Source organism: Nicotiana tabacum, chromosome 7 (assembly GCF_000715075.1).
Source record: "Nicotiana tabacum cultivar K326 chromosome 7, ASM71507v2, whole genome shotgun sequence".
In the NCBI taxonomy this organism is placed as follows: Eukaryota; Viridiplantae; Streptophyta; class Magnoliopsida; order Solanales; family Solanaceae; genus Nicotiana; species Nicotiana tabacum.
The window spans coordinates 125,030,742-125,102,830 of NC_134086.1; the positions used below are offsets into that span (position 1 = coordinate 125,030,742).

Consider the following 72,089-nt stretch of genomic DNA (forward strand, 5'->3'; position numbering starts at 1 on the left):
AACTGAAGCATGCAATTTCTCAAGTCCAAAATCTACCCCATGGCCTATCCAAAACTCACCCGAGCCCTCGGGGCTCCAAACCAAACATGCACACCAACCTAACAACATCATACGGACTCGCTCGTGCATTCAAATCACTAAAATAACATCAACAACTATGAATTTAGCATAAAAATCATGAAATTTCTTAAGAACTTCAAATTTTCCAATTTTCTCAAATACGATCCGATTCACGTCATTTCAAGTCCGTTTCTTACCAAATTTCACAGACTCATCTTAAATCACATATAAAACCTGTACCGGACTCTGAAACCAAAATATGGGCCCGATACCATCAAGTTTTAAACACATTTCATTTTCAAAAACTCATAAATATTCCAGAAAATAATTTTCTTTAAAAAAAATTATTTCTCGGGCTTGGGACCTCGAAATTCGATTTCGGGCCTACGCCCAAGTCCCATATTTTTCGACGGACCCTCCGGGACCGTCAAATCACGGGTCCGGGTCCGTTTACCCAAAATGTTGACCGAAGTCAACTTAATTCATTTTAAAGTCAAAATTCATCATTTTTCACAGATTTTTACATATTGGCTTTCCGGCTACGTGCTCCGACTGCGCAAGCAAATCGACGTGAGGCAAAAAGAGGTTTTTAAGGCCTCGAAACGCAGAATTTACTTTTAAAACAAGAGCACACTAAACTTGCTAGTTCAAAGTATGTGTTTGCTTGAACTGCAGTTTCACGCATATAAGCGGTAAATCAGATTTTCACTTATTCAACAGTAAGAATTACTCAATATATATAACGGCCAAATAATTTAGTTTTTCAGTTTGTCAATATTCTTGGTTATATAGGAAACAATACACGTCATGAGCGATTGATTAATTCTAATACTATAAAAAACTTGGCATCAACTTCGATAATAATCTTTGGATTGAATTTCTCTTACCAAGCATAATCGTTTATGTTAGGAACGCCAACAAAAATTCAAGAATTAGCTATTGGTTATTACAAGCAGTACTGACATAATATTTTAGGATAACTAAACAGAAGAACATACTCTAAATAAGCCTGAAGACCATACAACACCTTGTGTTTAATTAACACCCAATTAAGGAAAGAAAGAAAATTCGAGTTGTCAGTGTGAGTTTGATTTGGTCCTATATGCATGTACTATGAAGGGCTAAATGTAGGATTATAGAAATAGAATCTCAAACTAAGATGGAATAAAATAAATTATAATTTTGAAATAGATTTTTGTAGTAATATGAAAAGGTCAAATTGAATCGATGAACGAGTCTTGATTAGCTTTTTTAGATGGAAGAAAGTTTTCTTATCATCTCAAAAACTTGTCACCTTGCGTTGGTGAAAAATCGTACCAAAATATAATGATTGGCAAGGGGAGTTAGAATACAGATTATGGTTAGGCTGAACCCATTAACTTTAGTTTAAATCTTATATTTGTCTTTTGAAGTCTATTAAATGTGTACATACTATTAATTTGAAACATATATACATAATAAAAGGTAAAATCCTAAACACATAAACTCCAAATTCTGCTCTAACACTAATGACTTCCTAATTTCATGGATGGAACTCCTCTTCATTTCCTTCCTCTCCATTTTCCCCAAGTTTTTACTTGGATGGGAGATACTTGTCATTTTTATAATCAAATAGTTTAGATTTAATTAGTTAAAATAAGGTTCTAACCAAAATAATCAAATAAAATCCAGCTGGAAAAATTCATTGGGTCGTCCTTTCTTTTCAATAAAAATAATCAAAAAAATCTAAATTACAGTTGGAAAAATTCAGATGCACTTTTGAAAAATTAAAAAATGATTACACTTTAGGATTAAAAGATTTGAAAAAAAAAAAAAAAAAATCACCCACTAATTCACAACCCTGCAGTTCTTCCTAATCTCTCCCTGCTTGCCAGTCATAACCTCAATGGATCCCATCTTCACCATTGCAGCTGCATATTTACGAGCCCAATTTACACCATGAATTGCATTACTCCTCACCATTCCAGCCGTTAAAGGACTGTTCCATAGGGTCTGGTCCGAGGTTAACAATCCCCTATGATTCTTCAAATTAACATAGTACTTATTGTCCAACCTATTTGGAGTAACAACATCAAGTGGAACAGTTGGATCATTTCCAGTCCCATCATTATTAGGAGATGGACATCTTTTTCTCAATTGTTTGGCTAATCTTGGATCCATTGAAGGATCTTGTGTGTGAGTAGAATTGAATGAGTAAAGTCTGCTTGAAAAAGAAGAACAATGAGTTCTTCCAATAGAATGTGCACCAGAAAGGGTCACCATTTCATCTAAAGAAAGTCCTTTTCTCGCAAAATTTTCTTCTAATTGTTTAGCATTGAAGGTAAATGGTGGAAGATGTTCGTTTGGTTCGTCTAAAATGGATACTCTCCCGTCGCGACGGCCTGCTGGTACTGAATATCTGATGCCTCCAAGTTTATAGGCACTGTCTCTCGCAGCAAATGCAATTATATCTGAACAGGATACTGTTTGTGGGCATACAGATTCTAGCGCTGCTTTTGCTGCGTCGATTACTTCGTAGCCTCGTAAGCTTGGATTGTTTGCTGGATGTTCTTTTTCTGTTGGATTTCCAGGAGTTGAGTCCAAAAGGATAGAAGCATCACAACCCTGTATAATATAAAAACATATACAACATGAAAACCCTATATTTTGTTTGGTTAGAAATTAATGGAGATAGCTAAATTAAAAGAATAGTATATATATATAGTTACGTACCCTAACAAAGCAATCATGAAAATGCATCCTGATAATGCCAGCACCAAGTCCAGGGTTGCGAGACACAGCTTTATTCACTGTTTTTCTCACAATGGCTTCTGCATTTGGACAATTTGATTGGTAGAAACCAACCTTTAAGGATGCCAATGAAACAGTGAAAGTAAAGCTGGAAAAAACTACTAAAAAAAAGGTCAAGAAACTTGACCATTTAGCCATATCACTCCTCATGGTAGTTTGAGATTAATGATCAGAATTAACACAAAAGGATAAAAGAAGAAGACTAGGAGTTCAAGAAACTAAAACAAAATTAAAGTAGGAATGGTGTTATTTCAGCTGATTTTTAGTAAATGGAATTAAAGCCGGGAATGGAGGGAAAAAGGAAAATGGATACAGTATTTATACAGGAAAGCAATAAGGTTTTACTCTGTAAACTAACGCGTTGTTTTAACAGCGACTGCTTCTTAATAATTAGAAAATAGATGGAGTATAACTCTTATATTTGAATTTTTCTGGGAGTGCCAACTTGAAATGGTCTTTATTTCACAGCTTAATATATTCTCCTTTAATTTAATTTAATTTAATTTCCTCCTCTTAATTATGTTCAATCATCACCTAATTAGTAACTGCTTTGACAATGACTTTAAATATATAAGAACATTTCCAAATCACCCATTTTGGCTTGATGTTTATAGCTAAAAGTATAGTACAACCATATATTCCTCGCAGCAAAAATAGAAAGGACGAAAGGCCACTTCTAATAAATTGGTCGTATATAGTTGTATTTTGACCTTAATACAACATTGTATGCTGTAATCCAGGCTGTTTTGGGCTACTATTTTACACAAATGGATGTCTAATACTAAAATTTGAAGTGCTTCTAATTGGGTTACGCGGTGAAATAAGTAATAAAAAAATCATTGATATATAAATTTTGAAACCAGTTTAGGTGAATTTTTTTACCTTCATCTTCAAGAATGAAATTGACAATTAGTTGTAGTTGTGAAAGTATTACTATTTTATATTTAGTGTAGAATTTTAAAGCAACAATTAATGGACTAAAACCTTGATAAGACTCAGGAATATATTCCCTTAAAATGTGATATCATCATATATCTTCAACATTAGTATTAATAGTCTCTAGTTCCGGATCATTAATTTTTTCTCAAACCTAAAATCACATAAAAGAAGATTATTACGAAGGGCCTACAATTTTTTGGAATCAATACAAATTTAGAAAATAGGGCAGAAAGCATGTGCAGCGCTTTTGAAATCTCAAATAATTATTGGCATATGTGACAATCACAAAATGGAATTAGTCTCATCAAGAACACAACTTCTGGAAAAAGAAAAACGTAATTGTTTGATCAAAAAGTATCAATCTTTTTGTTAATTAATTAATGAAGAAAATAGAGGATAAATCTTAGCCAAAAATAATTAACTCTAGATCTAAGTACATTAAATAAGAGAATAAGATATAATAAAGCTTATAAATTTCCTGGGATCATATAAGATATCAAATATAAATGATAGGCTTACATTCTTGACATATTATCCCATGATGTAGTTATAAAGACAAAAAAGATAGGATGTCATCGACATTGACGAGATCTATCTTTGTCGATTCAATTAATCACGATTACAGAGATTGGTATTCACTATCTAAACTTTTTCTTGGTTTTCTTCACGTTTTCTCTCTCCAGGAGAGAAAGCCCCCCTTTTCTTGTCTTCTTACCTCCTATATATATTATCAGTGTTCCCTTTTATCCAACGGTCCTTAACCAGAATGCATTCACCCCTTGATTGTACCTCACGTCACCTCCCTTAAGTATCACGACATATACTTTATCGTACAAGCTTTTTGACGGCTCGATCTCGGTAGTGGCCGAGATACTTGTTGCTATTACACCTTGCGGGTACGACCACGGCTTAGTCAATCCCTTATCATTCCTTTTAGTTCTAATCCCCGTGTGGACATATTTTGACCCATACAGTTAGTCCCTCCGCCTGTTGGGATCGCCTCTTGGTGAGCTCGATGGGCGGACTCTGTTGATTCAAAAATTTGGAGAAATCTGAACGCTTTATAAGAGGGGCGAGAACCTCATCGCGAGGTAGCGATGTGACGCTTTGAGAATTGCGTCGGACCATTACGTCAGTTCAAAATTGGACTGTCACGTCGGTTCAGGATGTCATCAATGTTCCCCGTGCATCATTATGGCACACGTTTCCTAGGTATTGTGTTGTTTCCTGTGCCCTTTCCATTTTCTAACTGGCGGCTATTGGTTTTCCCGTTCAGGGCTTTTATATCCCTATAAATAGGGGGAAGACTCTCATTCGAATGTTACGTTTTTCTATTGCTTAAGAGAGAAATTCACAAATTTTCTCCTCCTTCTTTGATCTCTCATATTTCTGCTTCTACTAGGATTCGTTGTGACCATTGTCTTTTTCCTTCATCATCTTCATTTCTTTTGATCAGAGAAAACAAATGGCTAGTACTTCTTCCCACTCTGACAAAGCTGTAGGTGCTCCGGTGCTGGAGAATGACATATCCTTACTCGAAGAGGAAGTGGAAGTGGTGGAAGACGAAGGATTTTCGATGGTGGATGAGGTGGTTCCTCGTCTAGGAAGGTGAGGATCGATTTTAACAGCCCTGCCAGAGACGAATCGAAGCCCGTTCCTTCCACGATAGATGTTGCGGCGATCATGGCGTTCAAAGCCAAATAGGGGATCCTCGATCATATTGAAATGGTGCCAGCGGATAAGGATATAGTGCACTTACACCGCCTGGGCTACTGCGCATTTTATGCGTATCCCTTTGTCATTGGGTACACGCTTCCCCTTCCTTCCTTGGTGGTGGATTTCTGCCACTTCTATGAGGTGTGCTCGGCTCAACTCTCTCTGTATGCGTATAATCTCTTCCTCATGCTCATCAAGTATGCGGAGCTGGCCGGCCGAGGAATTTCTCTAGGGCACATACTCCACCTCTTCGCCCCCCATTTTCTTCAAGGTACGATGATTCATATGCGTCATCGAGGAACCAAGAGTTTGGTGGTGAGATGGACGATAAGGCCAATCGCCATTTTTGGGAGAGCTACTTCTATGTCCGGACAGAGCACGTCGTGTCGAACCCAACAGGGTTTTCTAAGATGTGGAATTTCGCTAGTGAGTTTTCCTTTCCATTTACTTTGTGCAATTTTTTCTTAAGACGGCCATCGATCGCCTCTCTTTAACGACTTCACTGAGGATTTGCTTTTGTTTTTGTAGCCGAGAGACTTCCTCCCCCTCTAGTTGTCGATATCCGCGAGTGGGTGAGCGCAATTCTCCCCCACATGATGGGGATTCGTGAGTGGGCACCTTTCCATGAAAAGTTTGGGCGCAAGCCTCTTAATGGTGAGTTGGCTTGTTGTGGTTTTGCTTTGTCCTCTGCTTCACAATTTCTTTAACCTTGTCATTATATGATCAAATCCTTCCTTATTGATATGTCGGAGAGGAGTGAGAAGGACGAGGTCTCCTTCGATAGTATTCCGTCAACCGGTTCCCTCTGCGCGGCTTGCACCAAGAGCTACTGCAGGCAAGGGCGTATGAATTCTGGTTGCTCCTCGGACCGTGCCCATGGCTGAAGTCGTACGCTTGGAAGTTACTCCTCAACCTGAGACTCCGATCCCCGCAGTCCGTTCAACGGGCAAATCTTTTCGCGTCAATAGTGGAGAGGCCCAATCGAAGAGACCAAGGTTAGTGTTAGAAGGGGATTCTCTGGCCAAAACGCCTTCGAGGGGAGATCTTGCTTCGACGGTACCCAAAATCGGCGGTGGTGCAAGACTAGACGTGGAGACGACACCTGTTGCGAGCGTTCAAGGGGCTATAGTGGCGGAAGGACAAAGTTCGGAGGCTGCCGTTACTATTTCAGACGGCCCATCGACATCTCGGCAGAATCGCGCCCTTTCTTCGGTCAATGAGAGGGGGAAGGGCATCATGGTTGAAGATTATGAATCCGACTCCGACATTGACCCTGAGGACATGAGGATGTTCGAGGAGGTCTTTACCAGGGCTGAGGTAAGAGCAGAAGGCATTTCCTGCATCCTCGAGATTTTGTTGGATTTCAACCTATTGCGAACACGGTGGATTTGGTGCCGCAGTTCGATATTCAATGCTCTGCCGCTGAAAGCAGATCTCTTCAGGAGGTTAGCGACTCTGGGTTGTCATGCGGTGTGGTTGCGATGGGCCTAAGGGTGAGTTCCCTTTTGTTTTCTTTATTTTGGGACCTTTGTCTTTACTGACTCTATCCCCCCCCCCCTCTTTTTTTTAGACTTACATACTGGAGATTGAGAGCGCTCGTAGGCTGAAACACGGGCCGAGATTTTTCTGAAAATAGCCGAGAAGTACCATCGCAACAGGTGCCGTGAGATGCGCGAGCAACTTAGAACGGGTGCTAGTACCCAGTCTGCTAGGGAGGAGTTGGAGACAAGAGATGAGGAACTGATGCAGTCTATCTGCAGATGTAGTGAGCTTGAGGAGTTGTTTTACGCCAAAGACGAGGAGCTTGAGATGGGAAAAGGGGTTGCCGCAGAGTGCGAGGACCTTCAGGCGAAGGTGTTGTCTTTACGAGCTTAGCTTGAGCAAAATGCTGCTGGAGTCGACGCTCTTAGTGCAGAATGGGCAAAGAAGGTGGCCGAGTTATAGAGAGCCGAGGGTGCTCGAGTGTTGGCTTTAGTGATGGCAGTGGCACTAGAAGACATTATCTGTGTCCTCAAGTTCGAGCAGGAATCTGAGAGGGCGATAGCCATGCTGAGGGAGGCACGGCTCGAGGAGCGAATTGGTAAACTTGATCGGGATGCTTCGAGCTTGGGAGATCGAGTTGCGACTCTTAAAGCTGAGAAGGCACAGTTATTGGCTCAAGCTCCCCCTCAAGAGTCTGCATCGGCTACTATTCCCCACCGCCTGTATGAGTTATGGGTTCATGTCGAGGCCCAATGTGACAAATACAAGGGTTTGTGGGAGGCGAGGAGTGTTCCTGAGGCCGCCTTTGAAGATGCTCAGGCGAAGGCATGTGAGGCTCGTATTGCCTGCGGTTACGACCTTGCGACATCGGAGGCTGGTGAGGGCATTGATATTGAGGATGGGCCTCCTTCTGATGATGATGATGCTGGGGAGAACGGCGTTGGAGATGACGCCGAGTGAAACTTTGTTGCAACTTTGTACTTAGTCTTTTTTATTCTTTTGTTGTTTGTTTTCATCTTTTTCTTTAGGTCCTGTTTTGGCCTTTTGTAAGGAACGACTATTGTGCACGTACATTTGAATAAAATAGTTGCTTCACCTTTGCTTATTTATCTTTTGACTTTCTTCTCCTTCTCTCCCATTTTTTTGTTTTTTCTTTCTTAGGGAGGAGATCTTCGGATTTCTCCATGATGAGTCCCTGATCTTTTAATTGGGAATTCGAATGAGAGCGGATTTAGTTTGTTGATCCAAGCGAGGTCGGATCTTATTACGTGAGTTTGAATGAAGTCACTTCGGATCTGCAAGTTCGGGCGAGGTTGACTTTTGATTTGATAACTTGGGCGGAATCAACCCTAATTTGTATATTCGAACGAGGTCGAATTTAGACTTGCCAACTTGGGCGAAGCTAGTTTTGATTTGTATATTCGAGCGAGGTCGAAATTGGAGTTGCCAACTTGGGCGAAGTCAATCTTGACTTATATATTCGAACGAGGTCGAACTTGGAGTTGCCAACTTGGGTGAAGTCAATCTTGACTTGTATATTCGAACAAGGTCGAACTTAGAGTTGCCAACTTGGGCGAAGTCAATCTTGACTTATATATTCGAACGAGGTCGAACTTAGAGTTGCCAACTTGGGCGAAGTCAATCTTGACTTATATATTCGAACAAGGTCAAACTTAGAGTTGCCAACTTGGGCGAAGTCATTATTGACTTATATATTCGAACAAGGTCAAACTTAGAGTTGCCAACTTGGGCGAAGTCATTCTTGACTTATATATTCGAACGAGGTCGAATTTAGAGTTGCCAACTTGGGCGGAGTTAATTTTTTATGGCGAGTTTAGCGATGGCAGGGGCGAGCTCGTGTGAGACCGAACTATGACCCGTTATGAGTTTGACGGGGTCAAGCTTTGATTTGTTGATTTGGGTGGGCGAATTTTTACTTCCACTTGGCGATGGTCGAGGGCTGTAAGGGTGTTAATTCAAGCAAGGTCAAAATTGTAACCCGTTATATATTCATGCGAGGTCGAACTTTCCTTTTATTTGCCGATGGCCGATGGCCGTAAGGGTGTTAATTTGAGCGAGATCGAAATTGTAACCCGTTGTATATTCGAGCGAGGTCAAACTTTCCTTTCGTTTGGCGATGGTCGATGGTCGTAGGGTGTTAATTCGAGCAAGGTCAAAATTATAACCCGTTCTAAATTCGAGCGAGGTCGAACTTTCCTTTCATTTGGCGATGGCTGATGGCCGTAAGGTGTTAATTCGAGCGAGATCGATTCGTAACCCGCTGCATTACATTTATTGGAGAACATTACCCATCGTCGTATTGTTTATGCATGCATCGGGGTGAGTCCCGGTTTGCTTAATTTTGCTTTCATTGGAGAGTACCGTGCATTGGGATGAGTCCCGATTTGTTTAACTTTGCTTTCATTAGAGAGTATTGTGTGTCAGGATGAGTCCCGGTTTGTTTAACTTTGCTTTCGTTGGAGAGTATTGTGCGTCGGGATGAGTCCCGATTTTTTTAACTTTGCTTTCATTGGAGAGTATTGTGCGTTTCATGGGCCCATCGCTCAATCCCCAATTCTGGAGATTGTTTCTTAGTAATGTCGACATGTTCTGAGTTGTTTCTGTTATTTTTAGTACGGTAGGGCTTGGGGGGCTTTGCTCGGTCATTGCTTGCGAGATGGTATGGTAGAGAATATTTTCCTGGTGTGTTTGGTGGCATTCGTTCCTTGTTCGCGTACATGTGAGAATGCATATGTTCCTGTTCAGAACCAAAAAGAGAGTGTGATAAGTTAAATCCAAACGAAATTGCCTGTTACCTTGGCCTGGTAAATCGGGGAAAGGCGTTGTAGGATCATTCACTTCGCCCCGTGCTCGAATGGCGGTTTCAGATTTGACAGCCGTGTTTGGCTTCATCATTAGTCGCGTCTAGGCTTCTCATGGGTTGGACTTACCTTGCCCGTTGGGATATTGAAACCGAGTCCTAATCCGATCCCGTCCGATATGCGCAAACAGTAAGGGAAACATGTTATACTTTGTTCATAAATCACAGTGCGTGTGGGTACGAAAATAAGGCAGAATACGCCCGTTATTTAAAAGAGTCACACAGTAGGCTATCGTTCCTTCCTAAGAGGTAGGAGTACAGGCTGGTATATAAGGTGAATACACCAAACATGATTGCGATCATGCTAAGTGAGTAGTGATCGTGATCCTACTTTAAACATGCATATGACGTGCCAAATCCATCGATACAGATGAGGCATGGGTTTTTCATAGACATCAGATATAATTTCGATTTCATGTAGAGATCTCTCCTAGATTGGTTCGGTTATCTCAAAAGCTTATCTATCACTTTTTCGAGTTGGTGTTTATACCGAGATGGTGAGGATGTGATAGCCTGGAAGTGATACTTGGTTGGTTTTAGATCTAAAGGAAACTACAAATTTAACTAAGAAATCCCTACAGATGGCGCCAAATTGTGTGACCAAAAAGTATCAATCCTTTTGTTAAACTAATTAATGAAGAAAATAGAGGACAAATCTTAGCCAAAGATAATTAACTCTAGATCTAAGTACATTGAATAAGAGAATAAGATATAATCAAGTTTATAAACTTTCTGGGATCACATGTATCAAATATAAATGATCGGCTTACATTCTTGCCACATTATCCCATGATGTAGTGATAAAGACGGAAAAGATGGGATGACATCGACATTGAGGAGATCTATCTTTGTCGATTCAATAATCACATTTACAGAGATTTGTATTCACTATCTAAGCCTTTTTCTCGGTTTTATTCACCTCTTCCCTCTCTAGGAAATGAAGGCCTCCCTTCCTTGTATATTTACCTCATATATATATTATCCGCATTCCCTTTTGTCCAACGGTCCTTAACCAGAATGCCTTCATCCCTTGATTGTACTTCATGTCGCCTCCCTCGAGTATCACGATATTTACTTTGTCGTACAAGTTTTTTGACGGCTCGATCTCGGCAGTGGCCAAGATACTTGTTGTTATTACGCCTTGCGGGTACAACCACGGCTTCGTCGACTCCTTACCATTCCTTTTAGTGCTAATCCCCGTATGGACAGATTTTGACCCATACACTAATATATGTTAAATCAAACAGAATAATTACCTACCATATGCATGCACAGTGGCGGATTTATAACCTAAATCATGGGGCACGTGAATATTCATCAAACTCAATATTTTATGTACATAATATTTAAAATTGGTCTAGTATTATGTGTTGGCACTCATGCTTCAAATCAATTGAATGGTGCACTTAATTGAATAAAGGGTTATTTACCTATACGAACATGGATCAATTCGCACTACTTAATAGTTTTTTTTATTGAGAAATTTTCATAAAACACTATCTTTTATTAGTAATTTGCCATCTATAGATACCATTTGCTATATTACGGATTATAGATACCTTTTCTGTGGTTATAAGATGTATTTGATGTATTTAAGCTATTGTATTCATGAATACAATAGCAAAAATAGGCGTGAATCAGGGAAGTCCAGCTAATCAGTTATTGTATTCGAGTGTATTTGACTGTATTCATGGAGTGAAACATGGGATTACAGTTGGATAGATTATTGTATTCAACTACATTCACGACGTGAAATGGGGGATTACGTTGTTTTTAAAACGGAATGTGAATCAATTAACATAATAGACTCCTAATATAACTCAACAAACTCAATTATAATACATAAATTTTGTATTTTCAGTTATAAAAAAGATTCTCAACCGAAAAATACCCCAAAAACATACCAATCTTCAGAGAAATTATATAATACATCTGAATACATAAATTATATTAATTAAAAAAACATATGAATACATTCATGGCATATAGCGAGACAATGAATACAGTGAAATACATAGAATACAGCGAGATATATTGAAATACAATGAAATACATTAAATACAACGAGATATATTGAATTACAATGAAAAAAAAAGACAATAAATACAATGAAATACATGAAAATACAGCATGATACGTTGAAAATACATTGAAATATATTAACAGAAATCAAGTTACTCAGCCCAAAAATCCGTCGCCTTTATTTAAGAACAAACCTAATTTTCGACGAATCCACCGTCAAGCAAAAACCATGAATCTCACTGTTCCCACGCATCCTGTACATTGTTTCTGACACATCTGGCAGTACCATCGTAGCTTTTGTAATCCCTTAGCTTTGATTCGATTCGCAATTGCCTTTGGGGTTAAAGAAATCGTTTTTACCCATTTTTGAATTTGGGAATTCTAGAAGTAGTAATCCTACAAAAGGGAAACTTTTGTCCAGAATCTGCCGGCGACAAAGGCTTATAATCCTTTTGTAGGATTAGTTACCTATAATCCGGCGACACCAGAAATGGCCTTCACCGCCGGCGACAACGGAGAAAAGAGGAGGTAACTGTTGTTGTACAATTGTTGAAATTGTACAAGAAAGAAGAAAAGAGGATATGAGATCGGGAAGTAGAAAGAGAGGGAGAATAGATATGGGGTAGGGGATAGGAGAAATTTGAGGGGATATGAGAGAGAGAAATAATACAAAGCTTATTTTATGGCTTAAGGGTAGGAGATGACCATAAATAGATATTTGGCTATAAAAAATCAAAATGTAGCTATGGAATATAATTTTTTAAAAGGGTATTTATTTAAAATAAATAAGATATTAACCTTTGCTATAGGAGATAACTAATCTTTTTTTATTTTTTATTGGTACACTCATGTTTTGAAAAATCCTAGATCTGCCTGTGCATGCAGTTCATCAGCTCTCGTTTTAAAGTCGACCTGCTGGAATTTCAAATAAAAACTGTATTTAAAGTGGGTCGCTGAATTATCAGGCGACCTCAAGATTCTTCTCTATATTGATCTTTCTTTATCTTTTCTTCCCATTCTTGGCCTTGCAGAATCGTCTGTTTTAACAAATTCTAACGTTTTCAAGTTTTTTTCTAAGTTTCCAAGTTTAGGCACTAAGTCATACAATTTCTCTGGTTATCATGATTGCAAAAATATTTTTCATGGTTGAGTATATATATTCCAACAAGTAATAACAATTTAATTAGTGATTCGCTAAATTTGTTAGATACATATATACGAATAATAACACAAAAAAATATTTCCAATATACATAAACCTAAATATCTTCCAAGATGAATAAATTACACCATAACAGCATTAACGGCACGAGGGAGTGGGACTTTTTTTTCCATATAAGAAATGCTTTCTTTCACTTCGTTAATTATAGTTGATTAGTTAGGCTTGCTTTTATAATTTACACTTCAGCCATCCCAAAACAGTTGGCATATATATATATACACTATGGTGTGTATGTGAATTTAATTGAAGAATCAAATAATTTACACTTCGATAGTTTTTTCAGACATACATCAATAGTTTGCAATTGCTTAATATTTTCTCAACATGAAGCGTAATGTTATTCCATACATGACTCATGAGCTACTTTTAGTTTATATTATGATATTATATATCATAAGCTGCTTAATTTATGTGATATGACATTATACTTCCAAACGAAACACAAAAAATTCTATAGTTTGACTTATGACTGAAAAAAAAGGGAAGCACTTCACTGCATGCGAAGGATTTCAAAAATATTGTAGTATGACGGCATACTTAGTCCCATCCAAAAGAATGCGTGAAAGAAATAAAAAAGATAAAATAAAGGAGAATGCAAGCATGCATAAGTAAATTGAACACAATTACTGATAGTACTTGCTAATTTAAGTAATGTGCTTATTGCTTGAAAAGGTATTAATAAATTAATGCTCAAGTAAGGTAATTAAGTAACTTAATCATAATTTAGTTCTCATACTAAATACAACATCGCAAACATTCATATTCTATCCCAAACCCCCAATACCATAGTAGCAGAATGAAGGCCAAAACTAGAGCGGCAGCAACAACGCCAACCCAAAACATAAGCTTGAAGATTATGCTTTTATGATTATCACTCTTATTATCATTAAGAGGCGGAGCATTAACGCCGTCAAGCTTCAACTTACGAGGTAATTGGAAATCTTTAAGCAGCTGATCATGTTTTCGATCTTCATTAACATCATGGGAATAATTAGTTGAAGGAGCTAATAACGTGGTAATAATAATATTTGGGGTTAATATTTGTGTTTTTGGAGGAGCATCTAATAGGTTAGAGAGGGTGGTGGAAGGCGAAGTTAGTACTAATATGATTACAAGTAATATTGTGAGAAGAGAAGAGGGAACTAATAGGACCGTAGCCATTGTTTATTGCACAAGCTTGCTACGAAGAAAGTAAATACTTTATTACTTGGGACTCGAATTCGTATTTATAGAGGAACACAACAATAGGTTATAGAGATATCGTGTAAAAAAATTATACTTCCGTTTATTATAGAAAAAAAATTATTTTCCTTTTTCTTAAGGTTACAAATTAATGTTTGTATAGAAAATTACTTGCACTTACTTTTAAGGAAAATATTTTTCAGACTGCCAATGCATAGACATTATGTGTAATATTACGCTTTCGCTTGTTGCGTTCTCGTTTCCTTGCGGTTATATTAGACTTGCAAAACTAAAATAATTAGTACTAATATGGTAATATACCACAAGCCTTTGTTGGTTTCGCAGCTGATATATATATCATGGAAATAAAGAGTATATTAGTAATATGCTAAATTGTTACGCGTACTAATAATGTAAAAAAAAAAAAGTATTTCCAATATACATAAACTTAAATAGTTTCCAAAAATAATAAATTACACCATAACAGCACTGTTTAACCAAAAATCTAAGTCTTTGGTCAAAGCTAGAAAGAAATTTGGGTTACTGATAATTAGGAGACGAAAATAAAATATTTTTGAGAATGATGGTAAAGCAGTAAATAGTTTTGTATTTCAGTAAGATCTCAATCGTATTTCGTGTCCTTACAGATGTTGAGTCTTTCCCCTTTTATAGTTGATTCTAGGAGAAGATATAATGTCTCTGTCTTAATGAGGCAATTATGAGCAATAAATGATATTTAAAAGAAACGTTACACAATCATTTCTATTTAATTCAGATTCTCTAACGTATTTGACATTTAATGCTGTATTTGGATTCTTTTACGTCATCAGATTCGTATCTTCAACTTCTTCTGATCTTTAATCTTTAAACGACTCGAATAGGTACGAGACTCGTACCTATTTTAGTAACGGTCCACACCTATGTTGCTTTCTTTTCCCCCTATCTGTTGTCTCCCGTGCCTCTTGGCTATTCATTGCATTTTGACCTTTTGACTAGTCCACGTGTCATGACACGTCATCTTCAATATTCAGACTCAGTTTTTTCCCAATACAGATAGTCCCCCCACTTTTCATTTATTTATCCATTAAATATTTGGGAAGTGGACCTTCACAAAAAGGGAATTTTTTGTTGTAATCAATGCTATGACAGTACTGACGCCCCAGTTGTCTTTTCTATTTAATGCTCTGCACACGTGTCACCTTCCGATTGGTTTTGTAATTCTGCAGCCTTTTTCCAAGGTTTATTCATCCCTTATATTCACGAAGCGATAGTTGCCTTTATTATAGGCTTTCCATCATTACACTTCTTTGCTTGACGGTTGCTATTATATACATATATATCCTTTTTCCCTTTGTCCTTTTCTTCATAAACCCTTAACAGATCATTTACTCTTTATTTCTACTCCTTTCTCCTTGAGTTCATCCTTTTCTCTGCAATGGCATCTCCGAATCCTAACCCTAAAAGAATCGCAATTCTTGATAGCTTTCCCAATGCCCCTGTAGACATAGAAGAGGAAGAGGAGGCAGGCTTCGTAGCCTAGGATCCGTTCGTGGTGGTGCCTCTGGTTCTGTCATGCCTTCTTCTAGCTCTGGTACTATTTCCAGAAGTTCTATCACTAAGAAATCTTCCTCTAAAGGTAAAGAACTTCCTGAGCCTCTTCAAGAGCCTTTAGTTGAGGAAATAGTACCCAACGACCTATCTTTTGAGAATGATAGGAAATCTCTTCTTGAGCAAGTTGTCAATTTAGAGAAAGTTGACACTTTTCCTTCTTTAATCACTGAACCTTTGGTTTCTATTGTTCGAAAAGATTGCAACTGGAGAAGTGATTTTCGTATAGTAATCCCTAATCCAAATCAAAGAATATCTTCTTTTAGGATTGGATTTTCTTTTGTTTATACATACCCCTTCACTTTGGGATTTATTCCTGCTATTGACCCAGTCATACTTGATTTCTGTCGTTTTTTCAAAATTTGTTTGGGACAAATTGGTCCCCTTGTATGGAGAACAGTGGCTTGTTTGAGGTATTTATCTGTTAAAGTCGGTGTTGATTTTTCCTTTCCCCGCCTTATTCATCTTTACCACCCCAAGTTATTTCGCAATGGAGTTTTTACTCTAACTGCAAGAAGTAAAAGGGTCTTAGTAAGACCTGAAGATGATAAGGACCGCGGGTGGAACACTCGTTATGTTGCGGTATGCACAGTTGATTTGGTGGGTGAAACAAATATCCCTTTCCCTGAGAAGTGGAACTTTGCACGTAAGTTTTTTTTACTTACCGTTCTTACCTCTTAAGAATTTCAACTTCTTTTCTAATTTCATCCTTTTTTGCTCTTCTATAGCAACCATGGGAGATGTGGAACCCGTTCCTAATTTCGGTGGTTAGGTAGATTTAATCATGAGAGTCGTGCCTATGGAGGCAAAAACGTGGAAATCCATTTCCAATTTACATGGTTGGAAAGTGAAAACTCACGGTATGCATCTCTTTATCATTTTTCGTATGACAAGTCCTTTATTTTTATTTTTTTCTAACTTTTTTTTAAAATCCTTCTTTTTGTCAGGATTTGCTATTCGAGGAATGACAACCGAAGTGGCTACTGCCCTTCGAGCCTCTTCTGGTACTTCTCTTTCTGTGGAGAGAACTCAAGCTAGGTTGTCAAAGAGGAAAGTTGTAGAAGAAGATTCTGAGGACGATGAAGACGAAGACACCTCTTTGATAGCTAGACCAAGAGCCAGGAGACACATAGTTTCCGAGAATGAAGTTGAAGTTACCCCCGTCTATGCCTCTCTTACTGAACCTGTTCACATTCCCTCTGAAGATGAAACCACTCCGAGGGATACCAACGAATCTATCCATCGTCTCTTCGTTGGTGGTTTTGAAAGTGGAGAACTAGGTCCAGTTTTAGATGAAGTTCCTCTTTCTTCCTCTGTTCCAATTCCTTCTTTTCCTGCTTCTTTACCTACTTCTGTTCCCTTACCTGCTTCGAGTCCTATGACTCCTGTTATTTTCACTTCTTCTACCACTCTTCCTTCTATAGCTCCCTCTTCCTTTGTTCGATATGCAGAGGAGGGTTCTAGTAGCAGAAGTTTGGCTATGAGGAGCGTTACGCTTGAAGTTCCTGCTAACAACAGCCTTTTAAGGAAGTCTGGTGGAGCAGATGACTGGCTTAGGCCTTTGATTGGAGATATTGAGAAGAAGAAGATGGACAGCCATAGGTGCTTAACTTTGATGAATGACATTGTTCATTCTACTTTGAATGTATTCTTCCTTTACTTACTAACAAGTTTTTTTAAAAAAAAAAAATCTTATTTCTATAAATTGTCACTGCAGGCTAACCTCATTGGTACAGAATTGATGGGAAGAATTTCCCTTCTAGAAATGAAAGCCCGTGAGTCTGAAAAGTCTATCCACGAGGCTGAGGAAATAGCCAGGGGAGCACAGCTAGAAGCAGCCAATTGGAAGCAGTTTGGGAATGCTCAAGGAACTATAGAAGAATTGCTAGAGAGTAGAAATCTCCTGGAGCAACAAAAGCGAGGTCTGACTTCTGAGCTAGCAGTTGCCAAGGCTTCTTCAAGCCAATTTGAGAAAGATAAGGAGCGCCTTGAGTGTTCATTTTCAGAACAACTTAGAGAGTTCTCATGCCTCCCTTGAAGCATCCTTTGAATCCTCTTTAGCTGAAAATCAAGTGTTAAAGAATGATCTTGCTATGTGGGAAAGGGAGTATGAACTTCTTGAGGAGAATTTTAACATAGAGGTGAGTTGTGCTTTTCTAAACTCTCGTCGTGATGCTTTAATAGAGGCCAGTCAATAAAACTTTGATTTAAACTCAGAGTTGGCCAAATTTTTAGAGACCATTGAGAGAACCCAACAACCACTTGACTTTCCCTCTCCGTCAATTGAAGCTCCCATGGCTGAAGAACCTTTAAATGAAGAAGTCGTTGCTATGGCAGTTGAAGTTGAAAATGTTGCAATTCCAGCTTCAGAGGGTGAAACTTCTATGACTCAGTCTGTGGAAGTTGAAGCTTCCGTGACTCTTGCTTCCCTCATTGATCCTAACATCTCAAGCTCAGCTGAAACCGTTCCTATTGCTGCTTCTTCAGAAGTTGCCACCATGCCTGTGGCTGAAAGTGAAATTAATATTGCAACTTCTGATGTGCTAACCCCTTCAATTGGATGATGGTTTTATCCCTTAGTTTTTAAGAGATTTTTTGGTGAAAGTCCCCAGTTATCATAATGGGGTACTTGTATAAACTTTTATTGACTAAGTTTCTACTTAGTCTTTTTAATTATATTAAGAAATTTTGTTAGTACTTCAATGTGTTCTATTCTTGCCTTTTCCTTACTTATTTAGGACTTATATAATAGTTTAGCATTTTTATCCTTTGAAAATGCTTTATGATTCTTCTCATGACTTATTAACATGAGGTTTATAAAAGAGGGCCCTTTTATTTTATCGACACTTAATGAAGAAGATGTCTCAACTTCACAATGGTGTTATAATACGATGAAAGAAATAGGAATACACATGTTTTGTATGAAACAACTTTGACAAGTTTTTATTCATGAATTTTAACAAGTTTTTTGACTATTACATGTATTAAAATACATCTATAACTTCCTCGTAACTGTTTTTCTTGTAACAGATTTTTACATAATATAAAATAAATAAGGTTTTTCTTCATAACCTGTTTCAGTACATAGTCATGACCCTATCTTTATATGAAGAGTTTGAGAGGTGACTTCATTTATGAGTTTGAGAGATGACTCTGTTGTTCTTATGGGAAAAATATTATGATAAATGTCTTGTGTTTGTTGAACACGATGATGAATGCTGAAGACTTCGTAACTTTTTCTCAACACTTGCCTCTTTGTGGCCGACTTTTGTTCGATATTCGTATCTGTTTTTCTACACATATCTGTGTATAATATGTTGTCCCCCAAGTGTTTGAGCGGTGAAGTATGAAGCCTCGAGCACTTGTTTATTTCTTTTAATTTGGTCCTTTTCCTGAAACAGAAAAATATACGGGACTCAGAGGTGCGATTATAGATGAAGACTGCCTAACTCGTGTGTATTTCCATTAGATTAATTGTAACCCTGGGCTGGGAATTTTTGAATACTCCATTTTGCCTTGCAGGTCGTGACTCATCATTTGGCACGAGTTAGGGTTTTTGCCTAGCATATAAAATTGTTAGTAAAACTTTAATAATGCAAAAGAAAAATTTTAACATGGCGATACCTGACCGTGGGTACTTTCTCAGAAGTAATATCTCTTTAAATGGACGGCATTCCAATGTGAGGGTAAAACTTTGCCGTCCATTGTCTCCAACTCGTATGGTCCTTCCTACGTTGGACTTAGCTTTCCTGAATTAGCAGCCTTTGCAGATTGGAACACCTTTTTAAGCACGAAGTCCCCAATTTTGAAAAATCTGAGGTGTGTTTTACTATTGTAATATCGTTCAATTACTTGCTTTTGTGCTGCCATTCTTATCAATGCAGCTTCTCTACTTCCTTCAAGCAAATCAAGGTTGACCCGCATCTCTTCATCATTAGATTCCTCCGTTGCCCAAACGTACCGTTTGCTTGGTTCACCTATTTCAACTGGAATTAAGGCTTCCGCACCATAAACCATTGAAAATGGTGTTTCTCCAGTGCTTGTTTTTGTCGTTGTACGATAAGCCCATAATACTCCAGGTAATACCTCAGGCCAATTACCTTTTGAATCATGTAACCTCTTCTTCAAGTTGTTGATAATGACTTTGTTAATGGATTCCGCTTGTCCATTACCCACTGGATGGTATGGCGTAGACGTTATCCTTTTAATCTGCCAACTTTGAAGAAATTCTGTGATTTGAGCTCCTATGAATTGTGGTCCATTGTCACACACGATCTCCTTTGGTGCTCCAAAACGGCATATTATATTTCGCCATATGAAGTCTTTAACTTCCTTCTCTCATACCTGTTTAAATGCTCCTGTTTCTACCCATTTAGTGAAATAATCTGTGAGTACAAGTAGAAACTTTATCTGACCTTTTGCTTGTGGAAGTGGACCTACGATATCCACTCCCCATTTCATAAAGGGTCACGGGGCTATAACAGGGTATAGTAACTCAGTTGGTCTGTACATATTATTGTCGTATCTTTGACATTTATCACATTTGGACACGAAACTGTTTGCCTCGTCTTCCATCTTAGGCCAATATTATCCTGCTCAAATCAATGTTCTTACCAGCGACCTTCCCCCTGCGTGATTTCCACAATGTCCTTCGTGCACTTCCCTCATCACATATTCTGTTTGAGAGGGTCCGAGACACCGTGCTAGTGGTCCACCGAACATCTTTCGATAAAGATTTCCTTGATACAAACAATATCGAGTTTTACAAAGCACGTGAGCCTTCCCTTTGTCAATAGGCACGGTTCCGTGCTGTAAAAAAGCAATAATTTCGCTTCTCCAATCCCATGTTAGATGATTAAAATTTACCTCATTCTTATCAGGTTCGAGAACGGAATGAAATAAATGTATGACTGAAGCATTTACATTGTTTGCTACGTCAGCTGCAGATGCGAGATTAGCTAAAGCATCTGCCTCCACATTCTCATCTCTTGGGATCTGCATTAACTTCCAAGTTTGGAATTGCTTAATTAGTTCCCGTACCTTTTCGAGATATTCTTGCATTCGAGTTTCCCTGGCTGTATAAGTCCCCAGCATTTGATTGACCACGAGTTGAGAATAACTCTTGATTATAATTTGTGTTATGCCGAGTTCTCTTGCCAATTCCAAACCTGCAATTACAGCTTCGTACTCTGCTTCATTGTTAGTTATAGAATGACATTTTATAGCTTGCCTAATAATTTCACCCGTAGGTGGTATGAGAACTATACCCAGACCTGCTCCTTTTATATTAGATGAACCATCAGTGAATAAAACCCAAGTCCCCGGGTTTGCACCATTAAAAACTTGTAATTCTTTTTCTGCTTCTAAATGCATCCCCTGACTAAAATCAGCCACGAAATCAGCTAGTACTTGAGATTTTATAGCGGTCCTGAGTTGATAAATGATTTCGTATTCACTTAGTTCTATAGCCCATTCTGCTAATCTTCCTGACAGTTCATGTTTATGCAAAATATTTCGAAGCGGAAAAGCAGTAACTACAATAATGGGATGACATTGAAAATAAGGTCTTAATTTTCTAGATGTCATGATCAAAGTTAATGCTAACTTTTCTAGTTGTGGGTATCGTGTCTCAGCATCTAATAAGGACTTACTTACATAATAAATAGGAGATTGTTTACCTTGGTCCTCACGGCCTAAAACAGCACTTACCGCAACTTCAGATACAGCCAGATAGATGAGAAGCTTTTCTCCCACCTTTGGTTTTGCCAATAATGGTGGTTTTGACAAATAAGCTTTCAAATTTCTAAGGGCTTGTTGACAATCTTCATTCCATTCAAAATGATCTTGCTTTTTGAGTGCAGAGAAAAACTTAAAACACTTTTCTGAGGATTTGGAAATAAATCTCCCCAAAGCTGCAATTCTTCATGTTAATCTTTGAACTTCCTTTTTATTAGTAAGGATATCATGTATTTCTTCTATTGCTTTGATCTGAGAAGGATTTACCTTAATACCACGGTTAGAAACAAGAAAACCCAAAAACTTACCTGATGCAACTCCAAATGCACATTTTTCTGGGTTGAGTTTCATATTAAATTTTCGCAAAATTTCAAATGTAACAGATAGATGAGAAATATGATCATGAGACTGCTGGGTTTTGACGAGCATATCGTCTATATATACCTCCATTGTTTTTCCTAAATATTCTTGGAACATTTTGGTAACCAACCTTTGATAGGTTGTCCCAGCATTTTTGAGACCAAAAGGCATTACTTTATAACAGTAAGTCCCCCTGTCTGTAATGAAAGAAGTTTTTTCTTCATCACTAGGGTCCATTTTAATTTGGTTGTACCCTGAATATGCATCTAAAAAACTTAGAAGTTCATGTCCTGCAGTTGCATCGATTAACTGATCTATATGTGGTAAAGGAAAAGAATCTTTTGGACAAGCTTTATTAAAATCTGTATAATCTACACAGACTCGCCACTTGCCATTTTTCTTAGGTACAACAACTGTGTTGGCTAACCAATTAGGGTACTTTACCTCGCGGATTGACCTAATTTTTAATAGCTTTTGGACCTCATCTTGAATCACCTGGTTTTTGAAAGCCCCTTGCTTTCTTTTCTTTTGCTTTATTGGTGTAAAGGATGGATCTTCGTTTAAATTGGCTCGCATACCTCGCATATCTGAGGTTAAATTGGCTCCAATGTAAACCTTCCGTTCAGGCCATTCGAATAATATCACAGCTTCGAGTTCTTCAATTGTTGTTTTGATATTTTCATTCTCTTCAGGTTCTTGAATTGTATCAGGTCTCGAGTCTAAATCCGTCTTTTCTTGTTCAACTGAGGTTTGATCCTTGAATCCTTCAACTGTTTCCTGTAATTGCTATTTTTCTTTATTTACAGTGCTCGTACCTGTTACAGCGTTGATACTCCTAGCTGTCTGCTGATCCCCACGAATTTGGCAAATTCCCCATGGTGATGGGAATTTAATAACTTGATGTAGAGTTGATGGGATAGCATCCATATCATGTATCCACGGTCTCCCCATGATCATATTGTAAGCCATTTCCATATCTACCACTTGAAATTTAGTTTCTTTAACAACACCTGCAGCAAAGGTTGTTAGAATTACCTCTCCTTTTGTTACCACACTTGAATTGTCGAAGCCTGACAAGGTATGCGCCTTGGGTATCATTTTGTCTTCAGCTTGCATTTCACGTAATACCCTTAGTAGTATAATATTTACGGAACTCCCTGGATCAATCAAAACTCGTTTTACATTAGTATCATGTACAAGTAAAGATATTACCAGTGCGTCATTATTTGGAGTTATCACTCCTTCGGTATCTGCATCATCGAATGAAATACTTTCATTTTCTAAAACCTGCCGTACCCGTTTCATGTGTGTAATTGTTACTTTAGAAACCTTGTTGGAGGCTGTATAGGTTATGCCGTGAATATCTTCTCCCCCGCTTATCACATTCACTGTTCTCTTGGGTGAATGAGGCTTTGGTGTCTCTTGCCTATTTTTCATATAGGCCTGTTTACCTTTTTCACTAAATAACTCAGTGAGGTACCCTTGCTTCAATAGATGGTCCACTTCACTCTGCAAGAATCTACATTCTGAAGTTTTGTGCTCGTGATCATTGTGGAATTCGCACCAATGATCTGGATTGCGTCTATTTGGATTTGAACGCATCTCTTTTGGCCACCGCACCTTATCTCTCAAACTTCTCAAAACAGCCACGAGCTTGGAGGTAGTGACATTAAAGTTATATCCGCCGAACCGTGCCTTTAAACTTCTGTCATCATCTCGTGACTCTTGTTTGTTCCGATCATTTATGAATTTCGATGAAGAACCAGAGTCCCTATTCCTCGATTTTTGATCATATTGCTGGCTATCTTGTTTTGACCGTGGGTCTTTTCCTACAGGTCCCGTATATGGATCGTATATGTTTTTACCTGATCTTTTTTCGGTTTCTGATCTTCTGGAACCACCCCTTTCTTCATGATGAAACTTAGGTACGGTATCTTCTTCAATTCGCAGCTTCGTACTATACCTGTTGTAAACATCATTCTACGTGGTTGCAGGGAATTCTCGAAGGCTTTCTTTGAGTCTTCTCGTGGCTTCAGAACTTTTGTCATTTAAATTACTTGCAAAAGCTATTGCAGCCCAGTTGTCAGGCACACGGGGTAGAGTCATTCTTTCACGCTGGATCTATCAACAAAATCTCTGAGCAACTCTGAATCTCCTTGTTTGATTTTGAAAATATCTTCCATTCTTTTCTCAACCTTTTGTGCTCCCGAATGTGCTTTAATAAAAGAATCTGCAATCTCAGCAAAAGAATTTATAGAATTTTCAGATAAAAGAGAATACCAGGTTAATGCACCCTTGGTGAGTGTTTCTCCAAATTTCTTGACCAGTACTGATTCAATTTCTTGTTTGGTCAAGTCGTTGCCTTTTACGCCTGTTGTAAATGCAGTCACGTGGTCACGTGGGTCTGTAGTACCATCATATTTCGGGATGTCAGGCATTTTGAACTTTTTCGAAATTGGAAGGGGAGCAACACTTGGCTTCCAAGGTTGTTGCGAGTATTTGTCCATGTCAACTCCTTTTATTACAGGCGGAACTCCGGGGATTTGCTCAATACGTTCATTTTGTTCCTTAATCTGTTTCTGCAAGGTTAGTACTAAATTTTGCAAATAGGAATTATTTGAATTACCTGGTCCCCCTTCCTGTGGTTCACTGGTGGTTCCTCCATTCCCAGAATTAACAAGACCAGAACGGGGATTCTCCAATGTATTATTATTAGGAGTTGGTGTGGGTGGTGCAACAGGCAATCGACTAACTAGAGCCTGAAGAGCTTTGCCGACCTGTGCATCAATTAGCTTTTGTAAAACTTCATTTGTACCACCTTCAAAGTGTTCAGATTGTTCTTGTTGATCAGCACGAGATTCAGGAGTGCCTTCACGAGATTGACGTGGTGAATTTTGAGGGGAGGGAACCACTTCAATGTTATGTAAATCTCCTTGATTTTGATGGATTTGATTTTCAGGGTTTCCCAAAATGTTTTCATTATTATTGTTGGTGTTGTTGTTTGACATGGTGATAACAATGGACAAGATGTAGCTTAAAAGAAAAGATTATCAGATTCCCGGTAACGGAACCAATTTGTTTAACCAAAAATCTGAGTCTTTGGTCAAAGCTAGAAAGAAATTCGGGTTACTGATAATCAGGAGACGAAAATAAAATATTTTTGAGAATGATGGTAAAGCAGTAAATAGTTTTGTATTTCAGTAAGATCTCAATCGTATTTCGTGTCCTTACAGATGTTGAGTCTTTCCCCTTTTATAATTGATTCTAGGAGAAGATATAATGTCTTTGTCTTAATGAGGCAATTATGAGCAATAAATGATATTTAAAAGAAACGTTACATAATCATTTCTATTTAATTCAGATTCTCTAACGTATTTGACATTTAATGCTGTATTAGGATTCTTTTACGTCATTAGATTCGTATCTTCAACTTCTTCTGATCTTTAATCTTTAAACGACTCGAATAGGTACGAGACTCGTACCTATTTTAGTAACGGTCCACACCTATGTTGCTTTCTTTTCCCCCTATTTGTTGTCTCCCGTGTCTCTTGACTATTCATTGCGTTTTGACCTTTTGACCAATCCACGTGTCATGACACGTCATCTTCCATATTCAGACTCAGTTTTTTCCCAGTATAAGCACAAGGAGTGAGACTTTTTTTCCATATACGAAATGCTTTATAGTTTATTATTAGGTTTGCTTTTATTTAAACTCCAACCATCCACCAAAACAAAACGGCATTAAATATTAATAACAATTTAAGAATCGCATGGGTTACTTTGATTGTTTTTCAAATATAATTTAAATAATCTTAACTATAAAAATCAATTTATATCACTTGTATGAATGTTCCAAAATATACTTACTTTATTACTAAAAAAAGGTTAAGAACATGAAGACAATCCGCACTTGCTAACTTAAGGAATATGTGTGCTTGAATAGGCATATTGCATACATACTACAAATTAAAGTGAAAATACATTTTATATGCAAACATACATATGATTTGGTGCAACCAGAGCGGAAACTACCACCTATGTCCATTTATAAGTAGCTCATTATAAAAATTGGTCAATTCTTAAAATATTACTAATATTAGTCAAACATTACTAATATTAGCCAATTAGCTATTTGTAGCAAAACAAAAGGTTAATTTTTTTTTTTTTTTGAGTGGGTATTATTAGAATTGATTGGATATATCTTTAGGAGCTTGAATCTCAGTTTTGGGATGATTTGGTGAAGTTTTGAGGTGTTCTGAATTGAAAATTCGAAGTAAAAACTGAACATGAAAAAAAAATGATATGTGTATCGCATATGTATCATATTTGTATCAATTGTGTATCACATGCATACATGTGTGTGAGATACATATTTGATACATGTGTCGCAAAAGAATTTTTTGAACTCGATTTAATTATGAATTTTGATAGAAAACGAGTCCAAATCACCTCCAATCTTCCTCAAATTTTGTATATTGACTTATCTATATGTTTTCAATGAATTTTAACTACACCCATTGAAAAGTTCCTCTTTTGCTTAGATTTTTGGAATATTGTATATTTTGTTTTTGTATTTCATATCACGCTTAAAAATATGGATTTTTGCATGTGATTCTTTGAGAGAAAGAACCTTATTTATTTGATTTTTTAATTTTTATATATGCTTGGCTAGTTTTGGTAAGCCTATAGATAATGGCTAGAGGTTGGTAAGTTGATACTTATTTGGGACATTTGTGTAAGTTTCTTGTAAGTTTTTGCTTCAATTTCGACTTTTACCATTGTTTTGGCTTTCGTGCAGCTTCATCTCTATATAAGGGGGCATTTGCATCTATACCTAATTTGCATCGACTTTTACCATTGTTTCAGACATACGGGCCTAAAGTAGCAAAAATTTATGTCTGAAGTTTGAAATTCAGAATGTTTTGCCTGAAGTGTAGTCTTATCAAAGCAAAACTTCAGATATTTTTGCCTGAAGTTTGGCCTGACTTACAAAGGCAATCACTCAAACTTCAGTTCATAGTACAATGGCAAACTTCAGTCCAATAAAACTACAACATGTTTTGGCTAAAGTTTCTATTTTGTAATTGTTGAACTTCAGCATTTTAGGAGTTGAAGTTTGTTTTGTAATTGCTAAACTTTAGCATTCTAGGAGCTGAAGATTATTTTATAATTATTGAACTTCAGCATTTTAGGGCTGAAAGTTTGTTTTATATTTGCTGAACTTCAGCATTCTAGGAGCTGAACTTTTTGTTTATATTTGTTGAATTTCAGCATTCTTAGAGCTGAAGTTCTAAGTCTACACACGGAAATGAGGAAGATAATCTTTCTCCAGAATAGATCATGATTAGCAGCGATTGATGCTGTTCATTTCAAAGATTAAAGAATGAAAAATATTTTCGACATAAAAACAAGTTACTACAAATAAATTAGAACCAAAACGAGATACCTGAGCCTATATCTAACCCAAGGCTATTCATAAGCCCATTTGTATATTCTCAATGTCTCAGCTTCAAAATACTTCTCACCAATGTGCTTGTAAAGCTAAAATATCTAAGAGGTTAAATTATTGTGAATAAGACCAAACTAAACATAATGGGACAAGCAGATATATATCTGAATCATCAGGCTAGAACGCATAACAATATCTCAAGCTTCATCATTCAGAAAACGAAAGAGGAGAAAGAGACCTGAAGTTGTTTAAAAAGTTGGTACAAGTTAAAACTTTTATAAAAGTGGGTATAGGTTAAATGAGCGCGACCAAATAGAGAAGCCCGTACAATTTTTACCTATATAAGAGCCTGTTTAACCAAGTTTTTAGGAGGTTAAATGTACTTTTTTTATTAAAAAAAGTATTTTTTTTAAACATTTAAGGTGTTTGGCCAAATGAAGCAGAAGTAGTTTTTCTGCTTTTGCGGAGAAGCTAGAATTTCTAGCTTCTTCCAAGAAGCAGAAGCAGAAAATTAATTTATTCAAGACAAAAATAACCTTACAATAAATTTATATTTTTTAAATTATCCCTCATTAATTTAATATTTTTCTTTTCCTTTTCCTTTTTCTTTTTATTTCTACTATACATTTCTTCAGTTTTTATTTTAGTCATATTTTTATTCTCTTTCTCTTATTCCTACGAGTAGATTTTAAATTTATACTGAATGATGTATTTTGATATATTTAAATTATCATGTAAATAATAAGTAATACCAAACACTCAATGTTATTGCTTTGGAATAACCATATTTTATATTGATTGGAATTTTTAATTTATATTTTTACTTTACCTTTTATATTTTAATTAAATTGTTTATAATAAATGTTTAAATTTATCTTTCTTTTCTAAACTAATCGCAAATTGAACCTTTATTGTCCTTTTTCATAATTTGATTCGTAAAAGTGTTTTTTTAAAAGATTGGCCAAACACAATAAGCTTGCAATAGCACTACTCAAACAAATTAGCCAAACATAAACTGCTATTTTGCAAAAGTATTTTTGAATAAGCATTTTTTGGCTGGCCAAACGGACTCTAAGGACCCGTTTGACCATACATTTTGCCAAAATAAACTTGGGTTTTATTTGGCAAACACATGTTTGACCATAGATTTTGCCTATATTTTGGCAAAATCCCAAATCCCAAAACCAGCTCAATAGCTGATTTTGGGCCAAAATCTTTACAAACACTAATAATATACATGTTTTTCCAAAATAAATTTGGAAAATATATTTTGAAAACGTATGTCCAAACACATTTTTATCTTCAAACCAAACTTCACCCAAATCAAATTCTTCAAAATAAATTTAGGAATCTATGGCCAAACGCTAGCTAAGTATATATGTATAACCAGATTCACTATGAAAAATCTAGAGACTAAAATGCTGAACCATCGGGTTTTGAATTTTGGGAAAATTTCGTACAAAACACGTTTGCCGTGCTGAGTATCTACTGCCGCAATAGCAGAGGTTCTATATTGAATTTGGTTGCAGTAATCCTAGATTTGCCATTGTCCATCGAGTCCTCTGGTGTTTTGATTTTTTCAGAAAAATCAAAGTTTCCTATTCACATTTAATGTGCGTCAATAGCTTACTACTATTGTTTAAGTAATATTTTTTTCAACATGAAGCGTCTTGTTATTTCACGAGCTACTTGGTTTGTGTTGTATATGACATTATAGTTCCAAGAAACCGAAAAAAAAAAAATCAACTTTTGACTTTTGTTTGACTAAAAATCAAAGGGAAGCACTTCACTGCGTGAGAAGGATATAACTACTAATATATCAACAAGCTTTCTTTATCCAAACTATTTGGGGCGGGTCAATGCTCCAAATAGTCCGAAACTGCAGGACCCATAATCACAGGCCAATGAAAATCCAAAAAAGTTTTTTTTTAATTGCAGGAAATTACAAGAATGCAACAAAAGTATTCTAATTTGGGGATCATGACTTGGGCACTTATGAAGAGTTCACAAATTCATATTGTGCTTGGAATTGTTGAATGAATGAATCAAAAGTAAACATCATCTAAGCTTCAGACATAATGCAATCAATTGCCCGTTTGCAAATGCCAGTCATTGTAGCCTCTGGTCCATAAACCTGCAATTCGAAATCAACACCAATTATACTCATCTCTTACTTTCCTCCTATCCTATCTGAAAATTTGAAGTAGGCACATACTGCATTTACAGTACAGGTAAAGGCACCTGTGCACGTTCATAAATTATACGGATCACAGATCCTATACCATTATCAGCGCAATTAGTTGACATTCCTATATTCAAACTGGAAACCTGTTGTAGTCTAGATGTCCAACCCCAAACTTCAGAAAAAATGAGTGAGTGGTTGGGAAGATTCTATAAGGAAAATAGAATCCCTAGAATCAAATAAAGGCAAATTCAGATGACAGCACAGATGCAGATTTATATCCCTTTCTTTTGTCTAATAAGGTTAATGAGCTTTAATCCTCAAATTTCAGTGACACAAAAAAATTTCTCGAACATCCATTTTCAGGACCTTCTGATGGGTCGAAATAATGAGCAACAAGCGCCAAAGACTTGATTCTTTAGTCATTTAATTTTTATTACAAGCACAAGATTTTATCTCGAACTTCCACCTTAATGTTGCAGTGTTCCATTGTTAGTTTTCCGGTAGATGACAAATTTTTGTGAGGCGCATTAAAATTTGTTAAAAGGATTATGTGCTATAATCTAAATTCAGGGACTGTTGTAGTAACCCTATAATAAAGGAGGGAAAAAATATTTTGGCCAACAAAGACTGATTTTATACCTCAAGGGGAACTCCAAGTTCCTCTCCCAGGGCACGCATTTTGGCTAGTCCAGTCTGATAATTTGGACCACCTCTTCGTACATAGATGTGCATTCTAGCTGCCTTTAGCTTGGCTTCCTGTTCAGTTTAAAAGGAAAATATAGTTTTACTGCCTTTTATCTATAGGAAAACTAAACAACCTGCAGTCTAAATGGTAATGCACAGCCAACCTTCTCCCTGAGAGCCCGAATAATCCCATTGAAAGTAGCAGCAACGTCGGTGAAGTTAGCAATACCACCTCCAACAATGAGAGCTCTCTTACGGCCATCAGGATTTGCAGTAGCACACTACAAAAGCATCAAAGTGGACACTGGTTAAGTTAAAATAGGATGAACACCACATGGGCATGTTGACCAGGAGAGGGAGAGCAGTCAAGTTCATACATCTAGAACCACTCGAGCATATTGCAGAACCTCCTCTTCATTTGGAGCCCCACTATACTCGGCATAGTTACCAAGCTCAGAGGCATAGCCTAAATCCCCTACCTGATTAAGATATCAAAAACAGAGTATATAAACAGAGAACTATCAGAATTGACATTGCATGCAAGAGGAATAATGACAAGAGAGATAATGCTTCCTCGCATCAAGGTGTTGCACCATAAGTTCTGAATATACTTACTGTATCAGCATATATAACGCTTGCACCACCTCCAGCCACCATTGTCCAGATACGGCCTTTTGGGTTCAAAACTGTGAATTTTAAGGAGGCACTAGTCTGCAAGATGTCAAGATAAAACATAACTAACGGAAAGACAGCAGATATTATGCTCCAATTCCATAAGAGCAAGTATCATTAGAAAGGCAGAAAGCTTAAATTTACCAAAAAGCATGATAGTCAAGTAGTTCAAATACTGTATAACAATGGGGATCAAACCATATCTAATGTTTTTTAATAGCTTGTACAGTCAATGTCCACATATTAACAAATTTACAGGCGGGCAGGGATGATAGACTGCCGCCAAGGTTTAAGAATAGATCTTTTCTACCTTCATAAACATTCAAGACAGAAAATTTTAAAACAGGATCTCATAAAATCAGAACCCTACCCACCCCCAGCACGCAAGTCCATATAGTGCCATGCCCTCAGCACAGAATAAATGTTGAATAACGGAAAAGTATCACATATAAACCATCCAACATCGCTAAGGACACAACTTTCTTGGATTATAATGGAGTCTTGCTCCAGTAGTTCAGTGTCCAGAATAGGTTCACGACAGTAAATCCGAGATAATGTTTTTCTCTAACAAAATCATTTGGACAAGAATATACAAGTCAATCTGATAACTCTGGCCTCAGAACACCATTGGATGAAGACGAATAATTGAACTTACTTTCTCATCCAAAGAGTGAATGAAGCTTTCAGTAGGGCTCAAAACTCGTCCAAAGGGCAGAGGAAACTCAATACTTCCCCACCTGAAAAGTCATAGAGAGATGAGACACTGTTATATAAATCTGGAATTACAAAGATTACCATTTTTCTTCTTCTAGACACCTTCCTAAGAGGGGGAAAAAGTAATACAGGAATAGGCACTTCAACATGCGGAAAGCTAGTGAAAACACATACTTCTTAAAATTTTTGAAGGCCGCTGTGTCGTCCAACTCTCCCCTCATATCCAATGGGTATGGATCCCCATTTACAAGCGTAAAAGGGTTCATCTCTATGAAACTAAAATCGAGATCTGGGGAATATCAATGACAAAGAAACAATGTTGTATAATCAATGAGATAAAATTAGAGAATAATGATGTCAAAAAAAACTATTTCAATATAATGAGAAAACTAGCTATCAAGAACAGGTCTAGTTTAACATAAACCAAAAGGAACTTTAATTTCCTCTTCATCTGCTTATAACAATAAACAAACTTATGTTTTCCTCATAAAGTCAGTGGCACTTATCTAAAACATAGCACCAAAAGATAAAAGAAAGAGAAAAGTAGAACACAAATGCATGTAAGAAACATCTAATCATCGTAAAGCATGGCATACCTTGAAACACATTAAAAACACCCATTAGGAAATTGCCAATCGTTCCCCGTACCTGAGTCAGCCAGAAACTTAGCTCAAGTATCATGAAGGTAGATGATATGTTAGTAGTCAAATGCTTTAATCTTTGAAGTCAAAATACTTATTAGTACAGAAGTGATAGTCCAGCAATAAGTAGACCAATATATAAACAATTCCCTCACAGAATGAATATTGGAAATGATAGATACACAATAATATAACCTATAATAACTATCCTCAAGAATTACCATCAATGCACAATACAATAGCAAGCTTTCTAAGGGTTGTTATCGACGACCTTGCGTTTTAGAAAACCTTTCTCCCTATTACAACCAGACTCATGTTGGCTTAATCGAGACCAGTGACTAATTCTAAAAGGAAGATAAAACAAAAGTCAATTAAAATTTTAGATCACCTCCAAGGGCAGAGTAGCAATCAGTGGAGCACACGCCTCTAGGGTCATAGGTTTTTCTGTTGGAAGGAATATTGTCTTGACCTGTATATTATAGAAATAAATAAAATCTGGTCGTTACATTTTTTTAAAAAACTAACAAATAGTAGTTGTTAGACGAGCAAAAAGAGTAAACTTTCGGTATCAACTAACCTTGTCCCAGTTCTCTTCAATCTCAATGCCTCCACATTCTGAAAAGCTAATAGTGCACCCCAACCTTTCAGAGACTATGGAAAGGTAATATTCTTGGTCATGGGGAACAAATGGTTCAACAATAAATGTTGTTATAGGTGCCTTGCAGCCACCCATTTCAACCTAGAAATGAATTAACGTGTGAGATGACTATAACACAATAAGAAGCAGTAACAGATTTTAAAACACTTAAAACCTCAGCTCACCTCCACCCCAAGTCGTGCTTTGACAAACTCGGCAACTGCTGCTAGATCCAGATTTAATGCGACCAAGCCACTCTTTCCACGCTTCCCAAACAGCATGTCTGGTTTTACAACCAACTTTGTCGATGAGAGCCATGGTTCTTTGTTTGTTAACTCAGTAAAATCTGTAGATTCTGTCACCTATCAAAAACCAAATAATTCTGCATGAGAACTCTAGCTAGGAAAATGATCTGGGATATGATGTTAAAAAAAAATTAAAAAAAAAAAAAAAGAAAAAAAAAGAAAGAAGCGTTGTACATCTAGAACGCAAAGGGATTCATCACGAATCTAAAAATTTCTGTTGTTGGGAAGATGATTGATACAAATGAAAATTGCAAAATCCAATTCACATAGTATATTATCTTCTACAGTAATGAACTTTCAACTTCTGCAGCTGTATCAGATGTACTTTGCAAGATAAAGAGCTATTTCATTATGAAGAAAAATGTTTTGTTGGATAGTGGCAAAGGACAATGACCCAGAAGAGAACTTCACAAACACAATCTGTTGATCATAACGACGAGTAAATAATTAAACTTTTAACGGTCGGAAAGCAGATTCGAGCTTAACTGATCATACAACAAGAAAAAGAAAAGACGCACAGATCAAACCCCATTTGCAAAAACCAATAAAGAAACTAATCACCGAAATTTACATTACAATTCGACAGTAAGAAGATCAATAACATAGTATAGGAATAGTAAAAAAGAAAAAGAGAGTTACTTGAGCAGAGCAGATCTGAAGATCGATGCCAGCAAGGCGTTTCAAATGCTCCTTGAGAAGCCTCTTGGAATCATACTCTCTGATCTTCTTCCTTGCCATGTTCCCTTTCTTTACAATTCAAACGTAGGATTACAATAGATAGCTCTAGAAAAAATACAAACACCTGGTGGGTATATAACTGAGTGGAAAAATAAAAGGATCTGAAATAAATTAGCTTAAGGGACAAGAATGAATTGGGTGTGTTTCACCAAACTAACAACAACTGGTGAGTGAAGGCTTAAGCAGAGAGAGAGAGAGAGAGAGAGAGAGGAGAAGAATGAAATGAGGTGTGGGGACTAATGAGTAGGTAGTTGGGCGTGTTTAACAATGAACAATAATGCTGCTTAATTCTATGATATGATTCCTGATAATGTTCTTGTTGCCCCCCGCAACTTTGTTTATTTCTACATGTGTCCTTTAATTTGTTGAATCCTGCATTATCTCATTTAAACATTATGTTTAACTTCACTAGCCAAAGTGTAAAAAAGATCTTTGGCAAGGAGCATCGGTAAGACTTCAACATACTCCGTCCGGTCCAAAATAAATGATTTTTTAGTTATTTTCACACAAATTAAAAAAATTAACTTTTAATATTAATTAGTAATAAAATTGACCATATTAACCTTTACTATCTCTTCACATAAATACTCCTAACACATATTCCAACATTATTTACTCCAAGGGCAATGTAGGAAAAAAATAATTAATTCATTCTTGAAATTTGAAAAAATCACTTATTTTGGACCACAAAAAAAAACAAAAAATCACTTATTTTGGACCGGAGGGAGTAGTTACCAGCACGTGATATTTTTATTTAGTCACTATTAGTCCACAATAAGTGACCAATTTGCTTTGGGCACACCCATTAAGGAAATACTAAAATCTAGAAAAAAATAGTTAATGTGATTAAACTACCCTTAGTTAAATATTACGGCATAATTTAATGTGAGGAGTAACAACTTGTTTGGATGGTTGTTTCCCATTGTATCGTATTGTATTGTTATCCCAAAATAATGTTTGTTTTGATTGTTTTATTAAAATTGGTTGTATTGTATTGTTAAATCCATTGTTTCAGAACAATGAAAAGTCCCTTTTTTGAAACAACCGATTTGGTGAGGTGGGATTGTTTCCTATTTTTCTTTCCAACTATGCCCTAACTTGTTACTCCACAATTCTATTTTACCCTTTACCTTTTTTCTATTTTAACTCCAAATCTTCAGCCTATAACCTACTCTTTTTTTTCAGAACTTATGCCGCAAACGTTAAAGATGTTTTGGTGCCTTCTGTTTTTATTTTTCTCCTAATTTACTTTTAGCTCAATTCTAATTAGTTGTGCTCCTTTATTTTGCCTTCTTCTGTCTCACTCCTCTGTTTTCTTAAGGTGTTTTGCCTTCTTTTGTTTTGTTTCTTTAAATTATTTTTATGCATAATTTTTGATAAATTTAATATTTAAACAATTAAGGGTATTTTAGTAAACTTATCAGTTACAGTACAGTACGATACAGTCAAACCAAACAGCAGAATGTTATTTAACAATAACAAATAATACAATCTATCCAACACATTGTATTCATAAAACGATATGATACAATACGATACAGTACAATATAATACATTATAAAACGATGGGGAACAATGATCCAAACAGAGTGTAAAAAGTTTTTTAGGGATATGTACATAAAGGGTAATTTTGGAAAATAAATTGAATTTTTTCTTGATTATATAAATGGACACTTATTTTGGGTCAAAATAAAAAAAAAATTGGTCACTTATTGTGGACCGAAGGAATTAAGTGATAAGAATGCATAATAATAATACTATATATTATTTATTGATTTGTAAATACTATCCATAAATAAATATTTACCTTTATTGGGTATGAGCTTCTGGCTTATTGCGCAACGCCTTCCTACCTTTTTTTGACGTCACAATTCACGGACGGGGGGGGGGGGGGGGATTAAACAAAAAGTACTTTTACGACATGTTGTGTCTTTACCTAAACAATTATCACTTAACTATAGTTGATTATTGTATCTTCTTACCTCAATTTTATCACTAATTATGTAAAGTAATTTAATTCGACGTAAACACGCCAAATGAATAAATTTATCATATGATATAATGGTTCCTGAAATACATGGACGTTACAGACATTATTTGAAATCACAATCCTGTTTCTGGATAAATTAATAATTAAATTATTTTTACTATCAAAAACTTTCGGAGTTCAATGATTCCTAATTACTCAAAGAGAGAATCAAAATCTTTTGCACCTAACACTAAACGAAACAGAAATGAACCACAATCTCATGTGTCAAGATTCACAATCAATATGGATCTCATATAAGTTGGTTTGTCTACCGATTCATTTACTTAGAGTTAGATGAGAGATGGATCATATTGAAAGTGATTTTACTTTAAGTTTCTGATTAGATTTATTCTTAAAAAAAATTAAATTTGGAGTGAATTAATTTTCTTTTTTCACGAATGAGAACCAAATTAATTAGATCAAAGCATGTCAGACAAAAGCATAACCAACCTAATCCTTGATCTGAAGAAATTAATCGAAAAATTGGTTCCAAAAGGACAAAATATGACGTGGATTTTCTCTCTTAGTCAGCGTGATATTATATGATGTGGGTGACCACCCAGACCTTCATGAGGTTTAAGTGCTTTAACAATTATCATAAAGAGCACAACTAATGCTACAATGTGATAAGAATGAGTTTTCAATTTTCATCCTACTAATAAGTTGATATCATTCAATTCTTAAAGATATTTTGTTTTGCTTATAACTTCTGCTACTTCTCGGCCATCTCAGTTTAAAAGCAATGTTTTAAAATGAGAAGATGAAACAGGGAGTCGACTCACGGAGAGACAATTAAGTGTTAGAAGGCTAATGTCTCACTGCCAAAATGGTTAAAAGAAAATATTATCTACTCATATAATCTATTAATAAATGGATTAGATAATGAATTTTTTAAAAACGGGTCAAATATGGATAAGAATTATATTATTCACTTAAAAATAGTTAATTAAATGGATAACTAATGTGTTTAACTTTTACATTTGTAAAGTCTCAAATTTGGGGTTATTCAAGTTTGGGAGACTAGAAATTCTCCCAAAAGTGATCATATTCAACAAGCCGTGGATAATATGGATATCCATATTATTCGCCGGAAAACTCGTTTTTTATCCGTCTCAGATATGGGTCAGATCAAATAATTTATCCGGATTTTTATCTTCAAAATTACCTATTTTGACCCGCTCATATCCGATCCGACCTGCATGTTTGCCACCCTTAGTTGAGACACATATCACATTCACACTTTATATCTTGCAATATTCACTTTATATCACTACTAGAAATTACAATTATGACAACCCTTCGAAAACCATCACAATAGATATGCTAACCGCCCCTATAGGGCTATTGGGACCGATTTGGACGCGTTCCGGGATTCAGCGTTACAATAGGTCTACTGGAACGGTCATTTGCAACGGTTTGAAAATCGTCTTCATAGATAGAGATATTGTAACGGTTTGGACTGCTACCATTGTTCTCTCTATAGGAACAGTTTTTCTTTTCTGTTGGGACGGTTATAAACCGTCCTGGTAAAATAATACAACTGATTTTTTAAGTCTATTGCAACGGTTTTGCATGATATATTGCAACGATTTTTATGATATATTGGAACAATTATCAGTACCCTATTGCAACGAATATTGTGACATATAGGAAAGGTTATTGGGGTTGTTCTTATTATTTGCTAGGTCTATTGGAACGGTTATATTCTCTATTGCAACAAATTATAATTTCTGATATTTATGGAAGCAAAATAAGAAATATTTTCCTATTCTATAAAATTGTTTACACCACCATATTCAACTAGCATTATCCATGTACAAAACAAAATGTGGATACATTGTTTGGTCAACAATTCAAAAGTCAAAATAGACAAGTTTGCATGCAAAAAGTTCTAAACTAAAATATCCTTAAACATAATAATAGAAAGTCTAACAACGATCAACAACACTCAAGTAAGATCTTTGTCATTGCTTTCATCCGGAATTGCTGCACTTACAAAAGACAATGAGAAATAATTTTAAAAAAATATTTAGGATAATTGAGTCATAAAATACTTAAAGCAGCTTCAAGCACAAATTCAGTTGATAAGCAATGCAAGAAACATAGAATCTCAAATGATGATGCCTCCAGTACTGTCTACTCTAGGATTAATGCAACCACATATTCAGATGCCTTTACTAGCATGGGTGTCAATCTTGGCATTTCACCATTAATGCTTAACAATATGACTGCTAATAATTGAATCACAAAGTAATTGAATGACCAATTTGATAACTCGAAAATTTTCACTCTCTAAATTCTTAAATTTTTCGGCAAAGTTTCCTTTGTAAATATGACTATCGCAAAATTTTCAACCCGCTCAAAACATCATTTGTAAATACAACTATGCAGAACCTACTACGACTGACAACTACTGAACCAAAACAACATCACCTAAACAATATTATGTTTGACAACTATTGAACCAAAACAACAGCAGAATATGCTATTACGAAAAACAACATTATACCCAACAACTGAACATACTATGGCTTAGGAACAAGCAAAGTCTCTCAACTTTCGCTTTCTCTCTTAATTTTCTTACTCGTTTTATTTCTTAGCAAAAGAACAACCCCACCTTTACTAGCCAACTCAAAATCTATGTAGCAATCACCTAACCAATATTTTCTAAACATGTCCTTTTGAAAATCGTTAAAGCCACTCAATTACTTCACGATCTCATGTAACAGGAATGAATTCACAAAATCAGTATTTATAAAAGAGAAGAGGAAAGCAAAGAGACAATGGTTTTGGTGACATAACATAAGGCCCTGCAAAACCAAAAAGAAGACTCCCCAATAAGGATTTATACAAGTTTAGAAGAACGGTGAATCAACTATGTTCAAGGCAGTTGACAAATTCAACCACATCACAAACATCAGATGACCACCAACATTCGCATATATATATATATATATATATATGGATCAAGACCCTAATTTGTTTTATCAACTTTAGGGATTTTATTTCATGCAATATTAAATCAGTACTTTTTCATTTTAAATAAGCAATATTAATACCTGGAATGAGTTGGCCTTATTTGTTGCTATCGGTAGATGGACAACGGATTGGTTGCAAAGTTGGTTGTTGTGCAGAAGAAGCTTCCCCTGGAGAATTATCACCCAATGTCGCTAGAATAATGTTAGCATCAATATCAATTCCTGAATGTTGAGGTCGTGCAAGGACATCTACAACATCTTCTTGACGGATAATTGTCTTTTGTTCCTCAATTTTTTCCTCCATTCTTTGTATCTTCTCCTCCATTTTTTGTAGATAATTTGTAGTATTTGAAGATGATTCAAAACATCCTACTTTCTCTCTCAAAGAAGTTCTTATAGCCCCTCGTCCATACAATCTCAGACGTCCCGGATGTTCAGGTCCCATGACAGATACAAATGCATATACGGACTCATTGCCATTTTCGTTTTGATATGCTTCAATTTCCTCTATTGCAGCCTTCAAAGAAAATTCAAACAATCAGAACAAGTAAATAAAAAGTAAACTAATAAAAACAAATAATTGATCTCGATATAACTTCAGTTAAGTATAATTCGCACAATTTTACTAGTTGTATCTTCATCCGAGCACTTGTATGATCGCCCATCTTTTCTTTTTCTTGTAGCTACAAAGACTTCCTTTGCTGATAAAGGATCCAAAGTTTCCTTATCATTTTCCTAGTTACATGAAAGTAAGTTAGCATTCCTGGTGATCTACCACATATACATATACACATGCTCATTATCTAAATGAACGAACAGTTAACGAATAAGACATGAATACTCAAAACAACTATGAGCTTAGATTTCCCAACAAGTAAAGTTGAGTTGGCAAGTATTAAGATCCAAACTGCTGTTACAAGGAAACACCCAAGGTTCTAAATGATGGTAATACATATTGATATCAAACGAGATACAAATGACACCTAATGCAAATGAGAGAATGGCCAGTGAACATTAAAGGAAACAAGCAAAGGTGAGATAGCAGATGTGTTACACTTTAAATGGACTCTGTGATACACAAATCATGAGCTAAAACATTGTTTTCTAGCATAGAAACAGCTTCTGCAAGAGCTAATTATCCCAAATTTTCCACATCTCAAACACTGTAATTGTAGTTTCTCAACCGAAGTTTCTATCTCCAAGCTGTCTATGGCTATGTATTAACTGAATAAGACTTCTTCCAGTAGTTCATCCTATGTATATCTTAGTGTCGAGATTCATAGTTTTATTGATAGAAAAGAAAAATATTGACTTAGTTGAATTTCTATAGCTGACTGGAAATTGGCCTAGCTCAAGCACATCATTTTCACCAGGTAGTGAAATGTTAGATACGTACTTCCAGTTTTACGAAATACAACACTCCACATAATTGGAACATATAATAACGTAGTGGTATCACAATAACATAATTTGAATGTGTTAGCCAATGGTGCCAAAATAGTAAAACCCTATTTGACAACTAAGGATTGTAACAGAGCTAAAAGAAGTAGTAAAACATGAGTCCAACGAGATAACTCATAATTAAAAGAGCTCGTGCTACTACAGACATAAGACCTTTCTTTACTCGGGCAGTACAAATAAGTGACTCGTAGTATCATGGGATGTGCAGTAATGACGTTAGTGTCAACAATCAAATTAAGGATTTTTAGAGCATTTGTGCAATATATCAAATAGGAAATAGACTGGACTAGATTTCAATTATAACCTTGGTCGACCATGGGATGACTCTTCTATTAAATAGAAATTACTAAGAGTTTGTGCCTCATTTAATCAGTCACAACTTGAAACTAATCAAGTGATTATCTTACAAAAATTAAATGAAAAATAACCAATTCTTAACTTAAAGTTGGGAGTAAAAGAATACATGAACTTCCCCTCTTAGCATAGAAAAGATTAGCAAAGGAGCATATTTAATTAATTGATCATCGAATGATGTTAGTCAAATACCGTGAGCAAAAACTATATTTTCTGGATGAGGAACCAAACATACAAATATCCAAGATAACACGTAGTTCAAGATAAATAACCTAGGACCTTCTATGCTAGTCTCTAATTACAGACATGAGGCAAGTCGATGATAAAAGGGTGAGAAAGCGGTCCGGCCATCTCAGTAGAGCACTCTCTCGATGTGTTTTGGGGGTTCACGTATTATTTCCAATTTTGAAGATGCTCGAGGGAACCCCATCAACTCCTCTAATATCTTCAAGTATTCGCTTTCATGAATAGCATTTTTCGATAAACTTTACTCCATGCATTCCCACGTATAATACAGAATAACGATTTTCAGAATAACGAACAAGACAACGAACATCGAACATTGATAGCAAACATCAAATCTCATGGTTTCTAACACAAAATCAAAACCTAACAAATAAATCCCCCAATTTCGCAAACTAAAAATCATAAAATATATCGCATAATACAAGCAAAACAGAAGCAAAATAATGGGTTTATCAGAAATATTATCAAAAAAAGAAAATAGAAGGAGCAATGAAATAATTTTTCAGACTAGGGAAGAAGAAAGCAAAATCGAACAGTAACAGCAAACATCGAACAGGTAAAAACCCGAAAGCCTACCTCGGAGATTGTGGTATGTTAGCCAATAATGATCGTCCTTCACCGGAGTGGTCAACAAAGTTCGTCGGTGTGTTCTAGGTTGATGAACAGAGAGAGGGGTGTTTGAGATTTTAGGAGAATCGTTGTCTGAGAGTGAAGTCGATGTCTTCTAGGTTAGTTTTGTGTTTTAGAGTTATTAAAATATTAGTGGGGTCCATTATTTTGTTTTTTAATAAATACCTGGGAGGAAAAGTAAGGAGGAAAAATTAAACCATCCCGATAGCTTTTTATTTCACAAAACAGTTCCCACGAATAACTTTATTGTATCGCATATCAAAACCGTCTCCACATCTATACTTATGGTGACAGTTAATACGCTATTGGAACGGTTATTGTTCAGAAGTATGACAAAAGCTTTTTGACTCTATTGAGACGGTTGAAACCGTTCCAAAATATGATCTATTGTAACAGTTACAAAATCATTGCCCAAAAGTCATTCCAATAAATTCGTTTTCAAGTAGTGTTAATACGCTTTAAAGATCAATGACTACGGATGGCTATGATAAGGGTTTTGCTAGAATAAACAATAATGACTTTTTTTTTATAGGGCGATTTTGACTAAGAAAATATAAATGTTGAAGAGAATCCCAATCCTTGTATACCATCATTAGTATTTACTGTGAGAAAATATTATTTGACCAAAAAGGTGTTAAACATTTTAGTTAAACTAATTAATGATGAGATATAGGATGAATCTTAGTTAAGAATAATAAATTTAGGATCAAATGTGTTAAGGAATCGATGTGGTGAACAACGTTTGATAGAGTTAAATAGCACGTTTATTCAATGAATACTAGTAAATGTGGTAACATAAATATGTAATAAATGTAGAGGATGTCAATGAATGTAATAAGAAGGAATCTACCACCCAATTATTATACGATTTGGATGATTCCTTCTCTTGACATCAACGTGGAAAGAAGGAAAATGAAGATGGTTATGGAATCTTCGGATCTTCTGGATAAAGACCAAGTAACATGTTGTTATACCTCGCAGTATTATATTCCGATGATGTTATACCCCGCAGTAATATATTACGATGATGTTACACCCCGCAGTATTATATCGATGTTATGCTCTACAGTATTACATTACGATGATGTTACGCTCCGCAGTATTATATTACGATGATGTTACATCATTTATTATTATACGTGAAATTGTCGTAAGATAATTGACCTTAGTTCAAGGACAAGATTATTTGGATATTATAAGCATTCTGCTATTTCAAACAAGTGATGAGGAAATTCGTGAAGGTGAGAGGGTAAGTAAATTGGAGAAAAAGAATTTTCATCAAAGTTAAATATTTTGGGATAAAATACGGCCCGAGCTAAAATACCCGATATTTATGGACTAGTACCTGTAGACATGTAATTTTTTACCCTCCCCAAAATTTTTCTTATTTTAGCACGTAAATACTTAATTTAGGCCTAATATAGCTATTTCAACTAATTTTTACTCTTTTACTTTATTATATTACAAGAAAATGAAAATTACAAAAAAAAATAGTTTCATTGATATTTTGTAGTCATTTTTTAATCTTGAAAAATACCCAAAAATAGTTTTGTTTTAACTGTTAGTCTTGTTTTAATAGTTATTTTTCTTACGTATTGTGAGCACGTGATTTTTGCCTTACGAAAACTACTCCAAAATAAATCAAAAAATAAAATAAATTTCTTTTACTGTGTAATTCTTGAATTTGCGTGGTGTTAAATATTTGTGTTATGTCCGTAAATGTTTACTTTGTCATAATAAAATGAAAATTAAAATAAAATACATGTTGCATGCATATAGGATTTAATTATGTATTTGAAAGATAATTTAAATAAAATCACCAAAATATGCATTTCGTTCTTTTTTTTTTATATTCCACTGTGTGATTAATGTTTTATCTGTATGTTGAATAGTTGTTATGAAGTGATTAATATTTTTGTGTAAGGTTAAAAATTGTTTTATAATTTTTGTTAGGATTTTTTAATGATAAATAATAAAATAGAATAAAAAAAAGAATATATAAGTTGTAAAATAAAAATTGGACCTGGATTAAAATTCAGGCCCAAATCAAATTACCCCCCCCCCCCCACAGCCCAATCCAACATCCCCCTGTCCGGTCCAATTCGAACAAGCCTAAACGACGCCGCATGAGATACCTCAAATCTGAGCCGTTGATTCATTGCAATCAAACGGTCCAGTTCAGCTTCTGCATAAATGAAACGACGACGTTTAAGGGCAACTAGATCTGAACCGTTCATCCATCTTGATCCCACGGTCTTAAAAATTCACCCAAACCCGATCCATTTCAACCCCGGGTTGACCCCTTTCCCCAACTTAAATCAAACGATGTCATTTGGATAAGTGGATTGATCTCAACCGTGCATCTTAATTGATCCAACGGATGAGATCAATCCACCCCACCCCTATATAAGGCTCAAGCCCCTACCCCGGCCCCTAACTGAACACCCCCCCTCCTCTCATTGTTCATCATCATCCCCAAACCCCACCCCTAACCCTAGCCGCCCTAGAATCCCACCGCCTGAAACCCGACGACATCAACGCCGCCGGTCACCAAAATAACACCCTAGAACCCCCTGAACAACCTCTACACAAATCTGACCTTAGTTTCATTCGAATCAGACCCCAACTCTTCGAATACTAAATCGAAGGTGGGTCTGAAAACTCAAACCTTTCCAATGGCTTCCAAAATAACACCATAGTACCCCCTAGCATGCCTCGTTATGGATCTGAAGTTTGTTTGGCTCGAATCAGTTCCAAGCTTCTCGAATCTTCTTTTGAAGATTCGGACCAAACAAGAACAAACTCAGATCTGTTCTAAACTGACACCAAATGACCCCTAGGCTACCCTCACCCGTGTTTTGTATTTGGTCCCCCCCCGAATCTGACCAAAAATGGTTAAGTCCCAAATCGAACCTTCAAAAACCCTAGAAATACCAGACTTTTGGATTTTTGCCCAAATTAGATAAAGATTGAGGTTTAATCGACCTTAGTCGAAGTATTTTCAGTGGAAAATACTTCGACTAAGGTCTGTTTGATTTCAAACAAAGTCCGAATCCAAGTTGAGTCCGAGTCGGAATAAAATTGAAGGATTCAAAGGTATTTTTTCTGTTTCTTATGTGTATTCTACATGTATTCTATGTTTGTTTCACTAGTCTGTTTAATTTTTCATGATTTTCTAGTCAATTCTGTTATACTGTCTCATACTCGTCTATTTGATCAGAATTATACTATTATTTCTGTTGTTTATGAATGTTCATAATATGTGTAATCGACTCGATTAAGTTCGTCGATTAGTTGTTCTGTAAATTCTTATTGCCATTAATGTTGTTTGTAATACCCTGTTTATCTGTTTGGAATTGTTTATTGTCATTGAACTCAGTCAATTAGTTCTTCCCAATTAATTGATTCTCGTTTAATAATTCAGAAAGTTTGTCAATGGTGTGTATATATTGTTTTCTGAACAGGGCATTGTCAGTATATTGACAATGCTCCTGTGTATGTTTGATCTTGATTCAATGTTTAAGTCCAGTCTGAATTGTTATAATGATTTCATTGATATGTTGTTATGATGTTAGTTCTGAATTCAGTGTAATTTTACAAATGTTGATTAGATGTAATTGTGTTAGAAGGTTACATTCTTAGTTAGGATTCAGTCCAAAACTTTAGGATTGGTTATAGCTGCTTAAACAAATTTTAAAATCTATATTGTTAGATTCTGAATTTAAGGCAGTAATAACAGTAATTACAGTAGGAAATCTGGGACATTTTCTAGGATAAAACAGTAAGGGTAATGTAACCTAATAGTGGGCTGAAAGTGGTTTGTTAATGGTTTTAATTTAATAGGATAGTGGGAAACAAAGGGTAATGGGCTGCTGAAAAACAGGATAACAGCACTCAATAGGATTTAAAGTATTCAAAAATAGTTTTAATGGAAACTTTTTGATTTTAAAAGGAGAAAAGGGTCCAAGAAGCACTAAAAGAGTATAGGACCAGCCCTGTATAAATACAGGGAGCTGGACTGATTTAAGGAGAGACTTCAGGAGATTTGAGAGAGAAAAAATCAGATTTGAAGAGGAGAGCCTTTTTCAGACAGAAAAGAAAGGAAAGAGAGAAAATCAGGAGTTCAAAGGAAAAATCAGATTTAGATCAGATTTTAAGGGAAGAAAAAAGAGAGTGCGAGGAGAGACAAATTTATATTTTGAAGAGGAAAAAGAAACAGAAAAGAAACCAAAAGAGAACACTCACACACACACACAATCTGACACAGATACAAATACAGAAACAGAAAATCAGGAAGCTGAATTTGAAATAGGAAAGAAACTGAAAAATCTAAAAAAAAATGTTGTTCTAGAATCTGTCCGTTGTTTGTTTGTGGATATTGTTCAGTTTGAAATCTGAAATTTTCCCTCAAGTTACTGTCACTGTTCATCTGGGTTAACGGGTCTGGTTCAGACTTGCTAAATACTGCTATTCTGCTGATTTTGTTACTGCTGCAACTGCTGAAAACTTACTTCTTCTACCTTCATTTCCAGGTACTTATCTCTTAAATTCTATGTTGGAAAAAAGATTCAGCATGACAAATCAATGAAGCTTGAATTGCAAAATTCTATTTTTCATTTTGTCCAAGTTCATTAGTTTAAATTTCATTTTTTTTGTTTCATGTTAGTTAACTAGTAGTGAATTCAATTTGATAGTTATGAGTTAATTGTCTTTATTTGAAATTCATATAAAACTTTGTAATAATGTTTTCCATTCTAAATTTTCATTAAAGTATAGTTATGATTGAATTGTTAATATAGGGAACATGACATGAAGTTGGCTATTAGTTAAGTCCTATGACATTGTTAGTCAGGTATAGAGTATTCTGAAATGTCAAGAAAATGCATGGTTAGTGTATTTCGATTGTTTGGTTGTGGATTAAGGTTAGATGTTGTTAGTTGAATAAAGAGTAGTATAAAAATGTCAAAAAAAAACCATATTGCTAGTTTTACCTGATTTAGTTATGGATTGAATGATGTGAGTTATACGTTCATATATGGCGTGATAATAGGTATATATATAACCATTAAGGGATGATGAGTTGATGTATCTCATTATGATGTTAAAATGCTATGAATGTTTTAGACATACAAACTATGTTGCATGTAAGGCAATATTATTAATCGATTTATAATCCCCTTTCTTATCAATTTGATGCCTATTTACCATATTAAATAAATAATTATGCCTATTAGATTAAAAGCAAGTATATGAGAATAAGATGAGATATACAAATTGCAACACTTTATATCAATGACAATTAGAAATAGGGTTTGCACTAATTAAATAATGAAAAATTGTTCAAAAATACTTCTTCCCTTCATAAATCATGTTTGTTAGTTTCATATACAATTCATCCTTTGGCATATATATGTTGTATTTGTTTGAATCATATTTTTATTCTTTTCTTTGAACTTGAATAGTTGGGCTGAATATAATTTATATCCGGAAATTATAATCGACGGTCTATATTTAATAAATTGTGAATTCTTTTAAAAGAATTCAAAGCTCCCTTAAATGTGAATTTCTCAGGATTTTCATATAAAATGTGTAGATATAATAAACAATTTGTGAAAAATCCATAATATTATTACAAAGATTTTGCGCAATTAGCGATGCGTTCACGCACCCTGATTATATTTAAAAAAAAATCGGATTATGCATACGCGCAATTTCGAGCGAATGTTTAATAAAAGGATTTTTCCAAGGATGTTAAAATAATTTCATATAACCCGAGGTGTGCAGTTCATTATTTAAATAAAAAGGGTGATGATGTTCCTGATTTTATTTTAAATTTCGAACATATATTTTTTATAAAAACTATAACATGGACAATTTTATTGTGTACACGTACGCGTGGCATGATCCCCGATAATTATAAAAAGTATATAATACGAATATACGTACGCGTAATTCGTCCATATAATTGTAAACAATAAGTAAAAAGCGGTAGTAAAATCATGCAATAAAAACGTATTTCGTAAAATCAAGATAATTAAGCCAATAATAAAAACAGTTAAGCGACCGTGCTAGAACCACGGAATTCAGAAATGCCTAACACCTTCTTCCGGATTAACAGAATTCCTTACTCAGGATTTCTGGTTCGCAGAATAATAAACAGAGTCATATTCTCCTCGATTCAGGGATTAAAATTGGTGACTTGGGACGCCTTAAAATTCCCAGGTGGTGACTCTGAAATAATTAAATAAATCCCGTTTCGACTGTCCTTCAATTGGAGAAAACTCCCCCACGCGCCCCGCGGGCGCGGTAAAAAGGAGGTGCGACAGCTCTGGCGACTCTGCTGGGGACAAAAAGTGTAAACTGTAACCCAGAACCATTGGTTCAGGGTTTAAAGAATTTGAGCTTAAAATATATGTGTTAATTGGCTTTATTTACTATATGATTTTCAATTGTTTATATGCTAATATGCTAAATGTTGCTTTTTACCGCTTTAATATTATTTGAATTATGAATATATACAACTGCTACGAAACCCTCTTCTTTCTGAGTCTTCTGAATTTATGGTGTACACGTGCGCGTGACCCACCTTTCTGTTAAAGTCATACCAAATAAGACGGAGTTGGGACAAGTAACTAGGCCGGGTAGACTTTCGTGCTCCCGGTACGTTGTCCCCGCTTCGGCTCAAACTGTCCGTTTGGGTAAGCCAGGTTTAGAACAATCAACCTCAGGTTTTTCACTTAGAATAACTCAGCCATGTACCGGATCCCTAGTAGGAACGTATATTTGCATCATGTACATTTGGCCTTGGAGACTCAACACAGGGGTTGGGTCTGTCTAGGACAGGTGAACCCGAAATAAAAAGACCATCATGATGCATCCTACTTGCTACTTGTGCATTCATTTGCCTCGAACATGCTTGTTGACCAGCTTAAATGAAATCATGGTGAGAAGAGAGGAATAAAATGGGTTGTTTTAAAAATTTCAAAAAAAGAAAAATAGTTTTAAATCTTGAAATAAAGGTATTTAATAAATAAAAAAATTTCGAAAATGATTTTTTAGTATGAATTTTCAAAATGAATTTTGACATTATTAAAATTAAATTTCAGATACAAAATGAGCACCACACAAAGCCCCTCATCCACGAGTACAGAAGAATTTCTATTTCAGCTTCAAATGTGGTGGTATGATTTAGGCGAAGATGGTCAAAAATGGGTCGTCAAGCATTTGGGAAATCTCACGGACATTATGAAAGTTAAACCCCGTGATGATCTGATTGCGGCGTTAGTAACTTTTTGGGACCCTGTTCACAATGTCTTTCATTTTTCTGACTTCGAGCTTACTCCTACATTAGAGGAGATAGCTGGTTATGCTGGTTTTGACGGAAGTCTAAGAAATCAAAGCCTGATATTCACAAAGGCTCCTTCGGTACATCGATTCATTGGTCTTCTGAACATCAGCAGTCAAATCAGGAAAAATAATGTCATCAATAGATGTTGTTCCTTCAAATTTTTGTATTCAAGGTTCGGAAAGTCAGATGGGTTCGAAATTCATGAGAAAGGCCTTACTAACAAGCAAAACAAAGACACTTGGCAGATTCACCGTCGCTTTGCCTTCATGGTGGCTTTTCTAGGAGTCATGGTCTTCCCAAATAAAGAGCGAACAATTGATATTCGCTCCGCGAAAGTTGTGCAAATCCTCACCACCAAAGAAAATCACACCCTTATCCCCATCATTCTATCAGATATTTATCGGGCTTTGACTTTATGTAAATCAGGAGCAAAAGTCTTCGAAGGATGCAAGATTTTGTTGCAAATGTGGGTGATTGAACATCTCCAACAACAGCCCAAGATCATACAGTACGGGCCAAACAATGATAATTACATTGAGAGTTATGAGGAAATAATAAAAAATTATCAGGCTCCAGAAGGAATAGAAGCATGGGTATCTCATCTAAGGGCTTTAACGGCAAATCAAATTGAATGGACTTTGGGATGGCTCCCGATGAGGGAAGTAATACACATGTCAACCTCAAGTAGTTATCTACTACTATTGGGATTGAGAAGCATTCAGCCGTATGCGCCACTAAGAGTCCTAAGGCAATTAGGGAGATATCAAGTAGTTCCTGATGATGAAGATTTGAGTATGCAAGTAATCGAATTACACCCAGAAGCCACTATTCCCGAGGCTCTACTTCAGCAGATGTGGAATGGATGTCGATACTTAAAAAGTGATACTCAAGTCCCAGACACTACAAAGGGTGAGATAAATCCTGGATATGCAAGGTGGTTTGAAAAACGGTCTCGCGTAGATGATGTACCAGAGCCTGAGCTAAGAAGGCCAACAAAAAGACCCCATGTTCAAGACTTCAATGATAAAATCCAAGAGCGGTTGATCTGGGGAGAAAAGGAAAAAAGGTACAAAGCAACTATCCATGCCCTAAAAGAAAATCTGAGAAGCTTCAGTTTGGAGAAAGATTTGCAAGCACAAGAAGCCGAAGGCGAGAAGAAGAGTCTAGCTTGTGAGAATGAAAATCGTCATGCTCGATTCCAAAGAATGAAAAGAGTTTCTGAGACACCAAAGAGGAGCTGGAAGGATCAAAAAACCATCGCCAATCTTTTTGAAAGAATGCAAGATTATGATTCTATTCTTGCAGAAAACGAAAGGGCATTGAGCAAAGCAAAAGAAAGGATCCAGCAATTAAACGAAGAAGCCAGATCTAATAAGGAACGCCAAGATAGGCAATCCGAAAAAGACAGGGCACAATTCAAGAAGGAAAAAGACCATTGGATGCAATCAGAAGACCAGCTTCGTGCGCAGCTAGAAGAGGCAAGAAGATGCAACAGAGAACATTAACAAGCGGACCTCGACAGAGAAAGAGCGCAAGCAAGATTAGAGCAGGCCAGACTCCGAGCTCTGTTAGAATCAGCTCTAGATCATGAAAACCGTGTCAGAGATATAGCCACCACTCGTCAGCAGCAATTGCAAGACCAAGACCAACGTCTCCAAGGTTTCAGGGCACAAATCCACGACCTGGCAGTCTTCACATCTCAAAGTTATGTAAACTGCCAAGGAATGGATTATGAAAGGTTTACAGAGCATGCGCCCACTTTTGCTCGTCATCTAGCAATGGAGTTGGAAAGGATGTATCGTACGCTGGGAGGCCATCCAGGTCAAGCCCCACATTGAGCAGATAATCCAATATTTGACAACAAAAGTGGAAAGTGGGGCATGTTGTGAGATGTTAAGAATTGTATCTTTTATTTTGATTTAAGTGTGTGTGTTTCGAACCATTTTCTTAAAAGTTTTCAAATGTAATTTCATCTTTGTATAATGAATAAAAGTGATTGTCTTTAGTCCGAACTACGCAAGGTCTGATTCATGCGGGGGCATGATACGTAGGAAATCTCTATAAGATTCGACCACCACGATAAAAGACATATATAATAAATAAAAGTGAATAACAATAAAAATTTCAAAAAAAAAGCTGGAACAACACAAGCAGCCGAGCAAATGCATAATAGAAAGGGATTATTTGTCTAGGAGCATTGCATCTCAACGTGTGATTATATATGTGTTAAACTCTCAAAACTAACAAGTTTGTTCATTTTCAGAATTCAAGCAGTTAGTTTCTCTAAAGAGTATACTGGCATATTATCACTATCACACAAGATCAAAAGGACCAATACCCGAAAGTATGTCTATCCCAGATGTTGACACAGGTATGGAGCTAGAGGAGATGGATGTCGGGAAAATGAAAGAAGAGATGTTTTAACTCAAGCAGCAAATGGCTGAGATGTACCAAGCCTGGTCTACAGGACAGTTACCCCCATCTTACCCAAATAACCCTGCTCCATCAATGACCCAAACTCAGGATAATATTACCACTGAATTATCCCCAAACTTCCCCATTTACCAGCATTACCGAGGCACCACCTCTCAGACACCACAGTCTCCACCTCCGAAACCAGTTCCATACTTTCCTCCACCTATGACTCCTGTTTTCGTAGCACCTCCCCCTGCTACATTTCACAAATCTCCTAGTGAGCCTACATTCCAGGCCCAGGACAACCAATATTACCCCCGGAGCCCACCCTCAAAGCCTCCGAAATTAATTCAACTGCTCCTCGTTTTGATCTCCCAACCGAAATTGACAAGCCAGCCAAAAATGCTGAGCAAGAAGAGATGTTCAGGAAGGTCAAGAGTTTGGAACAATCGTTCAGAGACATGCGAGGATTAGGTGGGCAAGTCAGTGTAGCATACAAAGATTTGTGCTTATTCCCCAATGTACAATTACCAGTTGGCTTCAAGATGCCCAAATTTGACCTATACAATGGGCACGGCGACCCAGTAGCCCACTTAAGGGGTTTCTGTAGCAAGATGCGAGGAGCTGGGGGAAAGGATGAATTATTGATGGCTTACTTCAGTCAAAGTTTAAGCGGATCAGCTTTGGAGTGGTATACACGCCAGGACCATGGGAGATGGTACACCTGGGATGACCTGGCACAGGCATTCGCATACCATTTCCAATACAATCTGGAAATCATCCCAGATCGATTATCTTTGACAAAATTTGAGAAGAAACACAATGAAAGTTTCAGAGAGTATGGTTTTCGGTGGAGAGAACAGGCAGCAAGAGTGGATCCTCCTATGAAGGAGAGTGAAATGGTAGATTACTTCCTCCAAGCCTTGGAACCAACTTACTATGCCCACTTGGTTTCAGCGGTTGGGAAATCATTCAACGAAGTAGTGAAGATGGGAGGTATAGTGGAAGAAGGCCTCAAGACAAATAAAATCATGAGCTATTCAGCAATTAAGGCGACTACTCAAGCTATTCAAGGCGGGGTAGGAAGAATCGGAAGAAAGAAGAGGGAAGAGGCAGCAGTAGTTGATTCAGGAATTTGGTCAGGACCAAGAGGTTCACCGCCTTACTATAATCAACAACGACCTCGCCAATCAACTTACCACCATGATTTATCCCAACACTACTATCACCCTTCGGAGTCTCATTTCTCCATTAACCATGCTCAAGCATACAATCAGCCACCTGTTCACGCCAATTGGCGTGCTCCTGTCATACCAAGTACTTACCCACGAGCCTATCCCGGACCAGGTTTCAGGCCGAGGCCAGCGTTCAGGGGGGAAAGAGAACAGAAAAAGAAAACTTACACTCCATTGGGAGAGTCTTACACTAGTCTGTTCCACAGGCTGAGACAGCTAGACATGCTGAGACCAATACAATCCAAGCTACCCAATCCTCCTCCAAAGAATCTGGATTACACCATTAGCTGTGAGTATTGCTCCGGTGCACCAGGCCATGACACAGAGAAATGCTGGCATTTGAAAAATGCAATACAAGAACTGATTGATACTAATAAAATCGAGGTTCAAACCCCAGAAACTCCAAATATCAATAGAAATCCAATGCCAGCCCATCAAGAGGCCAATATGATAGAAATCATACAAGCTGATGGGGAGACAAAGAAGCCGTCACAAACTGTCATGATGATCAAGTCTCATGAAGCCAAACCAGATAAGCAGTTAACAAAGGAGAAACCGGTACCTAAACAGAGTAGAAATGGCGATGAATCATCTGTGGTAGACAAGGAGGGATCATCGAGCAAAGTTGCTCCAAAACAAGAAAGGCCGAAAGTGATAGTACGAGGGGTTGCTAACAAACCCATTGTATTCGTGGAAGGAGCCCGTACAGATCGGGTTATTATCGCACCTGTAATCCAGATGTCGGTCATCAACAACAAAGCCATCCCATGGAACTATGAACGGGTGACTGTAATGTACAAGGGAAAAGAAGTCAAGGAAGAAGTGTGTGAGGTACAAGGCTTGACTCGTTCGGGAAGATGTTTTACTCCCGAAGAGTTAAGAAAAACTAAAAATAATCCAACACCAACAAAGAGAGCTGTGACGGAAGAAGAGGCGGAAGAGTTTTTAAGAAAAATGAAACTCCATGATTATTCTGTTGTGGATCAATTAAAGAAGACGCCCGCTCAAATTTCATTGTTGTCATTACTGATCCATTCAGAGGAGCACCGTCTGGCTTTAATGAAAATCCTGAATGGGGCTCATGTTCCTGAAAAGATCTCTGTAAATCATTTGGGAAGAATAGCCAACAGAATCTTTGAGACAAACAGAATTACATTTGCTGATGATGAATTACCTGTGGAAGGTACCGAGCATAACAGAGCTCTTTACCTCACCGTGAAATGTGAAAACTCCGTAGTAACCCGGGGATTGGTTGACAATGGGTCAAGTGCAAACATATGCCCTCTCTCCACTTTAAGCAAATTAAAAATTAAAGAGGAGAGGATCCAGAAGAATAGTATCTGCGTACGGGGGTTTGACGGTGGAAGCAGAGATTCATTTGGCGACATAGTGTTGGAACTAACTATAGGGCCAGTTGAATTCACAATGGAATTTCAAGTGTTGGACATAACTGTTTCTTACAACCTGTTGTTGGGTCGACCATGGATCCATGCTTTTTGCTTTAATGAAAACTACTCCAAAATAAATCAAAAAAAAAAATATTCTTTTACTGTGTAATTTTTGAATTTGCGTGATGCTAAATACTTGTGTTATATCCGTAGGTGTTTACTTTGTCATAATAAATGAAAAAATAAAATAAAATACATGTTGCATGCATATAGGATTTAATTATGCATTTAAAAGATAATTTAAATAAAATTACAAAAAATATGCAATAGTTCTATTTTAAATATTCCACTGTGTGATTGATGTCTTGTCTATGTGTTAAATAATTGTTATAGAGTAATTAATATATTTTTGAAGTTAAAATTGTTTTACAATTTAAAATTAGAAATTTAAATTAGAAAAATGAAAATATATATATATATACAAAATCGGACCTGGAAAATCGGACCTGGATTAAAATCCAGGCCCAAAACATTTTTAACCCCCACAGCCCAATCTAAAACAGCCCCTGTCCGGTCCAATTCGAACAAGACTAAACGACGTCGCATGAGGTACTCCAAATCTGAGTCGTTGATTCATTGCAATCAAACGGTCCAGTTCAGCCCTTGCATAAATAAAACGACGACGTTTAGGGCAACTAAATCTGAACCGTTCATCCATTTTGATCCCACGGTCTTAAAAAACTCACTCAAACCCGATCCATTTCAACCCCGGGTTGACCCTTTCCCCAACTTAAATCAAACGATGTCGTTTTAATAAGTGAATTGATCTTGGCCTTTCATCTTGCTTGATCGGACGGACAATATCAATCCACCCCACCCCTATATAAGTCCCAAGCCCTTACCCCGGCCCCTAACTGAACACCCCCCCTCCTCTCACTGTTCATCATCTTCCTCAGACCCCCCCCCCCCTTAACCCTAGCCGCCCTAGGATCCCACCGCCTGAAACCCGGCGGCATCAACGCCGCCGGTCACCAAAATAACACCCTAGAACCCCCTGAACATCCTCTGCACGAATCTGACCTTAGTTTCCTTCGAATCAGGCCCCAACTCTTCAAATCTTAAATCGAAGGTTGGCCTGAAGAACCAACTGTCTCCGATGGCTTCCAAAATAACACCACAACTTCCCCTAGATACCCTCATCACGGATCTGTTAGTTGCATGGTTCGAATCATACTGGAACTACTCGAATCTTCATTTGAAGATTCGAGTACAACTTGACCTTATCCCAACCTACTTCAAACTCACACCAGTTACCCCCCTGACCTCCCTCGTGCCTAGAACATCTTTGGTTTCCCTCGAATCTGACCAGAAATGGTTAAATCCCAAATCGAACTTTCAAGAACCCTAAAAATACCAAACTTTCGGATTCCGTTCAGATTGAGTAAAGATTGAGGTTTAATCGACCTTAGTCGAAGTATTTTCAGTGGAAAATACTTCGACTAAGGTCTGTTTGATTTCAAACAAAAATCCGAAGCCGAGTTGAGTTCGAGTCTGATTAAAATTCAGAGGTACTTTTCTATTTCTGTTTGTGATATTCTGTATGTATTTTCGTTTGTTTAATAACTTGTTGATTTTTCATATTTTGTTTTGATTAATTCTGTCATTTCTGTCTCCTACCTATCTACTTGATCCGAATGTGAATTGTTTCTGTTGGTTGTAACTAATTACAATGTGTGTAATCGACTCGATTAAGTTCGTCGATTAGTTATATTACGAATCTTCATTTCTGAAAATGTTGACTAAAATAACCTGTTTTGGATGGATTATTTTGCTATAATCAATTAATTAGTTATTGTTAATCAGTTGGTTCTTGTTTAATAAATCCATAAAATGGACGTTATATGTGTGTTGTTTTCTGAACATTTAAGTTCAGAACATTGTCAATATTGACAATGCTCCTGTTTGTTTGATCTTAGTTCAAAAGCTGAGTTCAGTTGAATTATTAGGCTGAATTCAGTATAATATTGTTATGATATTAGGTTTAATTTCAATTTCACAAATGTTGGTTAGATACCATTGTATTAGAAAAGTGCATTCTTAGTCAAGATTCAGTCCAGAACTTGATAGGATTGGTTATAGCTGTTTAATTCAGAAGGATAATCGATTCTGAACAATTTTTAAAATCTGTTTTTTATCAGATTCTGATTTCCTTGAGGGCTGTAATTACAGAAGGATTTCAGTTCTATTTTAGAATGAAACAGTAGGGTAATGTGATAGTGTGCTTTCAATAATATGATAGTGGCTATAATTTAAGTAATAAAGGGGAACAAGGGATAATGGGGCTGCTGAAAAACAGGATAAATAGCACTTAGTTTTAAAATATTCAAAAGTAGTTTTAATGGAAAAACTTTCTGATTTTTAAAGGAGAAGAGGGTCCATCCAGCACTAAATGGTATAGGACTAGCCCTGTATAAATACAGGGAGCTGGACAGACTTTAGAGGGCAGATTTTAGGAGATTGAAAGAGAAAAAATCAAGCATAAACAAAAATCTGAAAAGGAAGATAGAAAGAAAGGAAAACAGAAACATTAAAACAGAATTCCACATCGGAAGTCAGTATTGAAGTTGATTCTGTGTTTAAATTGAATTTTTTTTTCTGTTTTGTTCCAAGTCTCAGAATCAGAAATATTATTCTCTTCATTAAATCTGTCCGGATTTGTTCAATATCGTTGTTCAGTTAAAAATCTGAAACTTCCTAAAAGTACTGTCACTGTGCATCTGGGTTCTTCGGGTCTTATTATTGCTCAAACCTGTGGAAAGACTGCTATTCCATTGATTTTGTTACTGCTGCTACTGCTGAAATTTACTCCTTCTACCTTCATTTTCAGGTACATGTCTTTTAAATTTTAAGTTGGAAAGAGATTCAACATGACAAATAAACAAAGTTTGAATTGTAATACTATCTTCTATTCATTTGAGTTCTTTAGTTAAAAATTTCAGCTTTGGTTTCATGCTGGTAGTGAGTTCGAATCGATGGCTACAAGTTAATTGTATTATTTTTGAAATTCATATAAAACTTTGTAATAATGTTATCCATGTCAAATTTCATTAGTTTAGTTATCTATGAGTTGTGTAAATAGGAAGCATGGCAGAAAGTTGGCTTTATTTACATTTTTGCGGTATTGTTAGATAGGTATAGCATAATATGGAAATATCAAGGAAAATATGCTATCAGTTTATTTTGTTAGTTAATTAATTGTTGTTTAAAGCTAGATGATGATTGGTTGCAATTAGCTATCTTTTGGCATAACATTGGTTGTGCTCATAATCTATAGTTGGAAGACGAGTTAGTATAATCCGTTATGTTTATGATGTCAAATATGGTAAGTAATATTGTATGCAATATCATTTTATTAAGTCAGTTAGACTTGTTCTCTTTCTTAATAATAGAAGGGTTTAGGAACTTACACGATGCGAAAGTTAATGGTTGTAATAATTCACATAGATTTAGAATCAAATGGGTTTGATTACATATATAACTCAATCATAGGCATAATTAATTAAGTTAATTTCGCCTATTGGATCAAAACAAGTATATAAGAGTAAGATACAAATTGCAAAACTTTATATCAATGGTAATTAGGATAGAACTTGCACTAATTAATAATAATAAAAATTCTTGAAAATATTCTTTCCTTTATAATTTATTTTCAGTTTTATATATAATTCATTCTTTGGTATATATATGTTTTTATAATTGTCAAAAATAGCATTAATCATATTTTTATCCTTTCACTGAGAGTTTGAATAGTCTTGGGATGAACATAATTAATACTCGGAAATTATAATCCACGGGCAACATTTAATAAATTGTGAATTCTTTTTCCAGAATTAAAGGGTATCTTAAATGAAGATTTCTCATAATATAATAAACAATTTGTAGAAAAATCCCTAATACCATTACAAATATTTTGCGCAATAAGGGATACGTTCGCGTACCCTGATTATACTTTTTAAAAGCAAAAAATTCGGATTATGCGTACGCGCAATTTCGAGCGAATATTTAATAAAAGGATTTTTCCAAATGCGTTAAATCAATTTCATAAAAACCCGAGATGTATGGTTCGCTATTTAAGAAAAACAAATATTCTTGATTCGACAATTTCGAAAAATGATTGTTTAATAAATATATTACCAAAAGTTATCGTGTACACGTACGCGTGACACAATTCCGCATTTTTAAATTTATAACACGAATATACGTACGCGTAATTCGATTCAAAGAAGGGTCCTCAATCACAATAAGTATAAGCAGTAGTAAAATCATGTAACATCAATATATTTAATAAAATCAAGATAATTAAGCCAATAATAAAAATAGTTAAGCGACCGTGCTAGAACCACGGAATTCGGAAATGCCTAACACCTTCTTCCGGATTAACAGAATTCCTTACTCAGGATTTCTGGTTCGCAGAATAATAAACAGAGTCATATTTTCCTCGATTCAGGGATTGAAATTGGTGACTTGGGACGCCTTAAAATTCCCAGGTGGCGACTCTTAAATAATTAAATAAATCTCGTTTCGACTGTCCTTTAATTGGAGAAAACTCCCCACGCGGGCGCGGTAAATTGTTGGGTCGACCATGGATCCATGCTGCTAAAGCAGTCCCGTCAACACTACATCAGGCTGTCAAGTTTGAATGGGATCATCAAGAAATAGTTGTGCATGGGGAAGAAAGTTTAAATGCTCGCAGCAGTACCATTGTACCAGTCGAGGGAACAGAAAATGACCAGGGACCATGGGTATACCAAGTGTCCGACACAGTGTCGGTAGAGAAAATTCCAGAGGGGAAATACCTTCTGAATCCAAAGATATCATCTGCATCAGTCATGGTAGCTTATGAAATGTTAAAGAATGACTTTATACCCGGCAAAGGTCTGGGCTTATCTTTGCAAGGAATTATACAACCAGTATCTCTCCCCGAGAACTGGGGAACATTCGGTTTGGGGTTCACACCCACTGTAAATGACGTAATAAAGGCCAGGAAGTTGAAACACTAAGCATGGGTTCTTCCAAAACCAGTCCCACGTCTGTCAAAGTCTTTTGTCAGGACCGGTGTTAAAAACCGCCCGATAACAACAATTCCTAAATCCTGGGTCAATCCTGAGGAAGAATTAATTGAAAGATTCGAGAAATTGTTTGATGATGTGAATATGTTGGAAAATGGAGAAGGGTGTAGCGACGCAGAAGTTCAATTCGTTGGGCCAGAAACAAAGCTTAATAATTGGAAAGCCACTCATCTCCCCATTCGAAAGGAGTCTTGGTAGTTTATTTTGATTTTCTTTCAAGTTTGTTTGGGTTACTTCAGGGTTGTAATCCCAAAGCTTATCTTACAGTTTGTTTGAAGTGTGCAAACCTTGTTATCTTTCATCATCCAATAAAAAGTAGTTTCCTTTTTATTATCATTCCTGATAGTTTTCTTTTTCTATACAGTTCTTTTTACGCTGGCTCTAATGATATGGCATGCATGAGGAATCCTCAGCCCAGTCTTAAAAATCAATCTGGTTCCGAAGTAATAATTCAAGAAATATATTGTGATTATGAATCAGAATATGATGAAGATGAGGTTTTTGAAGAGATTAGTAAAGAGTTAATTCACTTTGAGGAAAAAATCAAACCTAACTTGAGTGATACCGAAGACATCAATATAGGGGACACGAGTAATGTCCGGGAAACCAAAATAAGTGTCCATCTCGAACCAAAGATCCGAGAAGAGTTAATTAAAGCACTCATAGAATTCAAATATATTTTTGCATGGTCATATGACGACATGCCGGGCCTGAGCACTGATTTAGTGGTTCACAAATTGCCCACCGATCCAACGGTGCCTCCTGTCAAGCAGAGGCTGAGAAAATTCAAGCCTGATATGAGTGTGAGAATTAAGGAAGAAATCACCAAACAGTTGGAAGCAAAGGTCATTCGAGTCACTCGATATCCTGTTTGGTTAGCTAATATTGTTCCTGTGCCAAAGAAAGACGGCAAAATTAGAGTATGCGTCGACTACCGCAATCTCAACAAAGCAAGTCCGAAGGATAATTTCCCATTACCCAATATCCATATTTTGATCGACAATTGTGCCAAGCATGATATATGATCTTTCGTGGATTGTTATGTCGGGTATCATCAAATTCTAATGGATGAAGAGGACGCAGAAAAGACGGCATTCATCACACCATGGGGAACTTATTGCTACCGGGTAATGCCATTCGGTTTAAAGAACCCCAGAGCAACCTATATGAGAGCAATGACCACAGTGTTTCATGATATGATACACAAGGAGATTGAGGTATACGTGGACGATGTGGTCTTAAAGTCAAAGCATCAGGCCGACCACGTTGGGGATTTGAGGAAGTTCTTCTTAAGACTTCGCAGGTACAACCTCAAGCTTAACCCTGCCAAATGTGCATTTGGAGTTCCATCTGGAAAGTTGCTAGGATTCATAGTCAGTCGACGAGGCATCGAGCTAGACCCATCAAAAATCAAAGCCATCCAAGAATTGCCACCTCCCAGGAACAAAACTGAAGTAATGAGTTTGTTGGGAAGGTTAAATTATATCAGCAGGTTTATTGCTCAGCTCACAACAACTTGTGAGCCAATTTTCAAATTGTTGAAAAAGGATGTTGCGGTCAAATGGAACGATGAGTGTCAAGAAGCGTTCGATAAAATAAAAGGGTATTTGTCGAACCCACCTGTGTTGGTCACGCCAGAGCTAGGAAGACCTTTGATTCTTTACTTAACAGTTTTGGAAAGTTCATTTGGTTGTGTATTGGGGCAACATGACCTCACTGGCAGAAAAGAATAGGCCATCTACTACCTTAGCAAGAAGTTCACAGTTTATGAGGTTAAGTATACTCATCTGGAAAAGACATGTTGCGCCCTAACATGGGTAGCTCAAAAATTGAAACACTATTTGTCATCCTACACTACTTACCTCATTTCTCGGTTGGATCCATTGAAATACATTTTTCAAAAGCCTATGCCAACGGGAAGACTTGCAAAGTGGCAGATATTGCTCACAGAATTTGACATCATCTATGTGACTCGAACTGCAATGAAGGCTCAAGCACTGGCCGATCATTTAGCCGAAAACCCGGTCGATGAGGAATACGAGCCGTTGAAAACCTATTTTCCTGATGAAGAAACAATGCATATCGACGAGGTGGAGCGAATTGAAAAACCTGGCGGGAAACTTTTCTTTGATGGAGCCGCTAATATGAAAGGAGTCGGGATAGGAGCCGTAATCATTTCTGAAACAGGGCATCACTATCCTGTTACGGCTCAATTGCGATTTTATTGCACCAATAATATGGCTGAATATGAAACTTGCATTTTGGGGTTAAGGCTAGCCGCAGACATGGGTATCCGAGAAATCTTAGTCATGGGAGATTCGGATCTTTTGGTACATCAAATTAAAGGAGAATGGGAAACTCGAGACTTGAAGCTCATACCATACCGACAATGTCTACATGATCTTTGTCAGCGGTTTCAATCAGTGGAGTTCCAACATATTCCAAGAATCCATAATGAGGTTGTCGATGCATTAGCTACTTTGGCATCAATGTTGCATCATCTGGATAAAGTTTATGTAGATCCGATACATATTCAAGTCCACGATCAGCACGCTTATTGCAATATGGTCGAAGAAGAATTTGATGGTGAACCATGGTTCCACGACATCAAGGAGTATATCAGGATGGGGATATATCCCGCACAAGCCACAGGAGACCAAAAGAGGACCATTAGATGATTGACAAATGGATTCTTCTTAAGCGGAGGAATTTTGTATAAAAGAACACCAGATCTTGGATTATTAAGATGCATAGATGCCAGACAAGCTACAGTTGTCATGTCTGAAATACATTCGGGAGTTTGCGGACCCCACATGAGTGGATATGTATTAGTAAAGAAGATCCTCTGTGCTGGTTACTATTGGCTTACCATGGAGCGAGATTGTATCAGTCTTATGCGCAAGTGTCATCAATGCCAAATACACGGAAATTTGATTCATTCTCCACCATCTGAATTGCACACAATGTCGGCACCATGGCCCTTCGTTGCTTGGGGCATGAATGTGATTGGACCAATTGAGCCGGCAACATCCAATGGGCACAGGTTCATTCTGGTAGCCATTGATTATTTTACCAAATGGGTTGAGGCCAAAACATTTAAATCAGTGACCAAGAAAGCTGTGGTCGATTTTGTCCACTCAAATATCATATGTCGATTCGGAGTCCCAAAGGTGATCATCACAGATAACGGTGCTAATCTTAACAGCAACTTAATGAAGGAAGTATGTCAACAATTTCAGATTACACATCGCAACTCTACCCCATATCGGCCCAAGGCGAATGAAGCAGTAGAGGCAGCCAACAAAAACATAAAGAAGATACTTCGGAAAATGGTAGAAGGTTCAAAACAATGGCATGAAAAATTACCATTTGCATTATTGGGATACCGCACTACTGTTCGCACTTCAGTAGGAGCAGCTCCTTATTTGTTGGTATATGGCACAGAAGCAGTAATTCCTGCAGAAGTTGAGATTCCTTCCCTTCGGATCATCGCCGAAGCAAAGATTGATGATGATGAATGGGTCAAAACCCGTCTGGAACAGTTAAACTTGATTGATGAAAAATGATTGGCCGCAGTATGTCATGGTCAATTATATCAAAGAAGAATAGAAAGAGCATACAACAAAAATGTGCGTCCACGGAAGTTTGAAGTGGGTCAGCATGTGCTGAAACGTACTCTTCCACATCAGGTTGAGGCGAAAGGCAAATTTGCCCCGAATTGGCAAGGACCATTCATTGTGACCAGAGTATTGTCGAATGGTGCACTATGCTTAACAAATATTTAAGGCGAATGCATAGACATGGCGATCAATTCTGACGCGGTAAAGAGATATTACGCATAACTTTTTGAATGTTTGTATTTAGCGTTATTTCAAAGATTGGAATGACAAAGGCAATTTATTCTGCTATCCAAACACTATACCCTTTGTTTCCCCTTTGAGCCATACTTGTTTCTTTCCTACCCTCTCTTGGAATCAATGAAAAAAAAATCACTATTTTTTAGTGAACTACGTTTGACCTGATTCCTCAAAGAAGGATATACATAGGCGCCTCACGGCTCGGTCATAGGGTGCACAACATACACAATGTGCACGAAAAGAAACATTAAGAGACCCCAATCAAGAAACTGGGGCAGGAATTGTATTGGAAATAAGAAAAGATTCCAAGAGTTGTAATTTTAAACCCATACCAAAGCTATTTAGCTTTTAATACCTTTTCCATTTCTAACCCCATACCAAAAAGACCTTTCGATCAATCTTAGAAAAATGCTGAGACAAGCAAATGAAGATGGTTCATAATACTCTGGTACAAACAAGAAAAGAAAAAAAAATGAGAGAGTCTTATAAGTGAAAACCCACACGGGCACCATAAGGCGATGGAAGTTGAGAGAAAGTAAAATGAGAGAGTCTTATTGGTGAAAACCTTCGCAGGCACCATAAGGCGAAAAAGAAGTAAGAAATGAACAAATAAGGAGGGTTTATCGGTGAAAACTCTTTGAGATACTGCAAGTCCAACAGGTCTGCAAAATGAAAAATAAAGGACTCAGAATTACGGAAATTTTGGGGAAAACCAAAAAATGAGGCAATTGAAAGGAGATTGATTAAAAGACTAGGTTGATTAATCCAAAATGCATACCCTGATCATTGGCGCCAGTGACTCCAATCAGATAAGTTTATTCCTTTTCCAAACAGTCATCCAAATTCAGATTTTTCTTTTCATTCTATAATTGTCGAAATCAGCGTGTTTCGTCACTAATAATCTTACTTTTCTAAAGCTTTGAGATAAGTTTTATTCCAAACAAATAAGAAGGAATGTCAAAGTATACTACCAAGATTCAAGGTTACATGATACATAATACGGCCATGAAAGGCGGGAGATAAAATAATAGGATATGGGTGTAAGAAAAGTGAAATCAAAAGTGGACCAGCAATGTCAGGAGGGACATATGATTACAGCTAAAAGGGTTTGAAGGAAAACATACAGAGGGGAATCCTATAGTCAAGGATCAATCACAAAGACAAAACAGTCTTTTTCAACCATTCAAGGCAATAAAACAAGACGAAGAAGAAGCCCCACCATCGGCAGGAATACCCCAGTTAACCACCCTGCTTTAAACTAACGAAGTTTTCTTTGATTTAAAACAGGGGCAAAAACAACATTGGTGCCAGGAAACACTTGGTAGAGGATAGGAGAAAAGAAGAAGTCAGGCGTCTACCTGGAGAATGAGGATGAAGAAATAAAGAAATCAGGCGTCCACCTGGAGAATGAGGATGAGAATTGAAGAAATCAGGCGTCCACCTGGAGAATGAGGATGAGAATTGAAGAAGTCAGGCGTCCACCTGGAGAATGAGGATGAAGAATTGAAAAGTCAGGCATCCACCTGGAGAACGAGGATAAGAATTAAAGAAGTCAGGCGTCCACCTTAAGAACGAGGATAAGAATTAAAGAAGTCAGGCGTCCACCTGGAGAATGAGGATGAAGAATTAAAGAAGTCAGGCGTCCACCTGGAGAATGAGGATGAAGAATTGAAGAAATCAGGCGTCCACCTGGAGAATGAGGATGAGAATTGAAGAAGACAGGCGTCCTCCTTTAGAATGAGGATGAGAATTGAAGAATCAGGCGTCCACCTGGAGAATGAGGATAAGAATTAAAGAAGTCAGGCGTCCACCTGGAGAATGAGGATGAAGAATTGAAGAAGTCAGGCGTCCACCTGGAGAATGAGGATGAGAAAAGAAGAAGTCAGGCGTCCACCTGGAGAATGAGGATGAAGAATTAAAGAAATCAGGCGTCCACCTGGAGAATGAGGATAAGAATTAAAGAAGTCAGGCGTCCACCTGGAGAATGAGGATAAGAATTAAAGAAGTCAGGCGTCCACCTGGAGAATGAGGATGAAGAATTAAAGAAGTCAGGCGTCCACCTGGAGAATGAGGATAAGAAAAGAAGAAGTCAGGCGTCCACCTGGAGAATGAGGATGAAGAATTAAAGAAGTCAGGCGTCCACCTGGAGAATGAGGATGAAGAATTGAAGAAGTCAGGCGTCCACCTGGAGAATGAGGATGAGAAAAGAAGAAGTCAGGCGTCCACCTGGAGAATGAGGATGAGAATTAAAAAAGCAGTCAGGCGTCCACCTGGAGAATGAGGATGAAGAATTGAAGAAGTCAGGCGTCCACCTGGAGAATGAGGATGAGAAAAGAAGAAGTCAGGCGTCCACCTGAAGAATGAGGATGAAGAAAAGAAGAAGTCAGGCGTCCACCTGGAGAATGAGGATGAAGAATTGAAGAAGTCAGGCGTCCACCTGGAGAATGGGGATAAGAATTAAAGAAGTCAGGCGTCCACCTGGAGAATGAGGATGAAGAATTAAAGAAGTCAGGCGTCCACCTGGAGAATGAGGATGAAGAAAAGAATAAGTCAGGCGTCCACCTGGAGAATGAGGATAAGAATTAAAGAAGTCAGGCGTCCACCTAGAGAATGAGGATGAAGAATTAAAGAAGTCAGGCGTCCACCTGGAGAATGAGGATGAAGAATTGAAGAAATCAGGCATCCACCTGCAGAATAAGGATGAGAATTAAAGAAGTCAGGCGTCCACCTGGAGAATGAGGATGAGAATTAAAGAAGTCAAGCGTCCACCTGGAGAATGAGGATGAGAAAAGAAGAAGTCAGGCGTCCACCTGGAGAATGAGGATAAGAATTAAAGAAGTCAGGCGTCCACCTGGAGTATGAGGATAAGAATTAAAGAAGTCAGGCGTCCACCTGGAGAATGAGGATGAAGAATTAAAGAAGAAGTCAGGCGTCCACCTGGAGAATGAGGATAAAGAATTTAAAAAGAAGTCAGGCGTCCACCTGGAGAACGAGGATGAAGAAAGAAAAGAAGCAGTCAAGGCACCCACCTGGAGAACGAGGGAATGCAATTGAAGTTTTGAAATCAAAAGCCCGCTCATATGATAAAGGAGCACATTTAGAATCAATAAAGTAGAGAAGTCCAACAAAATCCCCAGCAAGAAACAACAAAAGTCCCAAAAGAAAATACGAGACACAATGAAAAGGAATACGGAATAAGCCAAATGCCCAAGAGTCACCAAGACAACAAGAAACGCAAGGGCATGATCTAGATAAGATTTTTATCATTCATGTACCATAGTCTAGTTTAGTTTTTTTTGTATTTCCTTTGAAGTAAGGTGTAATAAGGAGGCCAGCAAGCAGTAAAAACAGCACGAAGCAGCAATAACATCACAGCCCCAAGGTAGTCCCAGCTACCCAAAACTTCCCGAACTACATTGTCCTGATTACTTTATAGCCAAGGATATGTAGGAAACCTTTGAAGCAGAGGTTCGGTCAAATCTTTCAAAAATGCTTCCCACGGAGTATTCGAACGGGCAAAAATCACTCGTATCCGCTCACTTTATCTTTGCACGAAAACTCTTCGAGTTTCCGCACAAAGAGGGGCAGCTGTGAGCACGTGATTTTTGCCTTACGAAAACTACTCCAAAATAAATTAAAAAATAAAATAAATTTCTTTTACTGTGTAATTCTTGAATTTGCGTGGTGTTAAATATTTGTGTTATGTCCGTAAATGTTTACTTTGTCATAATAAAATGAAAATTAAAATAAAATACATGTTGCATGCATATAGGATTTAATTATGTATTTGAAAGATAATTTAAATAAAATCACCAAAATATGCATTTCGTTCTATTTTTTTTATATTCCACTGTGTGATTAATGTTTTATCTGTATGTTGAATAGTTGTTATGAAGTGATTAATATTTTTGTGTAAGGTTAAAAATTATTTTATAATTTTTGTTAGGATTTTTTAATGATAAATAATAAAATAGAATAAAAAAAAGAATATATAAGTTGTAAAATAAAAATTGGACCTGGATTAAAATTCAGGCCCAAATCAAATTACCCCCCTACAGCCCAATCCAACATCCCCCTGTCCGGTCCAATTCGAACAAGCCTAAACGACGCCGCATGAGATACCTCAAATCTGAGTCGTTGATTCATTGCAATCAAACGGTCCAGTTCAGCTTCTGCATAAATGAAACGACGACGTTTAAGGGCAACAAGATCTGAACCGTTCATCCATCTTGATCCCACGGTCTTAAAAATTCACCCAAACCCGATCCATTTCAACCCCGGGTTGACCCCTTTCCCCAACTTAAATCAAACGATGTCGTTTGGATAAGTGGATTGATCTCAACCGTGCATCTTAATTGATCCAACGGATGAGATCAATCCACCCCACCACTATATAAGGCTCAAGCCCCTACCCCGGCCCCTAACTAAACACCCCCCCTCCTCTCACTGTTCATCATCGTCCCTAAACCCCACCCCTAACCCTAGCCGCCCTAGAATCCCACCGCCTGAAACCCGGCGGCATCAACGCCGCCGGTCACCAAAATAACACCCTAGAACCCCTGAACATCCTCTACACAAATCTGACCTTAGTTTCCTTCGAATCAGACCCCAACTCTTCGAATACTAAATCGAAGGTGGGTCTGAAAACTTCAAACCTTTCCAATGGCTTCCAAAATAACACCATAGTACCCCCTAGCATGCCTCGTTATGGATCTGAAGTTTGTTTGGCTCGAATCAGTTCCGAGCTTCTCGAATCTTCTTTTGAAGATTCGGACCAAACAAGAACAAACTCAGATCTGTTCTAAACTGACACCAAATGACCCCTAGGCTACCCTCACCCGTGTTTTGTATTTGGTCCCCCCGGAATCTGACCAAAAATGGTTAAGTCCCAAATCGAACCTTCAAAAACCCTAGAAATACCAGACTTTTGGATTTTTGCCCAAATTAGATAAAGATTGAGGTTTAATCGACCTTAGTCGAAGTATTTTCAGTGGAAAATACTTCGACTAAGGTCTGTTTGATTTCAAACAAAGTCCGAATCCAAGTTGAGTCCGAGTCGGAATAAAATTGAAGGATTCAAAGGTATTTTTTCTGTTTCTTATGTGTATTCTACATGTATTCTATGTTTGTTTCATTAGTCTGTTTAATTTTTCATGATTTTCTAGTCAATTCTGTTATACTGTCTCATACTCGTCTATTTGATCAGAATTATACTATTGTTTCTGTTGTTTATGAATGTTCATAATATGTGTAATCGACTCGATTAAGTTCGTCGATTAGTTGTTTTGTAAATTCTTATTGCCATTAATGCTGTTTGTAATACCCTGTTTATCTGTTTGGAATTGTTTATTGTCATTGAACTCAATCAATTAGTTCTTCCCAATTAATTGATTCTCGTTTAATAATTCAGAAAGTTTGTCAATGGTGTGTATATATTGTTTTCTGAACAGGGCATTGTCAGTATATTGACAATGCTCCTGTGTATGTTTGATCTTGATTCAATGTTTAAGTCCAGTCTGAATTGTTATAATGATTTCATTGATATGTTGTTATGATGTTAGTTCTGAATTCAGTGTAATTTTACAAATGTTGATTAGATGTAATTGTGTTAGAAGGTTACATTCTTAGTTAGGATTCGGTCCAAAACTTTAGGATTGGTTATAGCTGCTTAAACAGATTTTAAAATTTGTATTGTTAGATTCTGAATTTAAGGCAGTAATAACATTAATTACAGTAGGAAATCTGGGACATTTTCTGGGATAAAACAGTAAGGGTAATGTGACATAATAGTGGGCTGAAAGTGGTTTGTTAATGGTTTTAATTTAATAGGATAGTGGGAAACAAAGGGTAATGGGCTGCTGAAAAACAGGATAACAACACTCAATAGGATTTAAAGTATTCAAAAGTAGTTTTAATGGAAACTTTTTGATTTTAAAAGGAGAAAAGGGTCCTAGAAGCACTAAAAGAGTATAGGACCAGCCCTGTATAAATACAGGGAGCTGGACTGATTTAAAGAGAGACTTCAGGAGATTTGAGAGAGAAAAAATCAGATTTGAAGAGGAGAGCCTTTTTCAGACAGAAAAGAAAGGAAAGAGAGAAAATCAGGAGTTCAAAGGAAAAATCAGATTTAGATCATATTTTAAGGGAAGAAAAAAGAGAGTGTGAGGAGAGACAAATTTAGATTTTGAAGAGGAAAAAGAAACAGAAAAGAAACCAAAAGAGAACACTCACACACACACACACACAATCTGACACGGATACAAATACAGAAACAGAAAATCAGGAAGCTGAATTTGAAATAGGAAAGAAACTGAAAAATCTAAAAAAAAATGTTGTTCTAGAATCTGTCCGTTGTTTGTTTGTGGATATTGTTCAGTTTGAAATCTGAAATTTTCCCTCAAGTTACTGTCACTGTTCATCTGGGTTAACGGGTCTGGTTCAGACTTGCTAAATACTGTTATTATGCTGATTTTGTTACTGCTGCAACTGCTGAAAACTTACTTCTTCTACCTTCATTTCCAGGTACTTATCTCTTAAATTCTATGTTGGAAAAAAGATTCAGCATGACAAATCAATGAAGCTTGAATTGCAAAATTCTATTTTTCATTTTGTCCAAGTTCATTAGTTTAAATTTCATTTTTTTTGTTTCATGTTAGTTAACTAGTAGTGAATTCAATTTGATAGTTATGAGTTAATTGTCTTTATTTGAAATTCATATAAAACTTTGTAATAATGTTTTCCATTCTAAATTTTCATTAAAGTATAGTTATGATTGAATTGTTAATATAGGGAACATGGCATGAAGTTGGCTATTAGTTAAGTCCTATGACATTGTTAGTCAGGTATAGAGTATTCTGAAATGTCAAGAAAATGCATGGTTAATGTATTTCGATTGTTTGGTTGTGGATTAAGGTTAGATGTTGTTAGTTGAATAAAGAGTAGTATAAAAATGTCAAAAAAAAACCATATTGCTAGTTTTACCTGATTTAGTTATGGATTGAATGATGTGAGTTATACGTTCATATATGGCGTGATAATAGGTATATATATAACCATTAAGGGATGATGAGTTGATGTATCTCATTATGATGTTAAAATGCTATGAATGTTTTAGACATACAAACTATGTTGCATGTAAGGCAATATTATTAATCGATTTATAATTCCCTTTCTTATCAATTTGATGCCTATTTACCATATTAAATAAATAATTAGGCCTATTAGATTAAAAGCAAGTATATGAGAATAAGATGAGATATACAAATTGCAACACTTTATATCAATGACAATTAGAAATAGGATTTGCACTAATTAAATAATGAAAAATTGTTCAAAAATACTTCTTCCCTTCATAAATCATGTTTGTTAGTTTCATATACAATTCATCCTTTGGCATATATATGTTGTATTTGTTTGAATCATATTTTTATTCTTTTCTTTGAACTTGAATAGTTGGGCTGAATATAATTTATATCCGGAAATTATAATCGACGGTCTATATTTAATAAATTGTGAATTCTTTTAAAAGAATTCAAAGCTACCTTAAATGTGAATTTCTCAGGATTTTCATATAAAATGTGTAGATATAATAAACAATTTGTGAAAAATCCATAATATTATTACAAAGATTTTGCGCAATTAGGGATGCGTTCGCGCACCCTGATTATATTAAAAAAAAATCGGATTATGCGTACGCGCAATTTCGAGCGAATGTTTAATAAAAGGATTTTTCCAAGGATGTTAAAATAATTTCATATAACCCGAGGTGTGCAGTTCATTATTTAAATAAAAAAGGTGATGATGTTCCTGATTTTATTTTAAATTTCGAACATATATTTTTTATAAAAAACTATAACATGGACAATTTTATTGTGTACACGTACGCGTGACATGATCCCCGATAATTATAAAAAGTATATAATACGAATATACGTACGCGTAATTCATCCATATAATTGTAAACAATAAGTAAAAAAGCGGTAGTAAAATCATGCAATAAAAACGTATTTCGTAAAATCAAGATAATTAAGCCAATAATAAAAATAGTTAAGCGACCGTGCTAGAACCACGGAATTCGGAAATGCCTAACACCTTCTTCCGGATTAACAGAATTCCTTACTCAAGATTTCTGGTTCGCAGAATAATAAACAGAGTCATATTCTCCTCGATTCAGGGATTAAAATTGGTGACTTGGGACGCCTTAAAATTCCCAGGTGGCGACTCTGAAATAATTAAATAAATCGCGTTTCGACTGTCCTTCAATTGGAGAAAACTCCCCCACGCGCCCCGTGGGCGCGATAAAAAGGAGGTGTGACACGTATGATTAATTAATAAAGGAGATCGTATTTTTAGTCTCGTTCGCGGCGAAAGAATAAAACTTGGGCTCGAGCAACTCATTCTTAAGCCTAATTTTGGACCTAGCCCATAATTTCCAATCGCATAATTCCTAGGCTCAAACCCCTAACCTAATCCCTACCCTTATATAATAGTACATAATCCCTAAAATGAGGGAAGACACCTAAATAACCTTGAGATCCGTCGTTTCTCAAAAAGATCAAAAGAAAAATCTACCAAAAACGTTACAAAAAAAAAAAAAAAAAAACGACCTGACTTCACCTTTTCAATAGACCCCTTCCCATAGTTTTGGCTTCTTCTTCAGCGAATAAACCTAAGACCTCATCCCCTGTATTTTGGATATTCTTCATTCCCTTTTCCAAAAAACCAAAAAATGTTGAAGATGCCTAATCCCTAAGCCAGCATCTTCTTTTTCAAGAATAAAAAAAATGCCGCAGCCAAACGGACGACCCCACACTCTGTCACCGATCGTCTTTTCCATTTCCCCACCCCAAACGACCCTTCTCCCTTCAGCTCTGAAAACGAGCAACCAAAAAGATCCGAGGTTGTGTTTGATTCGAGGCTCCGAGGTTGACGACGTTGGTTTCGTATTCCATTCACTTCATAGACGATTTGCTGGAACCAAGTTCTTATTTAATACAA

The 72,089-nt window shown here is 36.6% G+C and overlaps 2 protein-coding genes and 1 long non-coding RNA gene across 3 annotated transcripts; all 3 read right to left on the reverse strand.

The window, feature by feature from the left end:
* Nucleotides 1–1,719: 1,719 nt before the first annotated feature.
* LOC107823423 (peroxidase 5-like) lies at nucleotides 1,720–3,125 on the reverse strand. Its single transcript, XM_016650063.2, has 2 exons — nucleotides 2,773–3,125; nucleotides 1,720–2,664 (listed from the first exon to the last, which is right to left on the reverse strand). The coding sequence occupies exons 1-2, from the start codon at nucleotides 2,998–3,000 to the stop codon at nucleotides 1,888–1,890; spliced, it is 1,005 nt and encodes a 334-aa protein (XP_016505549.1). The 5' UTR covers nucleotides 3,001–3,125; the 3' UTR covers nucleotides 1,720–1,887.
* Nucleotides 3,126–29,351: 26,226 nt separating this feature from the next.
* LOC107819406 (ATP-citrate synthase alpha chain protein 2-like) lies at nucleotides 29,352–34,279 on the reverse strand. The gene is made up of 12 exons (XM_016645512.2): nucleotides 33,924–34,279; nucleotides 33,165–33,341; nucleotides 32,920–33,081; nucleotides 32,731–32,811; nucleotides 32,298–32,349; nucleotides 31,876–31,990; nucleotides 31,643–31,724; nucleotides 30,931–31,026; nucleotides 30,693–30,794; nucleotides 30,480–30,596; nucleotides 30,271–30,387; nucleotides 29,352–29,580 (listed from the first exon to the last, which is right to left on the reverse strand). Exons 1-12 carry the CDS (start codon nucleotides 34,020–34,022, stop codon nucleotides 29,509–29,511), a joined length of 1,272 nt encoding a protein of 423 aa, XP_016500998.1. The 5' UTR covers nucleotides 34,023–34,279; the 3' UTR covers nucleotides 29,352–29,508.
* A 5,227-nt stretch (nucleotides 34,280–39,506) lies between these two features.
* On the reverse strand, nucleotides 39,507–41,823 carry LOC107819405 (uncharacterized). The gene is made up of 3 exons (XR_001655710.2): nucleotides 41,667–41,823; nucleotides 39,648–39,764; nucleotides 39,507–39,546 (listed from the first exon to the last, which is right to left on the reverse strand). It is a non-coding gene; the product is annotated as an uncharacterized LOC107819405 (long non-coding RNA).
* Between the last annotated feature and the right edge of the window lie 30,266 nt (nucleotides 41,824–72,089).

Bases quoted from the DNA above. Each gene is read 5' to 3' on its own strand.
- LOC107819406 (XM_016645512.2), bottom strand. From the start codon at position 34,022: ATGGCAAGGAAGAAGATCAGAGAGTATGATTCCAAGAGGCTTCTCAAG. The intron at 33,082-33,164 runs GTGAGCTGAGGT...ATTCATTTCTAG, and splicing joins AAGCACGACTTGGGGTGGAG to GTTGAAATGGGTGGCTGCAA. The intron at 30,597-30,692 runs GTATGAACTTGA...ATGCTTTTGTAG, and splicing joins ATGCTCGAGTGGTTCTAGAT to TGTGCTACTGCAAATCCTGA.
- LOC107823423 (XM_016650063.2), bottom strand. From the start codon at position 3,000: ATGAGGAGTGATATGGCTAAATGGTCAAGTTTCTTGACCTTTTTTTTA. The intron at 2,665-2,772 runs GTACGTAACTAT...TATATTATACAG, and splicing joins TTCATGATTGCTTTGTTAGG to GGTTGTGATGCTTCTATCCT.